General features: G+C 38.6%; 2 protein-coding genes and 1 long non-coding RNA gene across 13 annotated transcripts; 1 reads left to right on the top strand and 2 right to left on the bottom strand.

Moving 5' to 3' along the window:
• The first annotated feature begins 7,496 nt into the window (after positions 1 to 7,496).
• On the top strand, positions 7,497 to 9,016 carry LOC110924154 (transcription factor MYB13). The gene is made up of 3 exons (XM_035986788.1): positions 7,497 to 7,700; positions 7,793 to 7,922; positions 8,100 to 9,016. Exons 1-3 carry the CDS (start codon positions 7,568 to 7,570, stop codon positions 8,590 to 8,592), a joined length of 756 nt encoding a protein of 251 aa, XP_035842681.1. The 5' UTR covers positions 7,497 to 7,567; the 3' UTR covers positions 8,593 to 9,016.
• A 28,037-nt stretch (positions 9,017 to 37,053) lies between these two features.
• On the bottom strand, positions 37,054 to 40,832 carry LOC110926099 (probable polyol transporter 4). The gene is made up of 2 exons (XM_022169845.2): positions 40,183 to 40,832; positions 37,054 to 38,649 (listed from the first exon to the last, which is right to left on the bottom strand). The coding sequence occupies exons 1-2, from the start codon at positions 40,406 to 40,408 to the stop codon at positions 37,262 to 37,264; spliced, it is 1,614 nt and encodes a 537-aa protein (XP_022025537.1). The 5' UTR covers positions 40,409 to 40,832; the 3' UTR covers positions 37,054 to 37,261.
• Positions 40,833 to 61,008: 20,176 nt separating this feature from the next.
• LOC110922441 lies at positions 61,009 to 65,197 on the bottom strand. 11 transcript variants are annotated; one of them, XR_004886405.1, is made up of 11 exons: positions 64,831 to 65,197; positions 64,447 to 64,548; positions 64,312 to 64,364; positions 64,135 to 64,210; positions 63,996 to 64,047; positions 63,764 to 63,911; positions 63,567 to 63,673; positions 63,367 to 63,416; positions 63,064 to 63,284; positions 61,989 to 62,302; positions 61,009 to 61,904 (listed from the first exon to the last, which is right to left on the bottom strand). It is a non-coding gene; the product is annotated as an uncharacterized LOC110922441 (long non-coding RNA). The 11 variants fall into 11 exon arrangements; XR_004886408.1 differs by having other exon boundaries at positions 63,764 to 63,830; XR_004886404.1 differs by having other exon boundaries at positions 63,567 to 63,911.
• Between the last annotated feature and the right edge of the window lie 2,657 nt (positions 65,198 to 67,854).

Raw genomic sequence — 67,854 nt, 5'->3', positions numbered from 1 at the left:
TCATGACAAATGCAAAGCGCTTGCTAATATAAGACAAGCGCGGGATAAACATGTTAACAGACTAATGAAACTAAGTGGTCAAGTGACAACTCGGTTAATAAAGATAGAGGATATAAGCTAAAAATAACGGCCCACGAGGCCTTGCACATGAAAGACGTACGCGTCAATATAAATGAAAACATTAGATCGAAAGGAACGAATGAATGTCTTGAAAACGAAACTAAGTTCGTTTAGTCTAAATTAAAAGAAATACATAAATAAGGTTTCGGGGACGAAACCTCTTTAAGTGGGATAGACTTGTAACACCTCGAAAATATAAACCTTTTCATTCATAAATTAGACGTCGGTAATAAATAGAATGAACTAACTAGGAGTAAAAAAATAACCTAGTTAGAGGAAAGCCTTGTAGTAACTTGTTAGGGTGTTGAAAACACCTAAAATAAAAACCTAATGATAGTTGGAGGGTTAAAAGTGTCAAAATTGAAATAAGTTTTATTAAAACAAAAAAAAAATAATAAAACAAAAACACACACAAGAGTGTGTGTCTGGTTCGACTAAAACACAGGGGCGACCAAGAGCTCTCCTCAAACCCTAGTTCATGCTAAAATTGATCAATTGAAGGCACAAATCTGACCCAAATCGAAATCCAAGCAAAGCTTAGTGATCTCTTTCGTAAAAGGATCATAAGGTATGCGAAAATTCGTTATTTGATTCCATCCAAAATTCTGGATGAACAATTATAATTCGAAATTAGTGTTGCATGAATGTTGTAGGGATGAATTTGAAGTGAAATAGTGCCTAGGAATAAACCCTAGTCATTAGATTGATGAAATTATGCTCAATATTGGTAAATTCCATAATCACCAATGTAGGTGATTAGTGGGTTTTGTAGAAACATGATAAACACTAGGCTTAGGATGGTTATTCTAGTGTAATTTGAGTTCTTGGAAGTGATTTCAGAATATGATATGAAAAATTTACATGAACATGCTTAATTGATGTTAATCTTGGCTAAATGACAAGTTATGAACTTGATTGTAAATATGTAAAAATTATGCCCACTAGGTGCTTGTTAAAATGCCTGAATGAAATCGTGGTCTACTCGGTTGTGTATAAAACTTGATTATAATAGGTATTCGGATGAATGCAAAATAGTATGATGAAACGGGTCTCGCTTATAAAAGGGAACCCTTGGTTTTTTGCGAAAATGAATAAAGAAACTAGTCACGATAATCGCTTGAACTAGTTAAAGAAATTAGAAGTATAATGAATTTGATTAGAACATTGGTTAAAACGGTGGCCAAGAGATAACGCCTATCGGTTAATTAAGGAATGCTTAAACTAGTTGATAAATTTAATTATGCATTTCATATACTAATGGGCGTTTGACCTTTAAAACGTCAAACTGACCCACAATACGATAAATGATAATTTGGTATAAAATCCGTAAGGTGGAATAATCGTATTTAATTATGATTAATCTAACTACCTTGAGAATATTGAATAATAGTTGATGCTCGACAAGCAAGGTGGAAGCCTGGGAAAGAAGCGGGTCAAACGGAGCGAGTACGCGGAAAAAAAGAGCATAACCGGATGCAAGGTAAGAGAAACTTACAACTTTTTGTAGAATACGTATCTATTCTATAAGTTATAAATACAATAGAGACAATATTTGAAATATGGTTACCGACGCGAAATGATACGGGTCGGAAGTAAAAGCAAGTGTTAAAAAAACATAGTAATGGTAAAACGGGGTGGAACGGTAAATTAGTCATGAAAAGACTAAGATAAAATGAGTTTTTGAACGACTACTTATTAAGTAAGCCTAAACTAATAAAAAGGGTAAACCAGATCAAATGGTAATATTGATACCAAGTGACAATTAGCGACTAATAAGTATATGTCGAGTCTCATGCTCCCAGGATGAACGGTTCGTGAATTAACGATTCTATGATTAGCAAATTTTGAGACAAGGTATTAAAACGGGTCAAAATGTTGACCTGAGCCAGGTACGCATAAATAGAGTTATTGTTAATAGTGATATTTACATTTTTGGTCAAATAAGCAGCGAAAGTCCTTCGTCGTAAAATGGGAGACTAAAATTTGACCAAAAAGCCCTTGATGGGAAAACCGGACAAACGACCCTTAGAGGTAGTTTAGGAATTTGAATTATGATTATGTAATCCGTAGATTGAATAAAAGTTATAGGCATGCACATATGTGGGTCAAATGCCTAAAATGAGTCATTTGCGTAAAATGACCAACCGAAGGGTAAGTTTGGGATAATAAATTAGTTATGCCAAATCCACCGCAAACATAGTTGTGGTGGAATATAAGTAAATATTTTAGATGTGGAATTACGAAGTGTGAAAGGAAAAGAGCTAGTTTTTAGACTAAATTGCTAAATCCTTTAAACGGGTCAAAAGTCTTAGTAAATGAATTTCAAGCCGAGGGCTTGAAATCCTATATTTTGAGAATTTAGATATCAGGTTTTAACACCATGAGATGGAGAATTAAATTACGGTCGCGTAGGAAAAAGAATCATGCGAGACGGATATATAGTTAGAAAGATATGCATGTTTTTGTGTCTATTAGGATTGAGTTATCGAAAGGGTGGGGTCGCGCTGCGCGACGGCCATGGTAACACACAATCGCGGCACGCGACGAAATTAGTGAGCCCTGTCGCGGCACGCGACAGGGGTAAACCTGAAATTTTTGTTTGTTTTGTTTATCCGGCTCAAGGAAACTGATGGAACATGTTATATAATGATCAAAACTAACGTTTGAGTTGGTTTTGATTACAGGTGGATGATGTTGGCTTTCCGGACGAAGATCAAGCAACGAATAAGAACCGAACACCCCTCTCGATGAAGCTTCCGCATTTGATTTTGTTTGTTTAATGAAAGTGGATTATGTAAACACTTTTGACTATCTTTTTGGATGTTGTAAAACATGTTTCCATACTTATAATGTAAAAAATTTTGTTAAGTGGTTTTTTTCATATAAAATGCTTACTTTAATGCTATAGAAATGTTAAAAACTACTATGGGTGTTACACCAAACTACACTTTCTCTCTCTAAAGTCTCTCTCTCCCTCTATATCCTAGCCACCGCCACCAAGTTCCACCACCACCCACCATGTTCCACCACCATAATCACTGCCATAAGCACCACTCACCACCACCACCACTGTCAAACCCACACACATTTCGTTCAAATAATCCATTCAAAGAAAGCACAAAACTTGTCTATTCTCATAAACCTGTGAATTCCTGCTCTGGAGAAAGATTACTAGAAGCAAGCTACAGAAGACGCCTAAGAAGAAGATCTTGTTGTCTCTCTACCATTACTTTATTCCCGCACCCAATATCCAACCGCCGTCACTCCCCTGCCGCAACAACACCTCTCCTCCACCCTCTTGACAGATCTGCAATTTACAGATCTGGGTTTGATTTGTTTAAAGACGAATACATTAGATATGAGGATGAGCCAGTTAGTTACCACTTTGTCATCTAGAAGAAGAATTCCTTTGGAGAACAGGTTGTAAAGATCCTTTTTATTTGTGGTGAAGTAGTTGGTTCTTGAAGATTTCGACAACTTCAATATTTCCTCATAGTCTTCGGGCAATTTATGCCCCATATTTCATAATCCTCATGTGTTGATATTAATTCAACTGCCATTAAACAGATGCTGAGTCAGTAGTTGTTATCAAGTTTATTAAGTCCTTTGTTTAAGTTTGAATAAACCATAATGTTAGTAGGAGCTTGTTAGCAGTCAGATTCTTTAGTTTGATTATTTCTAGAGTCTATTGTAAACTTATATTATATAAGCAGTTCTATATGTTAATAATAAGCATCTCTTTCTACTTTATTATACTTCTTAAATTTTGTTTGATTTACAAATCTGGGTTCGATTTGGGTGCGATTTATGAAATATTTGGGACTTGGGTTTGATTTAAATTTTGTTAACTAGGGTTCTGTGGCAAAGTCAGAGAATCTCTCTGATGGTACATTGAATTTGATGATTTGGTAGTGTATCATTTGTAGTAAGAATGAGGTAAGTTCTTGTAACATTTCATTTGTTTTTATTTATATTTGTTGATCAAATAATTTTCATTGATTGGAATCTGGAAACTTTTATGCTCAAGCTTGTTAGTGGTGGTTGTAGGTGGTGGGTTGGTGGTAATGGGTGTATGACTACAGGTAGGGAGAAAGATAGATGGGGTGATTTGAAGAGGGTTAACACACATATATGGATTAATGTTTTGTTATTATTTTTTTAATAAATAGGTAAAAAGACGATTATACCCTCGTGTGCATCACACATGACTAGATTTAACCATGAAAAGTAACCAAGTTAGGATTAAAGGATCTAGAGTGGAATAGGTTTTGCAAATAAAGGATTGTGACTGCAATTATTGAAGTTAAAGGTTATCCATTTAATTTGATGCAAACATAAAGGACGAAAAGTGTAATTTACCCTGAATTTATTATTAATATTATTAAGAGTAAATTGCCAAAATCATCCCTGAGGCCTGGGTATGTTTATCATTTTCATCCAAAACAACATTTTTGTACCATATAGTCCTTCATTTTTGGGATTTTTTTGTCATTTTCATCCAAACGTCTGACCTTTTTGCCAAAATCGTCCCTGAGATTTGTGATTTTTGCCTTTTTTCATCCAAAAGTTTGATAGGAAAAATAAAGCAAATTAGACATTTGGATGAAAATGACAAAAAATCTCAAAAGTAAAGGACTATATTGTACAAAAAAAGTTGTTTTGTATGAAAATGACAAACATGCCTAAACCTTGATTTTGGCAATTTACTCTATTATTAATTAATGTATTTTTTGAACGGCTAAATGTTACACTTCTCAGGTATTGCACCCATGACCTTCTTCTATTTACACACCAAAAGTGTTTTTTCTTTACCACTAAGCCAAAGCCTCAATGGCTAATTGCTGCATCTTATTAATCTCTACTAAAAATTATCAATTAATATATCATAGTATTAATGATTTTTTTTTCAAAACATGCATAAATCTTTTTCCAAACACCTATAAGATGCGGTTAGAAAGAGAGGCCGCATCTTTTGATAACACATGTTGCATCTTTTCCTTAATTATGTACTAGTGTTATTTAACAACATATGGTTTATAGAAATGGGTGAAATAAACACCAATTACGATAACTTTAGGATTCTAGTAGATAAGGATAAAGATATAATATTTATTGTTTCAAAACTAATGTTTTTCATAGTTAAATCCTATGTTTGTCATGATTTATAGATGATTAATGAGAGAAGATTAGGACTATGAGTTGTTTTAAAAAAGATTATTTCTGAAACAATAAATATTAGCCTCTTTAATCATCAACAATAACAAATATATAATTCAAAGTAATAACTAATGGAAGATGCGGCGGGAATTCAACTACGATCGATATTAATTTGGTTTGTTATGGTATCGGCTTTTGGTATAGCAACCGAAAGAAAAAAACTAATGAAATAAGGTTGTTAAACTTCATTAGTATAAAGTTGTGTAAAATGTAAGTTTTAACTCATATATATAATGATAATTAACAATTATTATCTATGATATATATTAGCCGGGTTCTTTTTTATGTCAATTTATTTCAAAGCTATTATGTTTTTCTTTTAAGTTTTGAAGAAAGAAATTGATATTTTCTTGATTATGAGTGAATTTAATAATTTTTTATGGTATTTATCAGCTTTTATTTATGTAATATATTTAAATTATTCAACACAAGAGTCTATCTAGTACTTATATATATAGTCCTTTTCATATAATTCTAAAGGTTTTAGTTATCAGTTGTAAATGTTTATTTACACAAAATAAAAGATTTAATAAAGCGCGTTATTTTGGGTTATGGTCGGTAAACCTATATTTTTTATTTTATTGGGAACAAAAGGATAGTTCTAGTTCACCAAGTTTTTCTGTTTTTATAGTAATCTATATGTATGTTTTTATTTAACTCTTATCTTCGAATATGCTTTAGAGTTGTGTGTCTTATTAGAAGTAGCTTCTTAATCCTTTAGGATAAAAGTAGACCTGTTTACATGACTATATCTTATTATTCTTAGATCATACCATTAACTTGGTTCTGACTTATGAGTAATATTTACTTGGTACGCTTATCGAATATCGATTATTGTTGTTGTACTGGAAAAAAATTACTTTTTATGAAAATGTACATTCATTAGATTTCGTGAATATGAATTATTCATTGTAACTAATTGGCTTTCAAATCTATTGTTAATTGATCATTTTATAAAAAAAAACTTATTATTTAAACACACACATATATGGACACAAGATGAAAACCCTCTTTAGTTAAGTGAGCCCGTAAAGCCTTGTATAAAAAATCATTTTTTTTTCTGTTTTTCATATATAATATATGCAATTATATTTATTACAAAAAAATAGCGGCAACTCGAGGCATTAGGGGCGACATGGAGCAATGGCAGTGACCTGAGGCGATGCCGCCGCTATTGCTCCATGTCGCATCTATTGGGGCCGCCCCTAATGCTCCGATTTCTTGTAGTGGTAGTTGGGTTTTAAATTATAATATGAAACGGTTAAGTCCATTAGGGATTTATAATTTTAGTATTTAAGAGTTAACCACACAAATGATACATGTTAATACCTAAATTTGCTACATGATTCAAATCATAGAACTTTAATCTGTTACTCGAAAACGTTAAAACCTGATTGTGTTACTTTTGATAAACCACAAGTTATATATGTGTAAGTAACTCTTAAGAATATGTAATGTAAACTAAATAAAAAAAACAAATTACCTTTATAGATTTTATAAGAAGATGATACAAGCTCATTTATGGTGTTTAGAAACACATCATTACATATATACAATCATATTACTATTTGCTAGCCTTCTATGTAAGAGTAAACAAATGGCAGGCAATTCAAACACATAAAAAGTTGTAGTATATCCCATACACGGACGTAAAATATGCTATGATAATCTGTTTGGTAGTTACATTGGTCTTGTCTGTTCTCAAAAAAAAAAAAAAAAAAAAAAAAAAGTTACACAGGTCTTGACTTTGAATCTGTAAAGTAATTATTTATGTTCCAAAGTATTAAATATTTGAAGAAAAAAAAATGTCTACCGATAGCGAATGTAATACGCGGGTTGCCAAAGTTATGACTTTCACCTAGTGTGATAACGCAGACTTGACTTCTTACTCCTGAGTTATGGCTAATTAAATACAAACAAACAAACAAGAACACACACACATTATATATATATATGATTATATTATCACTACAAAGAAATCAATGCTAAAATATGTTTAATCAAAGATCAACTATGAGTATACTTGGGACGATTCCTTGAATTGTGTAAGCCAGACAAAAATAGTCAATTATTTATGGTCATCTTTTTAAATTGATTTATTTACTGAACACGTTTTGGTTGTGTATTTATACTGGTTATTTTTAGATCCAGAAACTAAAAAGGTCTTCCTTAGCCACACACACACAAAAAAAAAAACATTTACAGAAAGATACCCTAGTGGCTAGAGAAGATGGTTAGGGCACCATGCTTTGACAAATACGGAATCAAGAAAGGCGCATGGTGTGAAGATGAAGACAACAAACTAAGAGCTTATATCCAGAGATACGGTCATCCTAACTGGCGAGAGCTTCCTAAGCTTGCTGGTATTATCTACTACCCAACTTATGTAGAAAATTTCAAGTTGATTTTACACACTTGCTTACTTATTGTTGTTTGGTTTCTTGATCTAATCTAGGGTTGTCTAGATGCGGAAAGAGTTGTAGGCTACGATGGATGAATTATTTGCGCCCAAATGTCAAACATGGGAATTTTACTAAAGAAGAAGAAGATGTGATTATTGGTGTTCATAACAAGCTTGGCAATAAGTAAGTCCAAACTATCTTATTTGATTTGAATATTTTTGCCCTTTAGGTGGTTTAGCTAGAAACACTTATATTATCATAAACCACCTGTAAAGACTCTTAAAGATCCTAAACTACCAAAAAGCTCATTTAATTCTGAGGTTGCTGTTGTCTAATAAAGTTCTGTTGTTATGTTCATAGATGGTCAAAGATGGCTGCACTATTGCCGGGAAGAAGTGATAATGAAATAAAGAATCACTGGCACACACATTTAAGGAACCGAGTTACAAAAGATCAGGCTGGGTTAAAGAATGACCCATCTGAAAGTCTTAAACACAGTGCTGCTAACCTTAATCGATGTCCGCTAGTACTAAACCCCAACTTAAAGAATCAACAGGAAGTTGAAATCTTAGTGGCTGTAATGTCATCTGATGTGACATCATCTTCTTCCGCATGTGAATCTTCACCATGTTCACTGAGTGTCTCAGATTATGGAGTTCCTAGTGATGTTACAGCACAAGTTTCAGATACAGCCGGAAATTTTTGGATTGAGCCGTTTTTACCGGATGACGGTAGCATCATATCATCAAGTGATCACATGTTCTCATCATTTGGCATAGCTGATGATCTCATCTCCCATGCTACTTTGCAAGGCTACATCATCGATGACTTGCCTTTATGGTCAACTAATTAAATTTATATTTTTGTCGTCTACTTAGAACAAGTTTATAAGTCAAGATCTATTCATTTTCTGAACAAAATATATCTTTGGGTGCTACTTTCTACACCCCCCCTATTTACTTTTTTCACCCCCTCCTCTCACATACTTACAGGTGGGGCCTGCGTGGGACCGACAGTTTTCCTCTCACAAAGGGGGTATAATCAGGAAAGAGAGGGGTGGCGTATAGAATGAGCCTATATCTTTAAGTGGACTACAGAAGTTTTCCTTTGGTCAATTTTTGAAAGTTATTTTGATCCTAGGTGATCTGTCAGCTAGTTGATGTACTAGATGTGAATAGTGTTTATAGCTGAAAAGCCAATAATGTTTGTCAACTCATCACATACTCTTAAATATGTACCACATTTGCGAGTAATTCAACTAGTAGATCCTTCATAAAGTTAAGGTTGAGATTATGATATAATGTTATAATTACTTTGCACGAGAATTATATTAATTAACAACATTGTTGTACTTGCATTACATACATACTTAAAGGCAACCGCCACTTGACCAACATAATTGTTTCTTTACAGTATACGGCACATCTATTAGTTATAATACAATAATATTACATAATATTACTTTAAGAAAATGAAACTTATACAACCTGGTAAAATGTTGCGTTTGTTATTGAAAATGTTGCATTAGGCCTAATGCAACCTTTTATTAAGATCTGCATTAGGTAAAGTTACCTTAAACCTAACGCAATATTTTTTTAAAGCGTTACATTTACAATTATAATGCAACATTTTTTAGGTGCAACCTTTTTTATATGTAATGCAATTTTGTAACACTTAAATACAACATTTCTTTTTATATGTTTGGTAGAAAAATGCAACCTTTTTTACATTAAATGAAACTTTTTATTATGGATTTTAGTTACAAGGAATACAACCTTTTTTTATAATCAAATTCAACTCTACATAATTATTGTTTGAAGTATTAAAGTTTCTATTAAGACAAAATTGCACAATTCAATCTTTATGTTATATCTAAACTTCACTTCACACCTCTCACTATGAAATAGGTCAAACCCAACCTTTATATTCATGTTTTGTTGCATACTATAACCTTTACAACTAACATCTTCTAAAAACTCAATTAAACGTACCTCACATGCTTTGCGCTTTGCATGTAAGAGTATTATTGTGATTTCACTCTTATTTATTAATTTAGTATGCTTTATTGTCACTTTCCCCCACTTGGATTTCATCATCCACTCATAACATCAACAGATTTCAAGTTTTAACCACCATCAATTTCCTGATTTGATTCTCATAATCTTAAAAATTATGTAGAAGATTATGGACTAAACATACCTCCAGTTGGTTACCTATGAAAATAAACATGTAAAGTAACCACCTGCAAATCAATCTTTGCAAACTTGTTTTTATCTTTTCAAAATTTTACTTTTTATTTTTCGAACTCGTTACCCTGGTTTTGAAGTTCTCTCCGGCCATCGGACCTCAAGTCCTTAACAAACATCCTCACAACCTAATTTCTCTTCCAAATCCGTAAAGACGCGGGTTAGCTTTTTAGATCCAACAAAGTCCGTCGATTCTGATGTGAATCCGGCTAAAGGGAGGCTTAGCATCTTGGATCTGGTCATCCGGTAAATCGTTACACTATCGCAATTGATTTGCCACAACGTGCAGGAACCCTCTACGTCTTAGCTCTCATCTTTATCTCACTCGTTCTCTCTCTTTGCTGCCGGGAGCTGCCATGGTGGACACCATTTGACCATCTGTGTCTTAGATCTGACCCCTGAGCTACCGCACCTTCGTCAGAACCCTAGCTTCTTCGGTCACTTTTTTCTTGGCGTCTCTCCTCTTTCTCTCTATTTATTTTTCTTTCTTCTTTGAATAGCATGAGGCTGACGCTGTAATCATAATGTCAGTCGGATGAAACAACAAAATGACACATCCACAAAAAAAACATAACAAAGTGTGTCAGTTAGTACACGAACACTCACGTAACAATAATTCGTCGAATTACCGAACCGCACACGAGTCTGACCTTGAACGTTGGTGAAACATGGATATAGTATTGCAAACATAGAAATATTAATAGAATTGTGTGGAATTATATGTTATTTAACTATATGGATTAATTGTTAGTTGTTTCTCGTAATTGCGTAAAAATGTGTGTTTTTGTGTAATCTAGCGTTTATGAAAATATTTATAAACAAATTAACGGGCTTTATTTTATAGACTTGGACTATTGATTTTAGTAGAAAAATGGCTTGGTGGGCTTGTGTTATTTAAAAGTCCATAAAAAGTGCAAAAACCCACCAAAGGCCCACCCATGGTTTTAATAAGTTAGATTTTTATAGAAAATAAAAATAAACATAAACCAAACTCTACCCTCCCCTTTGTGCGACGGCAACCCCTCCCCCTCCTTATCACGAAACTGTGCCCCATACAAACCCCAAACCCTGATCACCATATTTGGACCTCGGATCTTGCATTTCTTTGGATTCTTAATCAATCCTAGGCAATCTAAACGCATACTAGTAAGTCTTGCCCATCAATTTCATCCTTTATGTGTTTTTGGTGATTTTGATTGAAACCCTAATTGAGTTAAACATGTTCTTGATTATTCAAACTAGTGTCTAGGGTTTTTGTATTGTGTTAGTATGATGAATAGAAGCCATCTTGATGAAAACTTGTATGTTAGACATTGCATGAACACGTAGGAATGTTAGTTCAGCATATCCAAAAATTGTTTTGATCATAACCTACTCTTATTGATGCCAAATATGATAATTCTTGAGCTTAGGATCATAAACCGGAAGTGTAGATGATCCACAAAAACTTTCATATTTTTTTTCATGAATCCTAACTGTATTTTTGCAATTTTTTAACGTGGATGGGTAAAACTGATTTTTCAGATCAGAAAATGTGGTCCATGACGAGGACTATACCTTGATCAATGTTTAGAGTTAGTACCTAAAATTTTACAGTAGATATTCATAGGAGTTTTTAAGACACTTCAATTGGAATTTTGTCAATTGCATCAACGTAGATTTTTCTATAAACTAATTGGTAAACTGTCATCAGAAAATGACGTTTTTGACCTTTATGTCAGGCAAGATTTTTAATGAATTTTCTATAAACAATCAGATCTAAATTAAATTATACAAACTCATATGGACTATTTGGCATATCTCATAAAATATTCGTAGTTTTTCTGCATCGTTTAGTATTTTAAATAAAATGCATAAACTGACTTTAAAACTAAAGTTAACTTGTTGATAACTTTAAACTTTACTTCTCTTTGGCCATGAAAAGTGTATTTAGGAGGTGAAACCTAAATAGATGTCATTATACATGTTATGTGATGCGTACTATGGTTTATTTGATTTCATGAATGTGTATCTTTGTTAAGTCACCTAATTAGTCACCAACGAGTCGTCGTGGTCAACTTGTGCTAAGTAGTAAAACATGAGAGTCTTTGCTAAAACAATTGAGTTGTTTGGATTTCTTGAGTTTTGAAAACCAACATGAACATACACTCCTAGGCATTGCATGTAATAGGTAGCGCTAAGCTGGGCATCTATTTCATGTCTTTGCACATCTCGGATTTTTTTGCAAACAGTGAGTTTCACTACTACTTAAGCTTTATGTTTCTAGGATGAAACACAAACACACTTAGTTAATGTAGTTCCTTTATATCACTTGTGTACTAAACACACTCAATATCACTAAAGTCCTTACACACTGAACCGTTAATATGGGATAGCGAGGTAATATTTGGTTTTGACAAACCCCACACCGTGCTGGGAGTCGGGCATGAAACATTGACCAAAGTCACTTGCCACGTTTGTGATAAACGTGGTGGAAGGCACCAAAACACAACAGTCAGCTTCGGTTCCCTTGTTTAGTAACTTGAAAATAGGCTAGCCACCTAATTGAAATAATTGAATTGTGCATTTTCTAAAAACAGAACTTGATTATTTAAAACTAATGAACTCACCAACTTTGTATTGACACACTTTAGTATGTTCTCAGACACGTCGCTAAGGTTGTTAACTTGGATTGTTGCGTTGCATTGCGCATTGGAGTGACATTATGGTTATTTAAACTATCTCTTTAATATGCTAAAAACTCCTGGGATTTGCCATGTTTGGCACTTAGTACTTTTGCTTCCGCTATTTAACTTAGACTTTGTTTATTTGTTTTTATAACTGTCAAAACCCTGTCACTATTCATGTTCAATGTGGTATTTGGTTATTTTCTTTTATTATAAATGATCAAGATGACTAGTGGCTGGATTCTGCTTTGCCACACGCCTCGCGGTAAAACCACGCTTGTGGAATTTGAGGGTGTGACAAAAAAAAACGAAAATAATAAACAAGTGTGAAATGACAATAATACCCTCACATGCTTAGCATTTGAGGGATGTTTCACTGAGTTTTTAGACGATGTTAGTTGTAAAGGTTATAGGATGTAACAAAACATTAACATAAAGATTGGGTTTTGCCGATTTCATAGTAAAATGTATGAAGTGCAGTTTAGGTATAACAAAATGGTTGATTTGTATAATTTTTTCTTTTATTAATATACAATAGAATCACAATTATAACATAAATATAATAACTATCCTGCTACAAATGACATGCACCTATGCCTTTGACACTTTAGATAATGCCCAATACCCATAACACTGATACTAACATGTTCATCACACATAAAAGAAAGCATACAATGTCACACAAATAAACCCGAGTAACCCTATTTAATTCATTTCACATGAGTCATAATGATTAGCCATCGTAGTCCCATTATTACTTTCACATTACAAGTTTCATAACCCCGTTTCACATCAATGCATTACGTATTGGTGATTTTCATGCCATCAAATCACTTTAGTTAATTCAGGTTTACTTAACACCAAAGAGAAAATTAGTTAAACAACAATACAAGCTAGAAGGTGTGAATTGCACACTCGTTCAAAACTAATCAAATATCTAGAACCAAGAAACTGTGTTGGTTCAAGGGACGAAGTCCCTAGAATGGTCTAAGGAACTTGCTTTTAATCTGGCTAGTTGGACATCATGTTTCCGTTGATCTTGCAGTTTCGACCGATAGCATAACGTATGACACACTTGTGGGTTCCGATATGAATATGGGATTAAGTGATATCCAACCCGATTAGATTAGTTGAAACCAAATACCCGCTTACCTAAATAGTATACCCGAAGAATATCATTTTTTTTAAATATTATTTATTCTTATCTAGAAATGTTTCATTCTGGTAGCTTCATTTTGTGAAAAAAACAACTAAAGAACATTTTATTATGATAAAGTGATGATACATATCTAATTTCTCTAGGACTGTCCCCAAAAATCTCGAAAATCCAAGAACCCGAGACGACTAGAAAATGGCCCCCTATAATATATATATATATATATATATATATATATATATATATATATATATATATATATATATATATATATATACCTATATAGGGTAGGGATATGGTAAAAAGTGTATAAAATGTGAGAAGGGTAAGAAGTGTTTTAAACCATTGGATATTTGATCTAATGGTTGAGATCAATAGGGTATAAAAATGTAAATTGTGTTTTAATTAGAGGGGCCTTATGTAAAATTGAAGGGCAATAGTGTCTTTTTCAATGTTTCAAATATGGTAACCGTATTCTACACAACCAAAAACACCTACATTCACTCCTTTTTCCTTAATTATCGGAATTAATTACCAAGATCTAAATCGGAAGCCTCTTTGTTTTATATAAGATTCAATGCGTGGTGTTTTACGTTTAGAAGAACTGTAATCAGATTCATGGCGTAGTGTTTTATCTGGAGACATTGTTCATGGCGTGGTGTTTTATCTGGAGACATTGTTTATGGCGTGGTGTTTTTTTAAGGCGTCGTTTTTCTCAATCGGCGTTTTTTTAACGCGCCGTTTTTTACACGTTTTTTACGCGCCGTTTTTTCGACGTTTTTTAACGCGCCGTTTTTTCAAGCACCGTTTTTTTTAACGCGCCGTTTTTTACGCTTGGCTTATTCACGCGTCATTTTTTCAACGCGTCGTTTTTACACTCGGCTTTTTCACGCCTCGTTTTTTGACGCCCCGTTTTTTACGCCCGGCTTTTTCACGCGTCGTTTTTTCAACGCGACGTTTTTTTACGTTAAGGTTATTTACGTTTTACGCGCCGGTTTTTTACGTTTTACGCGCCGGTTTTTTACGTTAACGTTTTTTTTACGTTTTATACGCCGGTTTTCTACGTTAACGTTTTTTACGTTTTTACGTTTTACGCGCCGATTTTTCAATGACATTTACGTAAAACTTTTTACGTTTTACTAAAAAAATTTACGTTTTACGTTTTACCTAAAACTTTTTACGTTTTACAAAAAACTTTTTACGTTTTACGAAAAAAAATTTACGTTTTACGTAAAAACTTTTTACGTTTTACGTAAAACTTTTTACGTTTTACGTAAAACTTACGAAAAAAATTACGTAACACTTTTTACGCTTCACGTTTTTTACGTTTTACGATAAAAAGTTTACGGTTTACGTTAAAAAGTTTACGGTTTAACTTTTTTTTTTCAAAAACGTTTTTACACAAAAACGAACGCACCCAGAAAATCGCACAATCGGGAGGTGTCTCAGATACTTTGTTATCATCATCGACGCCTCAAAAAATGAAAAGAACGAGAGGTATCTCGAAAAAAAGAGGTTTGGCTCAGATTATCCGATAATCAAAAAACCTACCCTCCGCCGTCCTTGCCGCGCCATCGTCATCTAAAATTATGTTTTTTTTTTCATCATCGCCGCCCAAAAAATCGACCATATCAAAACCCACAGTTTTTTTTCACTATCCAAAACATTCAACACATTCGAAATCCCTGATCAAACATTCAATACATTCACAAAATCACCAACATTCAACACATTCATAAATCACCAAGAAAAAACCATCAAAACCCCTAACATTTAAAAAAAACCATCAGATTCAAAAACCCATCAGATTCAAAAAACCATCAGATTCAAAAACCATCATTCAAGAACACATGTGAAAGAACACAGGCCAAAAGAAATCACCAGCAAAATCAACTAAACCCAGAAAAAAAGAAGAACACAGGCCAAAAAAATACCAGACAAATCATCAACTCGTCGGGGAGGAGACCAGGGCCTCCGCCGCTCACGGCGGCGCTGCCACCGGCCCACCACCCAGCCGTCGAACTGCCACCACCAGCCGTGAAACAGATGCACCACCCGCCGCCGTGAAACAGACACCCCACCGCCGCAAACACCGTGCCACCGCCGCCGTGAAACAGATGCACCCAGATTCAAACAAAATTCAAACCCCAGATTCAACGAAAATAAACCCCAGATTCGAACACCCCACTATCAGATTCAACAAAATTAAAACACAAAAAGATTCAAACCAATGTTTTTATCTCTGATGAACGGTGGCGGAGGAGACGACGGCAGCGGAATACCGGCAAACACCCCAAAAATGGGTGTTGGTCTGGATCTAAAATGGAGAAAATCGATCTAGAAAGCATCAAGCAAAAATGGCATCTTCCTCTCGTTGCCGGAACCGTCACCCCCACCGCTGCCGTATCGCCTGGTTGACCGTTGTTGCTTGTGTTCACCGCCGCTATGAGCGGTGGCGCTACCGGAGAAACCAGGGGATCGCCGGGGGGGGTCGTCTTCCTTGTTCTTGATTTGGGTGGGTATGAGAGAAGAGAGAGGTTTTGATTTTAGTGAGAGATGAAGATGGATGCTAAACTTGTCTGTGATATAAATTGAAAAGAAATAGAGAGGAGAGAGGAGAGAGGAGACTGACATTTATTAATGAGGAGAGAGAAACTGACATTTTATAAATGAGGAGAGAGGGTGACATTTGGGGTAAATGACCATAATACCCTTTGAGTTGTCATATTCTAATTGGTTGAAAGTGGTTCTCGCGGTTCTTACAATTGGAGGTGGTTCTTATTTTAGCGGCTCCCTATATATATATATATATATATATATATATATATATATATATATATAGGATTAGGTTCAAAAGTGAACACTAGTGTAGTTTGCGAACTGAGCAAACTAATCCTAGCCATACATGTGTTAGATCAATGGCCAGGATTTGATGATGAAATACACTAGTGTATTTTACGATTTGATGATTAAATCCTAGCCATCCATGTGTGTAAATCAATGGCCAAGATTTGTTCACTCAGTTCACAAAAACATTAGTGTTTACTCTAGAACCCTACCCTATATATATATATATATATATATATATATATATATATATATATATATATATATATATATATATATATATTAAAAAGTATAGAAACATTGGGCCATCCATAAGGGCGGGCCATGGGCGGTCGCACCACACCACTCCTCCCAACCAGTCTTGAATTTCTCGTATTTTTAATTTGTTACAGTTGCAAATTATACTAAAATTAGAATTAGAATTAGAATGGAAAGAAAAAGAAATGTACATGGAGATATCAACGTATATTTTTTAACAAATGGATAGACATATCTAATATATTTTTATATTTATTTTTTAGCTAGTAAAATTACACCAAATTCTCCTTAGCGGGGCTTGAACCCTTGATCTCAAAGGGATTAACAACTTAACTCCAATAGCTTTGCCAATTGTACCCAAACCTCACCCACCTTAGTAATGAGAGCCGGATATGAGATATGATATTACAATTAAATATGAAACAAAGATTATCAATATTCGTCACCATCCTACAATGTAAGCCTTAAGCTAGCATCATGGGGATTAACCCTAGGCACTTGATAAGGAATGTGTACATGGACATAGATGATAGATCCTTCACAATTATCAATATCTATCTTGATTCATTGAACCACGTAAAATGGTGCATATGTTTATTTTCGCAATATAATTTTTCGCATTGTTATTTGAGTATTAGTTCCTAGCGAAGTCATGCATATTCTGATTGTACACAAGTAGAGCCCGTGTTGAACTCGTTGACTCCTCTGGACTTCATTTGAAATTCTAAGTAGAAGAATAAACAAGCAGTTTTTGCAATATCAAGGCTGTTTATAGATTTCTTGGTGAAATCGTACCTCCAGCTCCATGCCTCCGTGTACCGATTCCGTTGACTCTATATATAACTATATAAGTCTTCGACGCCTTCTAAGTAATCAAATTCAGCAAAAGTTCAGCCTACATTTTTCTATAGTTTCGTTTGATCAGCTGCAATGAATCAATCAAGGTTAGGCTCCACATTTTCTTTTTAAACAAAGCTATGGTGATATGTCATCATCTTCCTCTGCTATATCTAGTTGTTGCCACCGGAGACATGAAGTGTTTGTAAGCTTTCGAGGCAAGGATACCCACCAGAACTTTGTAAGTCATCTTTATATTGCTCTTGACTTGAATGGGATCAAAACTTTCAAAGATGAAATCCCGAGAGGCTTAGATATCGTTACGACACTCTCTCAGCAGATTGAAGAATCACAAATAGTCATGATTGTTTTTTCAAAGAATTATTCTGATTCTTCTTGGTGCTTGGATGAACTTGTTAATATCATGGATTGCCACAAGAAGAAACAGCTCAAACTTTATTCAGTTTTCTATGACATGAACCCATTGGATGTAAGGAACCTGACCGAGGATCTTGGGAATGCCTTTTCAAAACATGTAGACGCAAACAAGGTAGATTTGTGGTGACAAACTCTTGGAAAAATCAGAGTTTTAGCAAGGTGGGATCTGACCAATCCGGTCGACTCGTAAGTCTTCATTTTCTTAAAATACTAGGCTAGAAACTTGTTTATTACATGGGTTGAATAAATAAAATATTAAATAGTTGGTAATAGAGATTAGAGAATTATAAAACCATATTTTGAAGTAAGATAAGATTGAAATTACGTTTAAGATACAGAAGAACTAATGTGACAACTGTCAAATTTGCATGCATCCGTACATTTAATTTATAATTAATTTATGCTTAATGACTGTGCTTGATTACAACTGTGATTAAACTGCTTTCTGTTTTCTGTTACATACATACATATGCATCACATTTTATACTGTCACTCTATTTATTTCACACAAACATTAGTGACAAACTTGATGCACAAAAGCACAGTTAGCACAGTGAGCGGATAACCCAGAAAACATGCTGACAATGCCAGCACCTAGACAGACAATGTTTTTGAGTCCAGTATGAGCCAGAGATAGAATACTACACTAGTAGGGAGTCTAAGGAAGTGAGGACCATAAAACTGCGTCACTAGGTGATAGTTATGGTGCCGGGAAGTGCCTAAAACACACTTTAAATGCAGAATTCTGCACTAAATAACCAAAATTCAGCATTTAACAATGCTAGTAAAGTGCAAAAACTTGACAAAATAGTCCTAGATACTTTCCAAAGTGTTGGGATTTAAATGTGTCACTAAAAGTAATATAAAAGACACTTTAAGGATTAATTTAGCACTTTAACGGACAACACCCAACCGAACAACCGGACTTTACCCGGAACATAAAAATATTGCTAAATACATTGTTTTTACTTTTCTGAGCTAGTTAGGGACCCCGAACACCCTAACACACCTTATATTACATCACACACCTTAATATACTAACTAAACATTAGAAATCCTAACTAAATGGTAACCATAACATTACCAGCCAACCCCCTACCCCCCCCCCCCCACTCGATGGTCATGGGATGTGGGACATCCCCACATTCTTTATTATTTTATTTAAGTTGTTGTTGGATTATAGAACACAATGTATGATGGGTAATGAGGATTAGTGGTTTATAAGTTAGCACACAAGGAACTTGATCTTTCATTCTCACCTTCAACATTTAGCTCACTTCTCTCCTTCCTTCTTCCCTACTTTCGGCCGCTACCATACCACCACCTTCGAGTCTTGTTCAAGCCATCCATACATACACAAAGGTGCAAGAGGTCCAACAAGTAAGCTTGGTGCACTCGGAAGCTCAAGGACCGCTCTTGTTTTCTTTTATCCACCACTTTTACGCTTCGAAACTCCCCTAGCCTTGTGCTAGTAGTAAGTGACTTAAATCTTCATCTTGTTCTTATTTTTGGTGGTTAATAGTTGAAAGAATGATGAAAACTTAAGAAACTCTAAAGAACTTAAACAAGTCTTGAACATAAAGGATGAAGAGTGGATAAAAGAATGAAGAAGTGTTATAATGATGATAAATCATGTTGTTCTTGTGTTGTTATGATTATTGAATGATATTTGTTAGTAAAAATGAGATGATCCATCACATGGACTTGCTAGATCATGTTTAGAAACATGAACTAGCAAGATGTAAAGGTTAAAGATATGAAGAATGATGAAACCATCAACACATGAACTTTGAACTTGAATAAATATAAGTTTTCTTGAAAAATAAAGTTAAAAACTTGTAGATCTAAAGATCTATGAGCGGTTTTTCGAAAGAACCAAGTGAAAGGAACAAGTTTTGTTAAAACTTGGATATTACATGAAATAAACAAATCTTTAGTGGGTAAACAAGTGTAGGAACACTTGTGTAGAAAGAAAATTTAACAAAGAAATATTTTTAGAAAATATGACTAGAAGTTGTGGAAATACACATTCTTTAAAAAAAATAAAGTTTTTAAGAAACTAATCATATTTTTAAGGATAACAAGACCTACTAAGTATGTTAGTAATCTACTACATATTTTTACAAACTTTCAAGTTCATAAGTTTATGGTTCATGTTTATTTTTGTCAAGATTGATGATCAAAAATTGTATATTGTTGATTGTTAATTGTTTGAATGATTTTACAAAAGAAAATGATATGCTAAAAAGCATGGACACCTCCATTTACAGAGGAAACTCTGGCGAAATTTTTCTAGAATTACAACACTTAGAAATATTTTTCTAACAAATGTTTACAAATATATTTTTAATTTGGTTTTCAAAATAAACATCGCCATGATTTTTATTACAAAAATACCAAGTACCGGAGGTGGATTTTCGTAAATAAAATTTGATAAATATGTATTTAGAATATATATTTTATAATAAAACGCTTGTGTGCTTGTTTGTTTATTGTGTGCACTAAATATATTATTTTTAGGGTAAAAATAATATAACTATTATATACCATGAAATTTCAACTCCAAAATAATACCAACGCTCTCACAAAATAAATATTTAAGTTACACAAATATTGTTATTATAACGCGAACTTTAAAATGTAACTTATGTAGTATTCTGAAAAATACTCTCATACGCATATTTCGATAAAATAATATTTTTGGAAACTTATGAAGTAAAATACAATATTTTTTGGAAAATATATATATTTTGGAATTTAAAACATTTTAGACAAGTAATTAAAATATATTTTCTAAGTGGGACTTAAAATATTTTTTTTTTCGGAATTATAACGCGTACATGTATAAAAACCCTCATCCTTGGGAAGGAATATATTTGTAAAATAAATAAGAAGTGTGAATACCAAATAGTTACCTAACTATTTTTCCAAGAACGTTAAACCCTAAGCCAAGGCACGGCCATCCGTCTAATAGGCATTAGTACGTGTAGGTCGTCACGCAGCAGATTGAGTTGGAGATTGACGTTCAGGATACGCACTTCTGTGAGTTCATGTCCCCCTTTTCTCTTTACTGTTTTCAGTTTTATACTTCGGGGGTGAAATACATGTTACAATTATTACAGACATTACTTACATGGTATGATTAGCTTAAGGAGGGTTTATACTACTTAGATCATGTGAGTGGGTAGGTAGAACCTAAGGCCATTAATCCTCGTTGTAGGACCGAGGGACATGAGTGATAGATCTATTCGGGTGTAGCGAGCCCCACTCCTGAGTCCGCCGAGTGGACCATGAGGTGACTATGTGCCCGACGCACAAATCCGCTAGGTTTGAGTCTTCCTGCATCACTTCACACATATCATTGGCTTTGCAACCCAATGGTGATCTCTTTTTCCTTAATTGCTATATACCAGGGATTTTCATACATACAAACACATTATAAAGGTTTATACATACTCACTTACACATGAACTAGCTCAACTTTTGTTGATTTTTCAACTTACATGTATTTCAGGAAAACTAAGGGATCTGGCAAGTGTCTGCATTTGTGTCAAGCTGCGTACTAAATAAAGACGTCATCCAGGGTAGTAGGTTCAGGAGGTGTAACCCTTACCTGGACGGGTTACATGTCCTTAAACCATGTTTTTATTCAAGTCTTTTATTGTGTCATATGAACACGTTTTAAATTATGTTATGGTTGTATCTTGTTTTATGAGTCGACATTTTAAAAATGATGTTGCGTTGTTATTTCTAAACCTTATTAATGGATGAACATCTCTTGTTTTTATCATACAGCATTGTTATGATTGATTGCTATGGTATTAAGAAGTCACACCAAATAAACCCACGCTTCTGTAAAAGTCAGGGTGTGACAACTAATCCCTTCACATCCTAAGTACGAGGGCTGTTATATAATTAGTAGATAGATTAGTTTGTTATGTAAATATATTAGTGTAACAAGTGCGAGGATCGGAAGCGACAAAGTGAAAGATAATAACCTACACACTAAAGGAATCGATGCCTCCAAGAGACGCGACCTTTCAAGATGGCGGCAAACATCTCACAACATCAACAAACGCAACGACTCAAGCAAGGGATATGTCTATTCAATCACACCTGTCGGATTAGTATAAATAGGGCTTTTATTTCTCATTTGTAATCATCACATGTATAATCTGAACTCATCAGGAAGATCTAACAACTTATCAACAAGTAGAGGTCCATCTACATCTGAAAGTACAACCAGAGCATTAATGACACTCCAGTACAACTAAGAAGTCTTGACGAATTATATGATGAGATGGAAGAAATTCAAGTAGATCCACATGAATTACTACTTGCTGAAGAAGAGCCAAGAAATTACAAGGAACTATCCATTGGTAGCAAATGGATTAAGACAATGAAGGCTGAGTTAGACTCAATAAACAAGAATAACACTTGGAGATTGACAGAATTGCCAAGAGATCCCAAGGTAATAGGATTAAAGTGGGTATTCAAGACTAAGAAAAATGCAAACGGAAAAGTCGTCAGACACACAGCAAGACTGGTAGCAAAAGGTTACGTTCAACAACATGGGATAGATTAATGTTGGCTTTAGCAGCATATTAAGGTTGGTAGGTACATCACTTAAATGTTAAGTCTGCATGCCTACACAGAGATCTCAAGGAGGAGGTCTATGTCTCATAACTAGAAAGATTTGTAAAGCTAGGAGATGAAGGAAAGGTTTAAACTATCAAAAGCACCTTATGGATTGAGACAAGCACCACATGCTTGGAACATGAAGTTAGATCAAACACTAGAGTCGCTTAACTTAAAGAAGTGCATTTTAGAACAAGCAATCTATACAAGGACAAATAATACTTCTACACTGATAGTCGGAGTCTACCTTGATGATTTGATTGTCACTGGAACTTCAAGGAAGGCGATAGATATTTTCAAGTCTCGGATGGCTAGATCTATGTTACTCAGTCAGTCTGCTTAGTAAATTCATACAAGAACCAAAGGAGCATCACTTGAAGGCATTCAAGCAAGTGCTATGTTACGTCAAAGGAACTAAGGAACATGGAATCGTTTACAAGAAGCATAGAGGATGTAAGATCACAGGTTATAGTGACAGCAGTTATGGTGTTAACACAGACTAAGGAAAAGATACAACTGGTTTGGTATTCTACTTTGGAGAATCACCTCTAACCCAGTGCACAAAAAAGCAACAAACAGTGGTACTTTCATCACGTGAATCAGAATTCATGGCAGCCACTGCGGCCACATGCTAAGAACTATGGCTTAAAAGGTTGTTAAGTGAAGTTATAGACTGGAAAGAAGAAAAAATAACACTAAGGGTGGATAATATTTCTGCAATAGCACTCATGAAGAAAAAACACACGCTATCATTTCATAAGAGAATGTGTGGAGAATGAACACATCAATGTGGAAGACATTAGTAGAGAACTACAAAGGGCAGACATATTAACAAAAGCACTAGCATGCAAGAGTCAAGTTTGTTACAATGCGTGAACTACTCGGAGTTCAAGATCTATAATAACTCAAGGATGTTCGTGATTAGGGGGTAAATGAAGAACTAACCCCTTCAGATCCTAAGTACTAGGGTTGTTAAGTAATTAGTAGATAGATTAGTTTGTTAATTAAATAGATTAGTGTAACAAGTACGAGGACCGGAAGCGACAAAGTGAAAGATAATAACCTACACACTAAAGGAATCAGCGCCTCCAGAAGACGCAATGCTTCAAGCAAGGGACATGTCTATTCAATCGCACATGTTGGATTAGTATAGGTAGGGCTTAAATTTTTCATTTGTAATCATCAAATGTACTCAAACATTCAGTTTATATATACAAGTTATTCATGTTCTATATATCAAAGATCAATTCTGGGCAACAGATACCATTGAAAATTTAAGTTTTTAAAATAATTTAAATGAAAAAAATGTGAATACAAACGAGTGAAATAAAAAAAAAGCTGAAAAAAATCTTCTCTTAGAATTATGATAGGTGGCACATAGTAGGTATATATAGATATACGCACTGGTAATAAATGTTTTTTATATAATTCTTTAGAATAACGTTTTTTAAGGCCTGGTCTATTCGCACACGCCTTTTGTCTTTTTGCACATCCAAAGCGCCGCGCTATGGCCAAAGCGGGGCGCTTTGGTCTTGGTCAACAGACAAGGACTGACCAAAGACCTTGTCTGTCCTTGTCTGTTGACCAAGACCAAAGCACCCCGCTTTGGCCATAGCGCGGCGCTTTGGACGTGCATTTTAAACAGATTGGTTGGGGTTGATGTGGGTTAGTTTGGTAGGGATTTTTGGTTGAATTACTTTGGTAGAGATTTTTGGAGGAAAAAATTTTTATTTTAGTTTTATTACATATAATTCATAGTTGTTTTATAATTACGTCATTACGTCATTATTTTTATAGAATGTGTATAATATAAGTTCTTAACGTTTTTTATTTTGTTAAATTAAAACGAACACGTTAAATAAAATGTACAGAAAGCCATAACAATTAAACGTAAACAATCCAAAACCAACGTGAAGTAAATAGAAGATTAACTGCAATACATATATATATATATATATATCAGTTTGTACATACAATACAAAACAAAAAGGTACAACTGAGTACATAATACATAACAAAACACTAAACAAACAAACTAAGGTACTAATCCTCGTGCGGTGGGGACGGTGGGAGGGGAAGTGGAGGCAACCCAGCGAGCTCTCGTAGAGCAACGAGCGTCTCGACGATCCAGTCAATGCGTGCGCCCTGACGTCTGAGGCGCCGGTCGAAGTCCCGAGCCACCTCACGCGCTGCCGAAGGCAGGTCAGCGTAAACGTGCTGCGGGTACTGTGGCGGCTCAGGAGCTGGCTGAACTGGTGGTATCGGGATCTCCTCGACCTGCTCCTCCTGCGCCGGATCCTCGAATATAGGCTGAGCCTGAGCCTGAGCCTGATCGATGTCCAGAGCCTGTAGTTGAGCCTGCCGAGCGGCCTGCTGAACATCAGGAGGGGCTAACACTCCAAGCCTCACCTCAATAACAACCGGGATGACCTCCGGCAACACCTCCGGCTGCCAAATCAGCCCGTCAACACCCCTGAACCTCAGACTGACATCAAAGGTACGGGTGATCTGCATGCTAGATACTGACGCGCGGCCCAACCTGGATGACGGGACCGGATCGGACAGCAGCGGATCATACTCGGGCACGATCCCTAGCGAGCGTGCAATGGCGGTGATGTATGAGCCAGTGTGCAGCTGCCCGCGGAGCTGTCGGTGGTATGCTGTAGAAAAGTAATCTGCCAGGCTGGCTGCTGGATCGCAGGGCTGGCGGCGTAGTAGGCAGTATAGAAAGAAAAGGTCACTGAGGTTGACCTTCTCCTTGCTGGAACCCCGCGGCACGATAGTTGACGCGATAACATGGTGCAGGTATCGGTACAAGGGGTCTCTAATGGTGGTGGCCTTTTGCCAGGATTTCCCAAAGGGAGCCCTGGAAATGGCCCTCCAGAAACTGATAAGCGTCTGCCTTTCCATCATCGTAACCGCCTGCGTATATAAATCAGTATCAAGCTCAGGCTCTGTGTACAAACCTGTAACGACAGCAAACTCCCGCACACTCATCTGAAACTGCTGACCGGCGAGACGGAATGTAACCTCGTGGACTGGAAAATCCGGGTCCTCCACGTAATCCGCCGGATGCGGCGCGTATGTAAACGTAGAAAGAAACTCGACCGTAAGCTCAGGGTACGAGTCCTCCATCGCTAACTCAAATAGGCGCGACCAAGGAGTATCTAGTCCAACTATATCACGCGCCCGCTCGACCTCTCCCAAGGTAGTCAGCAGCTCCCAGTCTATCCCTACATGCTCCTCGATCTCTATGGTGCGCAACCTAGCGCATCTCCCCCTCGCCCGTGACCCCTGCGGAAACTGCAGGTACGGACATACCGGCTCTCCCTCGTCCCCCACCTCTCCCTCAGCCTCCATATGCTCAATCTCGTCATCGGAGGAATCCATCCCTGCACGTTGAAAATATAATATTAACTAAACAAATAATATTAAACAAATAATAATATTAAATAAACAAATAATAATATTAAATAAACAAATAATATTAAACAAATAATATTATTAAATAAACAAATAATAATATTAAATAAACAAATAATATTAAACAAATAATACTATTAAATAAACAAATAATAATATTAAATAAACAAATAATAATATTAAATAAACAAATAATAATATTAAATAAACAAATAATATTAAACAAATATTAATAAACAAATAATAATATTAAACAAATATTAATAAACAAATAATATTAAACAAATAATAATAATTAAACAAATAACAAATTAAAAAAAAATAAACATGAACCAAAGCGCCCCGCTTTGGCCTCGGTGCGGCGCTTTGGTTCTTCATTTTGAAGAACAGAACCAGCCCCGATCGATTAAGGCCTCAATCAACACAATAATCAACATGTAGGTTATACCGAAACGATTAAGGGTGTTCGATCTTACCTTTTAGCGGTTGAAAGCTTGAAAAAATCGAAATCCGACTCTAGTGTGTGAAATCGCACCTTATGTGTGTGTTTTTTGTTTTTCGGTGAAGTGGGGGAGAAGCTGCCCCGCTTCAGGTATAACGACGGACCGAAGCGCCCCGCTATGGCCATAGCGCGACGCTTTGGTGTCCAAAACGTAGCGTTATGGCCATAGCGGGGCGTTTTGGGCCTTTTTTAAATTTTTTAAAATTGTTTTTAATTCACAAACGCGTCGATAAATAGTCTAAATTTTACGTTTTTTCCATTATACATCATTTTTTAATATATATGGACTATACTGCAAGTTCCGGATCAAATCGGTTACGTGTGATGTCTTATTCCGTTATTTTGTATCATTTTGGTTTGAAAGCACAAGTACTCCTGTGAGAAGTGTTATGTGTATCAGCCGCCTACCGTACATGAACATGACGTATTTTTTCATTAATTGTAGTATTAGGATGTATATTGTCAATTTGGGTCGTACAAGTGCGTATTGAATCTGATTGGGTCGTGTCGGTGACATTCGGTTTTTAACGTGATGTAACGCATATATTGAACAAACACAAACGTGATTATTATTACACATTTAAGATACATCGTGAACATATGGGGTTAGATTAAGGTCAGGGGGACGATACGTAAGCATTTCATACGCATTGATCTGATCCATGTATAATGTATGCCAGGCTGTTGCGCGCTCTGTTCTGTTCGCTCTCCAGAGTAGGTTTGGGGGAGGCATTGGATAACAACCTCCAAGCTCTACATGTATGAAATGCCCATTGTCGACGAACACAACCGCAACCACCAGGGGAGGTTGCTCAGCTTCGTTTGGCCCGCCCAGCAGAGGGAAAATTGTATCGCTCCCACGAATGTCGAAGGTGTGAACAATCACACCGTATCGTTGGGCAATAAGAAACCCCGTCTCAGGCATCGTCATGTAATTTTCAATACCTGCTCGTCCCACCCCCTTGAAATCGACCCGTGTAACCAGCGCATCATAATGTCCTATGTTTTCCGGATCGAAAACCTGCCTCCAAAGCGATTCGTTCATACGTAACTCCTTTAGAAGTTGTTTCCGGATCATCAAATATGAATTTTGTTTCACTCCTAACCCAACAGCCACCGATCGAAACCCACAATGACCATCTGGTTTCACGTCCTTTATTCTAACGATGTATGGATGGATCACTTTGGGAATCTGAGATGCGTAGTTGCGGATCGCTATATCCGTCTTAGGACCGAGCTTGATCATCGGGAAATCAGGGTGTAGGTTGAGCGGTTTGGTATTCTTTTCTCTTCTAGAATCTTCGGGTGATATGTACGAGCTGTGACGGGGAAGATCGTCTGAGGCCTCGACCCAAGTTTCTTCTGACGGAATGTAAGAGCTTTTTCTAGCGGTTTCAACCTTTCTTTCTTCCTGCGTTTTCAATGTTGGGCGACCACGAGTTTTCTTCAGAACAGCAGGAGGTTTTTTGTTATTGTTCCCTGGATTGAGGATTTGCTGAAACTTTTCAAAGAAGCTCCTTTTCACTTGAGGGGGTGTTGGATCGATCTGTTGTTTCAATTTTTCAAATTCCGCGTCTACATCGATATCCTCTATGTTATTCCTTGCAGGCTTGAAATCAAGCTTCTTCCAGAACACGTCTATGTGTGTGATCCGGATTTGCTGACCTGTGGATGAAAACAAATTAGGTGGCAAAATCATACCGAGAAAGGTCAAAAATATTAATTACCGTTATTTTTCATCTTTTCTAAACGACAGGCACATGGCAAACCACAACTAGTAAAAAGTTGGCAACCACAGCTTGCACCGTAGGCTCTCAACCCGTCTTCCTTACGTTTTAGTTCCATACTCAAAAGCTCAATCGCATATATTGAAACCTTTCTGAGAATATATGCAAGCATGGGCTGATTCTTGTGGTGCGTCATCACTTTTCGGAGGCTTGTTTCAAAGCTACTTCTAATCTCGGCGTATTGTCTATTAACAACATGATCAACATACAGTACAAGTTTATCCAGTGTGTTGCGATGACTTGGAAAGTGACTTTTTAATGTTGCATGCATGCCCTCAACCCTGTTGGTCGTAGTTTGGTGAAAGTTGATAGTTTTGTTAATCCAGCAAGATACAAACTTTTCACGGTACCGGATCCAACCAGGATTTCTTCAAATAATCAAAAACCTCTAAAATTAAAAAACGTAAATAGTCAGTTTTTGTTATTATATAAAATTTGAACATAATTATGTAAGAAATACTCACGTTCACGGTCATCTTCTTTCAGCTGTGCTTCAAGGTTTTCCAAGTTATACCTGTATATTTCCTCGGTCGTAGACTCGCACAATGTCCAAAATGTACGTACGAATTATTTCCACTCCTTGTCAGAGAATTTCTTCTTGCTGTTCTTATTAATATTTTGTTGAATATGGAACCGACAAAGATACTTATGCGCTTTTGGAAAAACTTGTTCACACGCGTTCATTAGCGCAAAATCCTTGTCTGTTAGAATCACGCGCGGTTCCATACATCCTGCCAGCATAGACTTGATCCTCTGCAACACCCATAGGTAGTTCTCTGACTTCTCAGCGGAAATTACCGCACAAGCAGCCGTAAACGATTTGTTTGTCGACGTCATGCCTACGACCTGAACAAATGGCAGGTTGTACATGTTCGTTTTGTAGGTGGCGTCAATCATTAGCACATGCGGGAAGGCACACCACATAGTGAATGATTTTTCGTGAACAAAGAAGACGTCTTCAACTTCGTTCGATATCTCATTCGTGCGCATGTAATAAGTGTAATTTTTTTCGATAAGAATGTTTTCAAGGTTTTGCATCGGAGACTTACCGACATTTTTTTCGGTGTTGATCTTTTGAACAGCGTTGTGTATATCTTTCGGAATAAGCTTTCTAGCCGGATTGTTTTTTGTCAGCGTTCGCCAGATACTTTGGTTGGGAATATCTTGCTCTGCCAACTCCTTAACCAGTTTTTTGTCCTCCGAAGAAAGCCTTCTCGCATATGCGTGACCCTCGAAGTTTTCAATAGGAGTGTGGTTATGCTTCGCCTTCGCCTTCCTCACCTCGATCCTCCAAACACTTCCGGATGATTCCGAAAATCCGATCATCTCGAACGGGCAGCCTATTTTCTTGCTACCCGTTTTCCTCTGTGTAGCTATACTCTTATGCTCCCCACCAAAAGTACATTGAAACCAAATCTTGTAATTCTCTCCTCTTTTATTCGACCTCTTAGTCACAATGAGGTAACCATTGTCTTTTGCCGTGTCTTGTACCCAACGCACCAACTCTTTACGTGACGAAAAGGTCTGCGTTGTATCAAACGAAAATGTAACCGGGTAACAACCTTCCTCGTCAACAGACACATCCTCCGGCTCACCATCGTCACCGAGGTTCGAATAGACTTGATGTTCAAAGCTCTGTTCACAACCGTAACTCTGGTTTGGATAACACTCCTGCTGTACAAAGCTTTGCTCGCCACCGTAACCGAAATTCGAATAACCTTGTAAGCTCTGTTGACAACCGTAACTGTCGTTTGGATAACACTCCTGCTGTACAAAGCTATACTCGCCACCGTAACCGAAATTCGAATAACCTTGTTGTGCGTAAGGGTCCTCCACAGGGGTATTCAAATCCAGCTTCACCGTGTTATCACGATAACGAATGCCAGATACAACCTCTGTCTCCCTCAAGTTGGACGACACCGGTTTCTCAAACGAGTCAGAAATAGCGGTCCCCTCGTAAGAATCAGGAACAACTGACTCGTCAGAATATTGACCGAAAAGATAGTTGCTTAACCACGACATCGTTTTTTCAAAACATGTAACTAATAGAGCCAAGAAAATCGACAAAAAACAAATCGAATGATGAATGTCGAGTCTGAGCAGGGATTTAAAGTGAGCATTTGGGGTCGAAGAGCCGCGCTATGACCAAAGCGCGGCGCTTAGGGTTCACGGGACAACTGAAACCTCGTATCACCTTTATGTCTCTGCATGTCAGTCAGTCAGTCAAACCTCGTATCAACTTTTGTCGACCTAAGCGCCCCGCTTTGGCCATAGCGCGGCGCTTAGGGGTGTGAAAATTATTTTTGGCGTGTGTAATTAGCATGACCCTTTTTTAAACCTAAATACCAACATAGTAGGGTGTATATTCATTGATTTTATGTGTTCCTAGCGATCTTAAACCACAGAACTTTTATGTGTTTCTATAATTAACAACAATTGTAAATTACAATGGCATGCAACATAAGTTAATAAAGTACTTACTTATTCATCACCTCGCAATATAAAAGCAAATGATATTATACCCGAAATAGGTACTGGGTTTCAAGAATCACTTAGAACACGCACTCTGAATGATGATTTGAAACATTAAAAAAGGTTACTAATTGTTGTTGTGAGTTTTCATATGCTAATTGCTAATTTACACATATTAATTTACAGGCATGAAGCAAGGTGCATACTAGTATCATGGAAACAGTTATTTGTGATTTAGATTACGTAAGTAACTGCATCGATGAAAACATTATTGGAATAGATCATCGCATGAGAAAAGTGATGCCACTTAACTTACGTGAGCACGGAGCTGGCATCATAGGAAGGCCAGGCTCAGGCAAGACAACAATTGCTAGAGCAGTGTTTGACGATATGTGTGAACAATTTGATGGCCATTGCTTTGTTTACAATATTTGGGATGTTTTAAAGGACCAGGGTCTAGTTTTCTTACAAAACAAATCCTCTTAAGTGTTCTAGGAAATGAAAAGGTGCAGGTCAGTGATAAATATGAGGGCTGCAAGAAGATGAAACCGTGGCTAAGTCGAATACAGGTTCTAATTGTTCTTGATAACATGGATTCAGGAGAACAACTAGAGACTTTATTTGGTTTGGTGATGGGAGCAGAACTATCATCACGACCACAGACGAGCGATTGCTAGTGGCTCACAAACTAGTTGACAGGACCCAAAACTTTTATTTTGTTAAATGACGAAGAAGCAATCCAACTCCTCAACAGTTGTGCTTTTCAGAATGGCATTCCAACAGAAGCACATAAGGAGTCTCTAGACCGTGTTATTCGTTATGCTGCTGGCCATCCTGGTGTTAACCGATAATTATGCTCTATAATTATTGGTTTGATATTTTGTAAATCAATGTATTTACTTGTATGATTTGTATCCATTGTTTCCATATTTTCCTATTCTCCTTGTAACTATTTATGTACGTTCTGTGTAATGAGAAAGGCAAGGCATTATACTACTTTACATGGTATCAACCTTCTAGGGCTTGTTCTCGAACACCCCTTTCTGCCGTCCTTTGTCCTGTTTTCGATCAGGCTGTTCCTCTTTGTTCCCGTTCTTTTTGCTTCACCTCCTCTGTCACTATGACTAATAAAAGTACTCCGGAAGCCGCCACTTTCAAACCTCTTCACCCGGTCTACACTGTTTCGAATATCCAAAACAAGGTTCGTACACTTGATGGCACCAAAGTCTCGTATGCTTTATGGGTCAAACTGTTTACCCTTCATGCCAAAGGGTACAATGTGCTCTGCCACATTGATGGTACGCCATCGCCTGCCAAAGACTCCGCCGATTTCGCCGAATGGGAGAACGTAGACTCCATTGTTTTACAGTGGATATACGGAACTCTCGCGGACGATCTTCTTGTTCGTGTTATGGCCGATGAATCCACAGCATTGGATGCTTGGAAACGGGTCAAACGCCTCTTTGTGAATAACAAAGGCCCCCGTGCACAAGCAATCCAACACGAACTGGCTAACCTTACCCTAGCCTCCATGCCGAGTCTTGATGAATATTGTCAAAAAGTTCGCGACCTAACCGACCAGCTTCATGCTCTTGATTTTACGATGAACGACCAACAACGTGTGCTCCATCTCGTTAAAGGTCTTCCGTCCGAATTCGACACCATTGCCTCCATACTCAACAACTCCCTGCCATCATGGGAAGATGCCATCGACCAACTCCTCTCTGAGGCTGGCCGTCTTAAAACCCGAGACGCCGTCACCAAAAACCCGGTCGTTGCTGCTGCCATCACATCCCCTCATCCACCTCCAAACTCTAACCTCCACACCCCTACCAACAACCACTCACCGCCACACCACAACAGCCCAAACAACCCTCCCACTCAACATCGCCTGGGCCGCCAATACAACAACAGACAAAATAATCGCCCATACCGATCCAACAATCGCAGCCCAAATCCTCACCCTAACCGTAGCCCACATACACAACACCCATATCCAAACCACCCTCAACAGTCACCCTACTACCCCCCTTTTTGGGCACCCCCTTACTGGACTCCTCCCCCGTGCCCGTACCCCACTCAAAACTGGGCTCAGCCGTGGCACCCTCCGGCCTCTTCTCAGTCCCCAAATAATCATGGCAACCGTCGGTCGGCTCAAGCTAACCTTGTCGATGTCGATCCTCTCGAACCAACTCAACTAGCTGAAGCGGTTCATGCACTCTCAGTGGACTCCGGTGAAAGTACTGACCAGTGGAACTTCGACACAGGTGCATCTTCTCATGTTTCATTAAATAAAAATAATATTGACACGTTTTCTACGTTTGCACCAATAGCGTCAATAATTGTTGGCAATGGCAATAAGCTTCCAGTTATGGGCTCGGGTCACTCAACCCTCAACTTTGCCTCAAAACCTTTACATCTTAAAAATATCCTTTTTAATCCCAACATTGTCAAAAACCTTATATCTGTTCGACAATTTAATATTGACAATTACACATCGATTGAATTTGACCCATATGGTTTTTCTGTGAAGGATTTCAAGGATGGCACGATCCTGAGCCGCCACAACAGTTCTAGTGACTTGTACCCGCTCACCCCACCAGCTTCCGCCACCGTCTGCTTTGCTACTACTCAAGAATCTCCTTTTTGGCATAACCGACTCGGTCACCCGGGTCAACCCGTCATGGATTTTCTCCGTTTGAACCGTTTTATTTCTTGCAATAAAAATAAGACTTTGTCTCTTTGTCGTGCTTGTCAGTTGTCGAAACATAAACGTTTGCCATTTAATGATTCTACTACGTACTCATTATGTCCTTTCTCTTTATTGCATTGTGATCTATGGACATCACCGTTATTAAGTCATGCGGGTTATAAATATTACTTGGTAATAATCGATGATTACACTCAATATACGTGGGTTTATCCCCTTCGATTCAAATCTGAAACGTTTTCCAAACTAACCCATTTTCACCAGTTTGTTACAGCCCAATTTCGCCTTCCCATACAAGCCATCCAATGTGACATGGGCGGCGAATTTGACAATTCGCGCCTTCATACCTACACCTCTCAACATGGCATTCAACTTCGGTTCTCATGCCCTCACACCTCTCAACAAAATGGCAAGGCGGAGCGCATGATTCGCCGCTTGAACGAAATCATGTTTACCCTTCTTACTCACGCTTCGCTCCCCTCCAATTTTTGGGTCGAAGCTCTTCATACCGCCGCTTATCTACACAACATTCTCCCCACCAAATTACACCAAAACCGCACCCCGTTGTCCCTATTATATCTTCGAGAACCGTCTTATGATCATCTTCGTGTCTTCGGATGCGTTTGTTATCCCAACACCTCCGCCACTCGTCCAAACAAGCTTACCCACCGATCTACCGCATGCCTCTTTCTTGGATACCCAGCAAATTACCGCGGGTATCGGTGCCTTGATCTTACCTCCGGTAAGACAATCTTCTCCCGTCACGTCACTTTTGACGAAACCATTTTTCCCATGGTCGACCACCACACCGTTCCTCCATCTCATACCTTCCTTGACCCTAACCCACTGCTTTTTGACCCAACCTCCTTCGCCACACCTACACAGCCTTCAACCGGCCCCCACACCCCACCCGCCACTCCCCTCAACCAACACTCCCACCATCCTTTTTCTCCTATTCCACCAGCCCACTCACCTCCCTCTTCGTCCGGCCCACCCACCGAATCCCCACCTCCTTACGGCCCAACTCAGCCTCAACCGGCCCACTCACAGCCCACCTCACCCAACCCACCTCCTTACGGCCCAACCCAGCCTCAACCGGCCCACTCACAGCCCAACCCACCCAACCCACCGCCACCTGTCTTACCCGACCCACCACAACCTCCCACACACTCCATGCAAACCAGGTCACGATCTGGTATTTTCAAACCGAAACTTCCTTTTTCCCTTAATACACTCACCATGTCACCCCTACCCAAATCTCATCTCACCGCTCTCTCTGACCCAAACTGGAAGGTTGCCATGGCCGACGAATATGAAGCTCTATTGGCCAACAACACGTGGGAACTTGTCCCGCGACCGCCCGATGCCCCGGTCATTCGATGCATGTGGCTCTTCAAGCATAAGTTCCATGCCGATGGTTCCTTAGAACGGCACAAGGCTCGGTTGGTTGTAAATGGAAAAAGCCAAACCGTCGGTGTTGACTGCGACGAGACATTCAGTCCGGTGGTTAAACCCACCACTATTCGCACCGTTCTCAGCCTTGCTGTTTCGCGCGGTTGGTCGACCCACCAACTTGACGTCAAAAATGCGTTCTTACACGGCCACCTAAAAGAGACTGTTTACATGTTTCAGCCGCCCGGTTTCACCTCTTCCAAATATCCCAAATATGTATGCAAACTTAAGAAATCTTTATATGGTCTAAAACAAGCCCCCAGGGCCTGGTATCAACGTTTTGCAGGTTACTTACTTCGCTGTGGATTCAAGAGCAGTGTTTGCGATACATCACTTTTCATTTATCATCAGCGGGACCAGATAGCTTATCTACTTTTATACGTTGATGACATCATTTTAACCGCCTCCAACAATGACCTGCTGCAACGCATCATTAAGTCTCTCACTGCTGAATTCAAGATGACTGATCTCGGGACTCTACATCATTTTTTGGGTATTGCAGTCACCAAACACGTCAACGGGTTATTCTTGTCTCAGTCCAACTATGCAGCCGATATCTTGTCCCGTGCAAACATGTCCACCTGCAAACCGGCTACCACTCCTGTCGAAGCCGGCTCTAAACTTAGTGCCGACAGTGGTTCTCCTTTTTCTGATGGTTCTCTATATCGCAGCCTGGCTGGAGCTCTTCAGTATCTCACCATCACCAGACCCGACATTGCTTATGCTGTTCAGCAGGTCTGTTTATTCATGCATGCTCCTCGGGAACCACACTTTCAGTTTCTGAAACGGATCCTTCGCTACATTAAGGGCACCCTTGACCACGGTTTATTACTTTCACCATCCTCCTCCACTGACTTGACAGCCTACTCAGATGCTGATTGGGGTGGGTGCCCCGACTCCAGACGGTCCACATCCGGCTATTGCGTTTTCTTGGGATCCAACTTGATTTCCTGGTCTTCTAAACGACAGTCTACCATCTCCAGGTCAAGTGCAGAAGCTGAATACCGTGGCGTGGCAAACACCGTTGCTGAACTTAGCTGGGTTCGTAACTTACTACTTGAATTATCGGTCCCTGTCCGCCACGCGTCCATTATCTATTGTGATAACATCTCGGCTGTTTACCTCTCCGATAATCCAGTTCAGCATCAACGGACTAAACACATTGAATTGGATATTCACTTTGTCCGCGAAAAGGTACGCCTTGGAGCTGTCAAAGTTCTTCACGTCCCTGCCGATTACCAATATGCAGATATCTTCACGAAAGGATTACCGAAGCATCTTTTTCAACGGTTTCGATCCAGTTTATGCCTTCGGCTTCCTCCGGCTCAAACTGCGGGGGCGTGTTAACCGATAATTATGCTCTATAATTATTGGTTTGATATTTTGTAAATCAATGTATTTACTTGTATGATTTGTATCCATTGTTTCCATATTTTCCTATTCTCCTTGTAACTATTTATGTATGTTCTGTGTAATGAGAAAGGCAAGGCATTATACTACTTTACACCTGGTACCCTTAAGTGTTTGGGTTCTAAACTAATTAATAATTAAGATGATACATGAGTGGGAAGATACAATAGATAGCTTGCTTTTTCAATGGGTGGGTAAAAGATGAGGTGATTGATATACTTGATAGTTGTGGATTATTCCCAACTAGTGAACTAGGAACTCTCAAGGAAAAGTCTCTCATTAGTTTATCCAAATGAATAATTTAGGGTCGGAATATTATCCGCCAGGAACATTCTGATGACCCAAGCAGGCAAAGCCGATTATGGCATCCGGAGGATGTTAAAGACGTACTCGTGGAAAACAGGGTACATACATACATATATACTTGATGCTTTATTGTAAAGAAGATAGATAGCTATGAGCAAAACTCACATCTTATAATTTCAATTGTAAGATAAAGCAAACAATGACAAAAAATATATGTATTTTTCAAGTCTTTTATGACATCAATACAAACACTAATAAAAAACAGGTGACCATGACCATCAATATACAACTTTGAACTCCCTATATATGCATATAGTATATAATTCATTGCTACATGTAAAACTTTCTAAAAGTGGCAATAACATTTTACTTTCTCAAATGTCAACCGACGCGTTTTTCTGCTGCACCAACTGTTGAGTATCCGACATCTCAACTTCCTCTTCTTGCCAGTTCCGATCCTTTTGGAACAGCAACTCAATTTGTTCCAACGACTTCCCTTTCGTCTCTGGTACCAGCTTGTAAACGAAAGCAACCGAAACCCCGGAGATCACCGTGAAAATGAAAAAGGTCCCAGCCATTGAAATCGCTCGAGAAACGGATAGGAATGACATTGCCACCACTCCACTGCATACCCTGTTCCCTACTGCCCCCAATGCCGATGCTTGAGCCCGAAGGCGTAATGGAAAGATTTCCGATGTGATAACCCAACAAACCGGCCCGATTCCTATTGAAAAGAAGGCTACATTCCCACATATTGACAGAATCGCCAATGCTATCCCGAGAGATGATCCTTTGAAAACCGATAGACTGATGGCCAACCCACATAAACAAACGGTCATTCCGATTGTGCTCACGTACAGTAATGGTTTTCTCCCGACTTTATCGATTAGCAAAATCGCTACCAAAATAAATGCGGTTTTCGTCACCCCAACAGCCACTGTTGCAGCCAAGAGTCTTGACTTTTCTTCAATTCCCGCGGTCTGGAGAATCTCGGGACTGTAGTATACAGTCGCGTCGATTCCAGTGATTTGTTGGAAACATTGGATTCCGAATCCGGTGATCAGCATTCTTCTTAGTGAAGGAGATGGATTCAGTAACTCCCTCCAAACAGCTTTCTCTTCTTGAGTCTCTCCGGCTTCGGTTCCTATTCCAGCAGCCTTCAGAATTTCGGACAGTCTCTCCTCGACCTCAGCTTCAACATCAATCGTTTTCAGCAACACAGATCTCGCTTCATCGATTCTGTTTTGCATCACAAGCCATCTAGGAGATTCCGGGATGATGCACAAGGCAAACGCTATAAACACGGATGGAAGGATCCCGACCGCGAGCATTATTCGCCAGTTTATGTGTGCATCAAAGCCCGAAAACGCATAATTCGACACATACCCTAACAAAATGCCAAGATTTATAAATATTTCAGGAAATGAAGTGAAGGATCCCCGAGATATCGTGGGCGAGATCTCCGCGATATAGACCGGAGCGATCATGACACCAAAGCCAATCCCGACACCCGCCAGAAGACGACCGATCATGAGAACCTGGAAGCTGGGAGCTAATGTCATTATAAGTGCACCAAGTTGAAACACAATTGCAGCTATTCCCATTGTCCATTTTCGACCGAGGGCATCTGAGGCCCGGCCGCCCCCTAGACTACCCAAAAGCGAGATGACACTCAAGATTCCGACGAGTATTTCTTCTTGAAACTCGGTGATCTTTAGATCTTCTTGGATGAATATAATTGCTCCACTCATAACACCCACATCTGAAATTTGAATCAAATCTTTAATCAAATGCCTATCATTGATTTTTTTTAAACGGCAGCAATGTCATTAAAAAGGATAGCAAGACACTACACAATATATACGAAGTTACAAGGTACAAATATAATAAGGAAAGCAACACCAGGGCTGGCTCTAACCTTTCTTTGAGGCTCAGAACGAATTCTAAAATCGGGGCCCTTATAGTAAAAAAAAAATATATATATATCCTTTTATTTAAGAACCCAAGTTCCTAACACATGAAAAATATGATGAATTGATATGATAACACACATGTTTTGTACATATTTCTAACATGCACAAAGTCACACTTACTAGAGTTGGTGTGAATTTTATTAAAAGGAAAACCATTCCAATATACTGATTTTTCTCTCTTCTAGTCAAAACTGAAAATTAAACAGAGTTAAACCCTAAATCACATATGTGAAATGCAGAAAAAAAGAATCACAAAGACAAACGACGGAGATTCTTTATCCCGACACTTTCTAATATGTTGCTATGACCAAAACTTGAAAAACCATATTCAAGATAATAAAAAAATGATGTATACTTTAGTCATCATCATTATCATCATACTCACTAAATCCCACCAATAGCAAAGCTAAGGTAGGGTCTGAGGAGGGTAAGATGTAGACAGCCTTACCTATACCCCATAGGAATAGAGAGGCTGCTTCCAGTGAGACCCCCGGCTCGATAGTAGTTTTGCATCAAACTTTGGACATAAGGCACATAACACTCAGCAATTGAGACATCTGCCGATTAGTGCATGTACCCTCATGTCTTTCGGCTATCAACGCCACCACATGATGCATGATTAACCATCCCTCACTTTTAACGTTATTTTCACGAAATTAGTAAAATAACGTTAAAATTAGTGGACTTTTACTTTTCCCCCCGAGCGCCCACACATATATACATTATATGCACATACCGCAAACGGGCCTTAACATTCCCGAAAATTGACCCTTTGAATGCAGACAACTTGTTTTTTTATACAGTCGAGCCACCCTAAGCAAGACACTCCGCCCAACTCCCCCATGAAATATTACATAATTAATAATTTACATCTATTTGTTTTATCAAACACAAAATGCCTAACATTGATGGAAAAACGAATCCTACACAATTAGCACAAAACGGATAGGGAATCATAGCGATGTACAATATGCAACACCACTTGTACAGTTGTACCTAACAAGAAATCCCAACGCATTTAACATTCCCGAAAATTGGGCAAAGTTGGGCATTTTTAACCTAAAAAGACCAATGCCACAAAACATTTGACAACCAAAGCGCATAAATCTTTGTAGTTTCGATCAAGATCATGTTCCAAATTAGAAATTTTGTCATATCTTCTTATTCAAAATAAACACCCATTTACCGATAATTCGATAAATATTAACAAAAGTCAAACCTTAAACCCAGCCCGGAAGCATGGTTGTAACATCAGTTAAAACAGTTGTACATTTGCCTGTCGGCTACAAACTAATAAACAGTAAAAGAAAAGATCAAAGTACCATAACCAAGAAGAACATTGTTGAGAGATGCAAAGACAGCACACGCAAACACATACTTCCTCGTACTTGAGCTCCTTTCCTGCTGTGTCTGCTTGTACGGTACAACTTCCAAATCATCATCACTGTAATCATTCAGCTCAGAATCCATTCTTCTGTACTTGTTTTTCGACCCAAGAGGAACGTTAGAAAGACCAACATCCCCACTCCCATTTTCTTGCACACCCATATTGTAAGCGTACAAGTTGGGATCCGTAGAGATATCTCAATTGGTTGATGGGTTTTTCGATCCGATGTTTGATGAGAAAAACCCAGAAGTGAATTGGGTTAATTCATCGGATTGGATCAGATCTGGAACGGGATTGGGGAGAAATCAAGAAGTTGAATATGTATTTGATTATTATTATTATTTTGTTTGAAAGTTATGAGCAAGTGGGGCCCTTTGATCGTAATATAAGGCAAACTTGTTTAGAGGCGATTGGGAGAGAATGAAGACTGGTGAGATTTCACGTATCAAAAGGGAGTATATGGCCTTGTAAAAGAAGTAAACCATAAAACATTTCAAAAGAAGAATAGATGAACTGGAGCTTTCGTGGAAACCATTAATGATGGCAACTATTTGCTTTAGAAGGAAATAAATATTCTACATAAATTACACAAATGTTACATATTTTGTTTTATTTTGGTAGTAAAGTGTAATTTGCAGCAATGTGGTATCTTGTCATAATTAATTTGTGTTCCTAGTTAAAAGGACACCTGACTTCTTGCCCTTACTATTTCATTGCAATTTGAATCAATTAAGACTAGTGGTGAACAAATTAACCATTATAACTAATAACTGAACTATAACCGACATAACCGAACCATTAATAACCGATAACCAATATAACCAATGGTTATGGTTATGAAACTTTGTATAACCGCTCAATCGGTTATGGTTATGGTTATGAAGCTTTGGTTAACCGAATATAACTGAAACCGAACCGAAGTTGTGATGTTAACTTTATATAATAGATTTGTGTTTTACAAAACCATATAGAGGGTTTTTCACTAAGATAAAAGTATGTTAGTAACAAAATGATCTTGATATAGATGTCATTTATTTTGATAAAGAACTAAGGTGTTATGGCCATAATTGTTTTTGTTTGAGAATTACCTTATTAAAAAGAACTCTAAATTGGTAGTTTAACCAAAAAGTTAGTCTTTGTTATCTTATAAAATAGGCTCAAGCTAAGTTCAAATCGTGCACAACCCTATTTATTTCAAACCTTGCTTGGTTACTTAACCGAAATTAACCAAAACCGACTTCATAACCGACTTCATAACCGATTATCCATAACCGAAGTTTGGTTATGGTTATGGTTACCAAAACTCCATAACCGAACTAGCGGTTATGGTTATGGATAATAGTAAAAACCGACCCAAACCGACGCATGCACACCCCTAATTAAGACCACTAGTGGGGTTTTTTGGCGTTTTTTCAAAAAAAAAAACGCACAAACCTGTCCATTGACTGCCCATAGGAGCGTTTTTTTTTTTTTTGAAAAAAAAATTGTTGGGGGCGTCCTTTTTTAAACGTCCGATGGTGATTTTTTTTAGCCAATAGGACCGTTGCCGACGGTCAAATTAGCGGATAGATTAATATTATTTTTATTTCACTTTTGTATATGTACTTACCTTACACCCCATTTTATACAAACCAAAAACCAAAACTTACGCATACCTATAAAAAATGGATTCCCCCACGTCCTCGTTGTCCGTTGCAAATTTTTATTACAAAGAGTTTTTAGCGGACGACCGATGAGGAGGTCGAGCAAGAGACGGTTATGAGTGCGTGCGACCTCACGGCGCTGTTAGACTAATCTTGCTCATTATGTGTAAGTTCGGGTTAAAAGTGACCAACTTACAAAGTTCGGGTAAAAAGTGACCGAGTTATAAACTTGGGGTTTTTTTTTTGAGATAGTTTTTTAATCCTAGTTTGAGTCAAATAGGTTTACTTGTTGAACAGGTTATTAGGTTTATAAATAGAAGGATTTATTTGTAACCCTAATAGTACCAATTATCAATAAACGAGTTTTGATTCAATACGTTCTTTGGTATCCAATTCTAACAAATTGGTATCAGAGCACTAAGGAGTTTGATCCACGACCAAGATTGTCTGTCACACCCTAACCGATGGCGGAATCATCGGGGCGCGGCACTGAGCGAAACAGATTGTTCAGAAGTTTCCATAACAACTATTTATATAATCCAGTTAAAGATACGTCCCAAACCGTATCCCGAATAAACAAACATGTCATTACAGATAATCATCCAAACAAGAAATTCTGTTCCGACCACTCAGATTCAATTATTATTACAGACAATTGTTTATTATTTCTAGACTCCCTAGCCTCGATTTCATCACCACGCACCTAAGCATCCAAGCAACTTAAGCACTTGTCACATACGTTAAAATAAAGTCAATACATAAAATGTAAAGGTGAGCATACAAGTTTGATAATAGCATATAGAGTTCGAATAGTTTACGCATAACCAGCACGTACACAGAGGAAAACGAAGCATGTTAATTATCGACATGGACCTATCGATACCAATGACTGTGGGTTGACCGTCCGAGACGGTTCGCAATACATGATTACCACCGTAATCCATGCAAGTAATTGTCCTTAACAACCCCCGTGTGAACGGGTGTTGAGTCCAAACTATAGTACTACGTCGTTAAGGCAGGTAGACAGCATTCCACGTGTAAACACAATCAACAAGCATTCATTAAGTCACGTAATACATGCATATTGGTTAGCGTTCAAATAGTTTGAGTAGTGTGATCGTTTGTGTTTTGATATAAGCAACATATGTAACACCCAAAAGTGCTAAAAGCAAAAAGGGATCGAGTATACTCACAATGATTGATTATGGATTGAAGGGAGCGCTGAGAGTAGGGTTAGCCTGAATAGTTCGATAGCACAACAATGAGTAACGTGGAAGATAAGGCAAGTGTGAATGGATCGAATAGGCTGGTCGATCGAACGGCAGGTTCGATCGAACGGTCTGTTCGATCGGCTGGTATATCCGATTGGACAGTCCTGTTCGATCGGCCGGTAGGCTCGATCGGCTGGTCTATTCGAGTGGATTGTTTCTTCCTCTGGTGTGTTTGTGTTTGAGGATTTGAACTTTTGAAGTTTTCGTTGTAGTATATGAGAACACAAAAATGTCCTTACCTTTCAGGTCGATCGATCGAACGGATCGGCCGGCTTAATCGATCGGCTGGGAACCTTAGAGTGATTCTCAACAGAATGTCACTCGATCGAACAGTCTGTTCGATCGGCTGGCATTCCCTACTACGAACGAGTTGTGAAAACGATTAAGTGTTGAAGCATAGTATCTCATGATCCAAGAGTAATGTTTACCAATCGAGTAGCGTATTCGATCGAACATCACTTCGTCAATAGCATACTTCATAAAATTCGAAGAGTGTGGGGCCATGTGCTAGCCGATCGGCTGGCCCGGTCGATCGGCTGGCATGTCCGATCGGCTGGGCTGTTCGAACAGCCTAGTCGTTCGGCCAGCAAGTCTGACCTGGTCGGCCTTTCGTCTAACACTTGGCTGTTTAATTACTTGTCGTCATATCGAGGTAGTTTTGATAACGAGTTGAACTATGATATTCTCCGTTCCTACTTGTTTCCTTGGCTCGGACAGGAATCACCCAAGTCCGGCCAGTGAACGGTTCGGAACGTCGGTTTAGAGCTTAACCCGAAATCGGTGAACCTTGTTTATAGAACCCGAATCTTGAACCTCTTAACTGTTAGAATGATTAGTTAGCCGGTTCAAGCTCCGTTTCTACCGGTTTTAAGGTTTTGAGTGTAAAAGGTTGAAGAAAGTTGGAAATTATTCATAAAAATGTTGAGATTTGTAAGAATCTTAGTTTGTTTATCTAGAAATCGGTCAGATCTAAGCTATTCATGGTTGAATGAGGCCAAAGTTTGGTGTTCTTGAAGAACACTATAATGACATCACCCAAGAACACTTAGATCTGGATGATTTCACGGTTAGAAATCGAGTTTTGAAAGATAGAAAGGTGTAGAATCATGCAATGATCAAAATCGTACAAGAATTAGAGTGAAAACTTACCGGAGTTGAGAGAAATCTGAGAAAAGGTAAAGAAGAAGGCTGGTTCGGTCAGAGCTTTCCAAAAATGGAAAGTGTGACAATGACATCCCTATTTATAGGCTCCAAAAGGGGAAGTGGCAGCCGATCGGCCAGGAGCTCCGATCGAATGGGCTGCTCGATCGGCTAGGAAGATGCTAGCCGATCGGCTGGTCTGTTCGATCAGGATGTCTCCTGTTCGATCCGCGACACACTTTGAGTGTTTCGTGACGATTTTCGATGTTTCGATTTCGATGGACGATGATACGAATACGATAGAGTTCCTAGTCAAATTACTTTCAGTCCCAACTACTATATCTAACATACAATCTTCTATAAGTCACGTTTCGATGTCGGTTTCGATTGAGTTCGATTGCTTTTCGAGTTTAGATTTGATTTTCGATTGATTCACTTGAATACCACACCAAACATATAAATAAACACGCACAAGTAACACGTAAGGCACGCACACACGTAATACAATACCAGAGTTCACATTATTCGAGTCTTGAGTTTGATTGATGAATCGATTAGCTTGATTATTGATTGATTAACTTTATCGCATTGTTACTTCCTACTATTCACAGTCGTAAATCGGTCGTATTGATTAAACATTCGATCATTTCATTTATACAACACTTACTCCACATAATACAAAAATAAAAAGAACATTAACAGTCAAAGAAGTCAAAGTTGACTTGGACTTTGACTTTGACTTTGACATTCGAAAACATGGGGTGTTACAGCCTCCCCTTGTTTAGGGAATTTCGTCCCAAAATTAGGTCGAAGGCTACACAACGCCGTGATTTACCAATTTGATGCTTCAGATCTATTTATTTAAACAACTGCGGGTACTTGGCCTTCATGTCGCTTTCGAGTTCCCAAGTGAACTCCGCGCCTCGTTTGCCTTCCCATCGGACCTTTACGATCGGGATGCGAGAGCGTCTGAGTTGCTTGGTTTAGCGATCCATGATTTCGACAGGCTTTTCCACGAAGTGTAACGTTTCGTTGACCTGAAGATCGTCGAGCGGTATGATTAGATCATGATCAGCAAGGCATTTTCGGAGGTTAGATACGTGGAAAGTCGGGTGGACATTACTGAGTTCCTCCGGTAGTTCGAGTCTGTAGGCGACCTTTCCAATTCTTTCCAGAATCCTAAAAGGTCCAACATATCGAGGCGCTAGTTTCCCTTTCTTGCCGAATCGGACTACACCCTTCCAAGGTGATACCTTTAGGAGTACGTAGTCACCAACTTCAAATTCAAGGGGCTTGCGTTTTTATCGGCGTAACTTTTCTGTCTGTTCCGAGCTTTTACCAAATTGTCTCAAATCTGGTGGATTTTGTCAGTCGTTTCTTGTAGAATCTCGGGACCGGTTAGTTGCGAGTGACCGATCTCGTGCCACACAATAGGCGATCGACATCTTCTACCATACAAAGCCTCGAAAGGTGCCATTTGGATGCTGGCATGATAGCTGTTATTGTACGAGAATTCCACCAATGGCAGGTGTTTGTTCCAACTACCGCCAAAATCTATGACACACGCTCGGAGCATGTCTTCAAGAGTACGGATCGTTCTTTCAGTCTGTCCGTCGGTTTGAGGATGGAATGCAGTACTCAGATTAAGCGACGTACCAAGGGCCGCTTGGAACGTTTCCCACAATCGCGAAGTGAACCGAGCGTCACGATCTGAAATGATGTCGCGAGGCATACCATGATTGTCACACCCCGAAATATCAGAGCTGGCTTGACTGGACCATTATCTTCATTGCACAGCGGAAGCAAATAAGCTAAGACTTCTAGCAAAAAGAACGCCGCTAAGTACCGGTTGTCACATTCTCCCCCTGTTGCAGAAATTTCGTCCTCGAAATTTAGTTTATGTTATCTCCTCAAAGTTGTGTTGTTCGCAGGTAAGTCCGAATAATAACAAAGTGAATGACCGTAATCGAATCAAGACTTATTCGAATTATGTGAATTCAAGGTCGTTTTGCATCAATAAGAACCCAACGGTTCAACTGAGTTTGTTCCAGAAATCGATGTCAAGTGAACGAATCGTAGTGATACTATCACCCATACAACCAAGTTTACGGGGTTCAACAAAAGAGGAATTTCGGCCAATAGAGTTCCAAATGAACGTTCACAAACTGCAAATCCATTTTTGAAAAAATAGAATTCACTACCAACAGAAACTGGTGTTGGTTGTTGTGTGATTGAAACTCGAGTTTAACAAGCTCGAATAAATAGAATCATAAAAATGATTTGTCAACTATCGAACCACTAAATGAACAAAATCAACGTGTTGACATTATTGAGTTGCAAGGATACACCGAAATGAAAACAATCGAACCTGCTGTATCATTGTTTTAATACATAATTGCATTAAGACTACTTAAATGATGTGTCAAACAAAAAGTATATACAGTTTCACATGAGACGGTTGATCGTGATTAGCACAAGCTTCAAGTTTATACTGACGCCACAAGGTGTCGTAATGAATGAAACAATTCAATAATAGCGGTGATCGAACAAGTATCACCTGTGTTTTGCATGAAACGCTCGATTATGATTAGCCCAAGCTACGAGTTTATACCGACACCACAAGGTGTCGTAGTGATTGAAATAATTCAATAATAGCGGTGATCGAACAAGTATCACCTGTGTTTTGCATGAAACGCTCGATTATGATTAGCCCAAGCTACAAGTTTATACCGACACCACAAGGTGTCGTAGTGACTGAAATAATTCAATAATAGCGGTGATCGAACAAGTATCACCTGTATTTTGCATGAAACGCTCGATTATGATTAGCCCAAGCTACAAGTTTATACCGACACCACAAGGTGTCGTAGTGATTGAAATAATTCAATAATAGCGGTGATCAAACAAATATCACTGTGTTTGAAATCAAATGAAGGCTCAACGAAGTAAATTTGAATGCTTGTTCCAACAAATCTCATAGGATTTTTAATTGATAATGAAACAAATAAACAATGTTTTCGATCGAAGATGAAAGCAATGAATATCACAAGATGTTCGAACGATGCTGAAAGAACCGTTAAGAGGTACACCGAAATATGACATAAATTTGGGTACCATTATCTTAACACACGATTGTGTTAAGATTGCTTTAATATGATAAATCAACAAAGCGGATTTAATATCAATAAACAAATAAATAAATAATTAAATCCGTACATGAGGTGAGCAACGAGATTAGCGCAAGCTTCAAACTTGTGAAAAACGCCACCACAAGGTGATCGTGATCAAAGAAACGATTCAATGAAGTCGAAGACCAAACAAGCATGTTATGGTGCAAATGAAGCGCTTGTTGGGATTATTTCGAATATGATGGCCTCAATCCATCATAGGGAATCTTGAATCAAATATATATTATGAGCAAGTTCAATCAATTGAACTTGGTTGAAACATAATCCAACAATGAATTCATGTATCAATAAGAAAGTTTCGACATGGCCACAACGAAAAACCATGTAGGTAGCTTGAAAAGGAAAGGAGCTTCAACAAGTTTCGTTGACTCGATATCAAGAAGTCAACGCTTTGTAAAAATGAAATCATCCAAATCACAATGCAATAATCGACATAGCGAAAAAATATTGAACGTTGATAAAGCAACAATTTCGAGTGAAGCCACATGCGTAACAAATAACGCATGTGTAACATATGACTTTGTCAAGAATGAAGCAAATTAGTATTCGCTATTATGAAAGAAAATCTCTGTGATGCAATGACCATTAGGGGGAGTAGAAATGCAAAAATCTACTCACTATATGCAAAAAGTCGAAATTTCAACAAAAGAAATTTAAGGACTTTACCTGGAAGTTCACTTGATGATTGGTTGTTATGTGACATTACCATAGAATGTTGTACGTAGCATAATCGCCATGAATGAAGTAGAGGGAATGCGAAGACATGTGACTTCTTTTGAAGTGCCAACAATTGTGAGTCTCCTTAGACTAAGTATCGACTGTTGTGAAATCTTGTTTTAACATACCTCAGCGTGACTCGTGTCATTTGCAAGATCACGTAGCAAAGTACTACATTTCGGTTGTTGTTCTCCCGCTGACAGAATTAACATCATTGTTGTCGTGCCCAAGTGTGTTTTCCCCAAGGCCTTGCCTCAAAAATCGTGTGTGATGTACTTCGACATCCGCTGACGTATAGTTACGCAATAGCGTTTCATTCCACGTAGGTTACCTGCTCGGGTAAGTAAGGTAGCATAGACGACATAATATAATGGCGCTTGCCCGAGTTGTTAGTCATAGTTTCTAAGTAAGGACCTTTAATAAGTTTCGTCATAAGTTTTCCAAAGGTCCTAAATGTGTGTTAATACAGCTTTCAAAGTCTTGCTTTATGTGTGTAATTGTTTTGTGTACAGTGTATCGACACAACATTTGTATATGTTTAAAATCAAAACAGTTGACTCATTGTTCTTGGCAACGGTTGGAACCCATATTCGAGTTTTAGGCGTTCTGTACGTGTTCAATTCTTGATATCTAAGTCCCCAGAGGAGAGTGAGGTTAAAGCCTAGGTATCTCAACAGAAACCTAATTCGCTGAAACCTATAGCTCTGATACCAATCTGTCACACCCCGAAATATCAGAGCTGGTGTGACTGGACCAGTATTTTCATTGCACAGCGGAAGCAAATAAGCTAAGACTTCTAGCAAAAAGAACGCCGCTAAGTACCGGTTGTCACAATGATTACGGATGATCTCGTAGGTGTAGATTTGGGCTAGTCGCTCCACCTTGTAGTCTTCTCGTATTGGCAAAAAGTGGGCTGATTTCTTAGACGATCGACTATGACCCAAATACTGTCGTGACCTGATGGCGTGGGCGGAGTTTTGTTATGAAATCCATAGCTATACTCTCCCACTTCCATATAGGTATCGGCGGTTGTTCGAGCAAGCCAGAAGGTCTTTGATGTTCAGCCTTGACTCTTGCGCAAGTTAACCAGCTTCCAACGTATATAGCGATATCCCTTTTCATGCCCGGCCACCAGTACTTATAGCGAAGGTCCTGGTACATCTTATCTGCGCCGGGATGAATAGAATACCGGGATTTGTGGGCTTCATTCATGATAATCTTTCGCAAATCGGTCCGCTTAGGGATCCAAATTCGATCCAGATAATAGAATATCCCATCGGATTTGCTTACTAGCTGAGCTCCATCGTGATAGATCTTCTCTCTCTTCAATGTACGCTCGTTAAAGCAAGCATGTTGAGCTTCGCGGATAAGGGTTTCGAGGTTGTGCTGGGCTTGGATGTTTCGGGTACTGAGCACGTAACTCTTTCTGCTGAGCGCGTCAGCAACCACATTCGCCTTGCCTGGGTGATAACGAATCTCACAGTCGTAATCGTTGAGAAGTTCTACCCATCGGCGTTGACGCATATTAAGCTCTCTCTGATTAAAGATGTGTTGTAAACTCCTGTGATCAGTGTAGATTGTACACCTAGTGCCATACAGGTAGTGTCGCCAAATCTTCAATGCAAAGACAACCGCGCCTAGCTCGAGGTCATGGGTTGTATAGTTCTTCTCGTGGATCTTGAGCTGACGAGATGCGTAGGCTATAACCTTGTCTCGCTGCATGAGAACACAGCCGAGACCAAGGTTAGAAGCATCACAGTAGACAATGAAGTTGTCGCTTCCGTCGGGCAGCGTAAGAATTGGAGCGTTGCACAGCATATGCTTGAGGGTTTGAAAGGAAGTCTCTTGTGCGTTTCCCCACACAAAAGGCTTGTCCTTATGAGTAAGAGCGGTAAGTGGCACAGCGATCTTGGAGAATCCTTCAATGAATCGTCGATAATAGAATGCTAGTCCGAGAAAAGAAGGAACTTCTAGCGGGTTCTTCGGTGTAATCCAGCTTTTGACAGCTTCAATCTTCGCAGGATCGACATGGATACCCTGACTATTCACGATGTGACCCAGAAACTGAACCTCCTCCAACCAGAATTCGCACTTGGAGAACTTGGCATAGAGTTGGTTCCCCTGAAGTAACTCGAGAACCAAACGTAGATGTTGCGCGTGTTCGGCTTTCGTTTTGGAATAAATCAAGACATCGTCGATGAACACGATGACGAAACGGTCAAGGTAAGGCTTACACACGCGATTCATTAGGTCTATAAAAACCGCGGGTGCGTTGGTTAGACCAAAGGGCATAACAACAAATTCGTAATGGCCATAACGGGTTCGGAAAGCGGTTTTAGGAATGTCTTCCTCTTGAATCCGTAGCTGATGATATCCTGAACGCAGATCGATCTTAGAGAAGCATGCTGCACCTTGTAGCTGATCAAACAAATTGTCGATTCGGGGCAAGGGGTATCGGTTCTTGATGGTTAGCTTATTCAATTCCCGATAATCGATGCACATCCGGAACGATCCATCCTTCTTTTTGACGAAAAGGACTGGCGCGCCCCAAGGAGAGGTGCTTGGGCGAATAAAGCCTTTTTCGAGTAATTCCTGGAGTTGGTTCGAGAGTTCCTGCATTTCGGATGGAGCGAGTCGATAAGGGGCTTTGGCAACGGGGTTAGCTCCAGGAATGAGGTCGATGCGGAAGTCGATATCACGACTTGGTGGGAGTCCAGGAAGATCGTCAGGGAACACCTGAGGAAATTCACGAACCACTGGAACGTCTTTGATTTCAACTTTCTTTTTCTTTTCCTTCTCCGCTACTACAATGTTGGCCAAGAAGGCTCGGTATTCCTTGCGGAGATACTTGCTGGCTTGAATACAGGACATGAGCTTGAGACCTTTCGACGCTATTTCACCGTACACACACAATAGATCACCATTCGCGAGCGAGAATCGAATCGTCTTTTCGAAGCACACAACTTCAGCATGGTTTTCACGAAGAAAGTCCATGCCTATTATGACATCAAAGCTTCCGAGTTGCATTGGAATAAGGTCGATTGGGAAAATGTGATTGTTGAGTTCGAGAGTACAATCACGGAGTACTGAATTAACGGCAATAGTTCTTCCCGTAGCGACTTCGACTTCGAATGACGAGGACAGATAAGAGCGCTTACGACTAAGGAGCTTCTCGAATTCAAACGACACAAAGCAGTTATCGGCTCCAGTATCAAACAAACATGATGCATAAATACCATTCACAAGGAACGTACCATTAACCACGTTGTTATCCGCCTGAGCCTGGCGGGCATTGATGTTGAAGGTTCGGGCATGGGCTGCTTGTTGCTGTTGCTGAGGCTGCTGTTGTGGTTGTTGCTGTTGGGGCTCTTGTTTAACCACCCTGTTCGGGCACCTGTTTGCAAAGTGGTTAGGGTCACCACATGCAAAGCAGACCCGAGCATTGACTGCAGGGGCTTGAGCTGCTTGTTGGCCTTGAGGGGCGGGGAGTAGAGCTTGGTTGACAGTAGCTTGAACTGGGGCTTGACGGGGACCATAGCGGCAGTTCGCAGTGAAATGACCGTAAAGGTTGCAGTGAGCGCAAAAACGACAGGCTAGACCCGCTGGATGATGGTACGAGCATGTCGGGCAGAGTGGGTGAGGGCCTGTGTATGCACGCTTTGCTGGCGGTGCATTGATCACTGGAGCTGAGCAAGGGTGTTGTTGCTGCTGAGCTGGTACAGCTTGTAGAGGAGTGGCAGTTGTCGCGGCAGCACAACTCTTGTTGCTGGAGCTGTTGTTGTTGTGCTTCTTCTTTCTTCTTGATGACTTGGAGGATTGAGCAGATGTGTCGGTGGGTGCTGCAGTGGCTTGGTGCAGAGACATGGTTTGCTTATCCCAGAAACCAGACTTTACCCGCTTGTCATTCATCTCAGCGGCGAGTAGGTAGGTTTCTTCGATCGTTGCTGGCTTGGCGGCGTGAACAAAGTCGGCTACACAGTCGGGTAGAGCTCGAATGTACTTCTTGATGGCTTGATCTAAGGTCTTGACTTGATCGGGACATATGATGCTAAGCTGCTTGAAGCGAGCGGTGAGAGCAGCATTGTCTCCATCCTTCTGCTTGATTCCCCAGAACTCGTCCTCCAGCTTTTGGCGTTCATGAGGAAGGGCAGAATTCGTCGATCATAATTGCCTTCAACTCCTCCCATGTTAGCTCGTAAGCTGCATCATTTCCGCGCTTGTTTCGTTCGGCCGTCCACCAGTCTAGAGCACGGGACTGGAAGACGCCTGTAGCATTGAGAGTGCGGAGATGTTTAGGACATCCGCTCTGGCGCAGAGTGACTTCGACTGAGTCGAACCAGTGAAACATGGCTGTAGGACCATCTTCGCCAGTGAACTCTTTTGGTCCGCATGCTTTGAACTGCTTGAAGCTGAAAGCAGCCTTGCTTGAATCCTTAGGGTTTTCAGATCGGGATTCTTCTGACGTTTTGCTGGCATTTTCATACACCTCACTCACGGCTTTCGCCACTTGCTTGGAGATGATAGCAGCGAGGCGTCGGTCTCTCTTCTCTTGGCGAGTAAGTGGGGTTCGGTGTCCGGACGACGACATGGTCTGCATTAGACATCGTCACGAGACTCAACACAACGAAATCGAATCTCACCTCACACGTCTACTATTATCTAAAGCTTAGAATCACGTCGAAGCACATATCACGTAAACACTTAAGCACATAACCACAAATGCACGTAAGCACAGAAGCACATAAGCACAGAGTCACGTAAACACAAAAGCACGTAAACAAGTAGAGCACAGAAGCACATAGTCATAAGAGGCACATACGCATTCAATCACAGAGGTAGTCAGAAAACAGAAACCTATTCTTCGAAGCTCGCGTGTCGTTCGAACGGCATGTCGAATAGCATCGTATTAGCCTAACTTAGTCGTATAGCATAATATAGTATGATATCGTCTAGAGTTGCGACAACTGGATGTCGAATTGAGATAGAACAGCAATTGCGAGTCATGTGTGTCAATTGAAATGATAGCAAAATCGAATAACATCCCAAAATATAAACACAAAAACAGAGACAGCACACACAAACACAAAAAAAAAGTCAACGAGTCATCAGAGTACACGGTTGCGGTTCTCGGAATCGAAACACATAAAATCGAGAGACAGATTGTCTGCGGCTACTAGACATCGACTACCCAAGGCAACTCGACTATTCATAGTAGACTTGTCATCATTTTCGACTCTAGAGGTCGTGTTTCTGCCTCGATTCTTGGGCATTCCACACACGTTCCCTAGGTCATACTTGTGAGTTCAGGTCGTTGGAGTCCGTCGAATGCCTTGGTGGGATGGAATAATACTCGGAACAAACTGCCAAGGTTAGGGTTTCACCCCTGGCTTAGCAATTTCTTCCTTGTTTTAGCAAAAATTGAGGAAGTTGAGCAGATAACTCAGTCGAGAGTTTGCGGTTTCCACACCTATTCTCGATGAACAATCTCCTCATTTGTGAATAAGTTGCAGCCAGAACAAATAATTTAGTCGAGAGTCTTGGGGCTTTCACACCTATTCTCGACCAAATTACTCGCTCGGCGTCAGATGATGAGGTGATAGCTGTGTAGTGCAAAGCGAGAATAATGAGGCATATAGGCTTGGTCTATTGGTTCCTAACTATAGTCTAGGTCTCTAAGACAGCGACCCGGACTAGGTCGTGTCTAACCTAATTCCCTATAGTTATGGCTCTGATACCAATCTGTCACACCCCAACCAATGGTGGAATCATCGGGGCGCGACACTGAGCGAAACAGATTGTTCAGAAGTTTCCATAACAACTATTTATATAATCCAGTTAAAGATACGTCCCATACCGTATCCCGAATAAACAAACATGTCATTACAGATAATCATCCAAACAAGAAATTCTGTTCCGACCACTCAGATTCAATTATTATTACAGACAATTGTTTATTATTTCTAGAATCCCTAGCCTCGATTTCATCACCACGCACCTAAGCATCCTAGCAACTTAAGCACCTGTCACATACGTTAAAATAAAGTCAATACATAAAATGTAAAGGTGAGCATACAAGTTTGATAATAGCATATAGAGTTCGAATAGTTTACGCATAACCAGCACGTACACAGAGAAAACCGAAGCATGTTAATTATCGACATGGACCTATCGATACCAATGACTGCAGGTTGACCGTCCGAGACGGTTCGCAATACATGATTACCACCGTAACCCATGCAAGTAATTGTCCTTAACAACCCCCGTGTGAACGGGTGCTGAGTCCACACTATAGTACTACGTCGTTAAGGCAGGTAGACAGCATTCCACGTGTAAACACAATCAACAAGCATTCATTAAGTCACGTAATACATGCATATTTGTTAGCGTTCAAATAGTTTGAGTAGTGTGATCGTTTGTGTTTTGATATAAGCAACGTATGTAACACCCAAAAGTGCTAAAAGCAAAAAGGGATCGAGTATACTCACAGTGATTGATTATGGATTGAAGGGAGCGCTGAGAGTAGGGTTAGCCTGAATAGTTCGATAGCACAACAATGAGTAACGTGGAAGATAAGGCAAGTGTGAATGGATCGAATAGGCTGGTCGATCGAACGACAGGTTCGATCGAACGGTCTGTTCGATCGGCTGGTATTTCCGATTGGACAGTCCTGTTCGATCCGCCGGTAGGCTCGATCGGCTGGTCCATTCGAGTGGATTGTTTCTTCCTCTGGTGTGTTTGTGTTTGAGGATTTGAACTTTTGAAGTTTTCGTTGTAGTATATGAGAACACAAAAATGTCCGGTCGATCGATCGAACGGTCCGTTCGATCGGCTGGCTTAATCGATCGGCTGGGAACCTTAGAGTGATTCTCAACAGAATGTCGCTCGATCGAACAGTCTGTTCGATCGGCTGGCATTCCCTACTACGAATGAGTTGTGAAAACGATTAAGTGTTGAAGCATAGTATCTCATGATCCGAAGAGTAATGTTTACCAATCGAGTAGCGTATTCGATCGAACATCACTTCATCAATAGCATACTTTATAAAATTCGAAGAGTGTGGGGCCATGTGCTAGCCGATCGGCTGGCCCGGTCGATCGGCTGGCATGTCCGATCGGCTGGGCTGTTCGAACAGCCTAGCCGTTCGGCCAGCAAGTCTGACCTGGTCGGCCTTTCGTCTAACACTTGGCTGTTTAATTACTTGTCGTCATATCGAGGTAGTTTTGATAACGAGTTGAACTATGATATTCTCTGTTCCTACTTGTTTCCTTGGCTCGGACAGGAATCACCCAAGTCCGGCCAGTGAACGGTTCGGAACGTCGGTTTAGAGCTTAACCCGAAATCGGTGAACCTTGTTTATAGAACCCGAATCTTGAACCTCTTAACTGTTAGAATGATTAGTTAGCCGGTTCAAGCTCCGTTTCTACCGGTTTTAAGGTTTTGAGTGTAAAAGGTTGAAGAAAGTTGGAAATTATTCATAAACATGTTAAGATTTGTAAGAATCTTAGTTTGTTTATGTAGAAGTCGGTCAGATCTAAGCTATTCATGGTTGAATGAGGCCAAAGTTTGGTGTTCTTGAAGAACACTATGATGACATCACCCAAGAACACTTAGATCTGGATGATTTCACGGTTAGAAATCGAGTTTTGAAAGATAGAAAGGTGTAGAATCATGCAATGATCAAAATCGTACAAGAATTAGAGTGAAAACTTACCGGAGTTGAGAGAAATTTGAGAAAAGGTGAAGAAGAAGGCTGGTTCGGTCAGAGCTTTCCAAAAATGGAAAGTGTGACAATGACAGCCCTATTTATAGGCTCTAAAAGGGGAGAGTGGCAGCCGATCGGCCAGGAGCTCCGATCGAATGGGCTGCTCGATCGGCTAGGAAGATGCTAGCCGATCGGCTGGTCTGTTCGATCAGGATGTCTCCTGTTCGATCCGCGACACACTTTGAGTATTTCGTGACGATTTTCGATGTTTCGATTTCGATGGACGATGATACGAATACGATAGAGTTCCTAGTCAAATTACTTTCAGTCCCAACTACTATATCTAACATACAATCTTCTATAAGTCACGTTTCAATGTCGGTTTCGATTGAGTTCGATTGCTTTTCGAGTTTCAATTTGATTTTCGATTGATTCACTTGAATACCACACCAAACATATAAATAAACACGCACAAGTAACACGTAAGGCACACACACACGTAATACAATACCAGAGTTCACATTATTCGAGTCTCGAGTTTTATTGATGAATCGATTAGCTTGATTATTGATTGATTAACTTTATCGGATTGTTACTTTCTACTATTCACAGTCGTAAATCGGTCGTATTGATTAAACATTCGATCATTTCATTTATACAACACTTACTCCACATAATACAAAAATAAAAAGAACATTAACAGTCAAAGAAGTCAAAGTTGACTTGGACTTTGACTTTGACTTTGACTTTGACATTCGAAAACACAGGGTGTTACATTGTTGATCTTTGAGTCTGGCAAGAAAGAATCAATCGACGAAGGCTTGCGATTGATAAGATCTTGCGACAGGTTCCGGCGATCATAAAAGGCGGCGAGACAAACTTGATTCGCAAGTTTGATTGTGACTGAAGAAGGAAGAAAAGGCTTGTTTCGATCAAGAACTTGTAACGGGTCCGATCAGAGAAGGCGGCAAATGAGACTTGGCGCGCAAGGCTCTGAATCAGGTTTGTAATCAGGACAAAGGAATACCGGTTGGTTTGATAGCAGCAAACGAAGGGAAGGTTGCTGTTGATTATCGTTTGACTTGATCAAGATTACAAGTTAAGGTTCTGGTGTTTTCTTAAAAGAAAACTTGCGATCAAAAAAAAAGTTTAAACCTAGTGTGTTTTTATTTTTTAATATTATCGAAGGAAGTAGGGGGTGTTTTCCTTTGTAGCAGCAATTAAAAAATACTAACAAAAGGGGTTTGGTCTTTATTTTGAAAGCTAGCTACGTTTAAACAATAAAAGAAAATAGTTTTTGTTTCTTCTTTTGTAAGCTGCCATTGAAAGAAATAAAAAGTGACCTTGTTTCTTCCTTGAGCCACGATCAGAAGAAATAAATCATAAAAGTCAACAGGAGTTGATTTTGTGTGTTGTGGTTAAAAGCAAATACAAAAAAAAAAAAAAAAAAACAACCAAAGGATTTGTTGTTTCTTCTTAAAACCTGCTATTAGAAGGAAGGAGCAGAATTATTATTCAAGGGAATCGATTTGAGGTTAGAAAATTGATTTAAGTCCAAGCACTCCATTAACATATAGTAGAAGAAACCGAAGGATGGGTGATAACGCAAACCGGGTACCTCCAACGAAGGAACCGATGCCTAGTCTTCCATGTCCAATGCTTACGGATACAAACTACACTGTTTGGACTATGAAGATGAAGGTAATCTTCAAGGTTTACAAGGTATGGGATGTGATTGACCCAGGAACGACCATCGATACTCACAAAGATTCTATAGCAATCGCTTTGCTATTCCAAGGGTTACCCGAAGAGCTAGTGTTGCAGATTGGGAACAATGATTCAGCAAAAGAGATGTGGGAAGCAGTTAAATCTCACAATCAAGGTGCTGAACGTGTGAAAGAAGCAAGACTTCAAACCTTAATGTCGGAATTTGAGGGTTTGAAGATGAAGGAACCAAGTAGGATCGCTGAGTTCGCAGGAAAGATTTCAGGGATTGCTTCTAGATCTGCTTCTCTTGGAACGGTGATTGAAGAAGAGAAACTGGTTAAAAGGTTTCTACATGGCTTACCGAAAAGGTTTATTCATATGGTTGCTTCTCTCGAGCAATCTCTTAACCTTAAGACAGTTGGATTTGATGATATCGTAGGTCGTCTTTTAGCCTATGAGGAACGCGTCAACCTTGAAGATAAGGAGCAACCGGTTAGAAGTGATCAGTTGCTGTTGACTTATGAGGAGTGGGAAGCTAGAAAAAAGGAAGGGTACGATCAAGGCAAAGGAACGACCGAGTCTAGTCAAAGAGGCCGGGGTCGCGGTTGAGGAAAAACCGGGGGTCAAGATAAAGACAAGGAACCGGATCAAAAACCAAAGAAGGACCGTTCTAAGATAAGGTGCTTTCGATGTGATGAATTAGGGCATTTTTCTTCGGATTGTCCTACACGTAAAAAGGACGATGACGAGGAAAACAATCTTATTCAAAGGGTTGAACCGGTTCTTTACTTGCAAACACACGTTGAAGAGGCTAATGATGTGTTTCTAGACGAGGAAAGGATTATTCCAAGGATGTATGCTTCGAGCCCAAGTGAACTCAATACGTGGTTTCTTGACAACGGGGCGAGTAACCACATGACGGGTAAAAAAGAGTGGTTCACTAATCTCGATCACAACATCAAGGGAAAAGTGAAGTTTGGAGACGGGTCATGCGTAGAGATTAAAGGACAAGGGATGGTCGTCTTAGAAGGAAAATCTGGGGAACAAAGGGTGTTGCGAGATGTTTACTATATTCCAGCACTTGAAAGTAATATAATAAGCGTTGGTCAGTTGGACGAGAGAGGGTACAAGATCGCAATCCAAGACGGTATACTTTGGATGTTTGAGCAAGACGGAACTTTGCTAATGAAGGTACCTCGTTCACCTAATCGCATTTACAAGATTAGTCTTGAGGTTGTATCTCCAGTTTGCATACAGACTAAAGATGACAAGGCTGAAAATAGCGACCAACCAGTCTCTATTGTGACGGAAGTTAGCGACCAAACAGATCAGTCAGCAACACGAATTAGCGACAAATTTGGGCAGTCAGCGACACCGCAGACATATAGCGACCAGACTGACCAGTTAGGGACAGAATCTGACCGGTCAGCGACAGAATCTAATCTGCCAGTGACAGCTTTTAGCGACGAGTCTGCGACAGATCAGTTTTTCAGCACTTCAATACTTAAATGGATGCTCGGTTTATCAAATGAAGAGATAAGTTTGAAAGTCGAGAACTTATTGCAAGAGCAAGTTAAAGTGGAACGTATTAGCGGGGATTTGCAACAGACTGACATCCTCACAAAAGCCGTGCCACGACTGAAGATTATCGAGATGAGATATCTTCTCGGTATTGCAAGATTAGGGGGCTGATTGTTAGACTAATCTTGCTCATTATGTGTAAGTTCGGGTTAAAAGTGACTAACTTACAAAGTTCGGGTAAAAAGTGACCGGGTTATAAACTTGGGGTTTTTTTTGAGATAGTTTTTTAATCCTAGTTTGAGTCAATTAGGTTTACTTGTTGAACAAGTTATTAGGCTTATAAATAGAAGGATTTATTTGTAACCCTAATAGTACCAATTATCAATAAGTGAGTTTTGATTCAATACATTCTTTGGTATCCAATTCTAACAGGCGCGATATATGAAGCATTGTACCCAGTCTCAACGTGAAATTTTACCAGGAGAATATATTGAACGAGACCGATGTTCGGCAAACAATCGGTTGATGAAAGATTACTTCGATGAAGCGCCTACTTACCCAAACACAGAATTTTTAGGCGTCATTTCCGGATGAGTAAACGTTTATTTTTATGCATCGCTGGAGACTTGGAAAACAACTTTTATTATTTTAAACAAAAACCGGATGCGAGAGGGACGCTTGGATTCACCGGTATTCAAAAGTGTAGTTCAGCGCTACGAGTCTTTGTGTATGGCAACACGACCGACATCGACGAGTATTTAAAAATGGCCGAGAAAACAACGCGAGATACCTTCGATTAAGGTCACTAGTACCCTGAGCCACTTCCGCTACACTTGAGGGTGGTTTTGAGGTTCTAGAACAACCTAACCTTTGATTTCCGGTTTGAACGAGGAGGCAGGGAAGAAGACAGAATCGAGTTGGTTTGATAACTATGTTTTTTCTTATCATGTTTGTTAGTTGATCAGGATTTTTCATAATCTAGGTGTTAGGGTTATCTAGGTTTCTTGCAGATCATAGTTGATCAATTAGTTATATACCTTTAAACAGCTTTGTAGTTCATCAACTTTGATGATCAATTCATTATATCTGTATGTGCGGAAATATTAATGTAATATGTTGATTAAACAGGTTTTTCGTTGATTAACCTTAATGTTTGATGATCAAGTCATTATATATATGCAGAAATGTTAAGTGTCATGATTTATGTGGTTAAGTAGTTAGTTACTTACTCATGCGTGTACGTTCAAGTTAGTTAGATCAGAGGTAATTGTGATTGGATTTGGTTAGCTTTACTTTGATCACATGACAAATCTCACATCTTCAAATTAGTTAGATCAGAGGTAATGGTAATCCGTTGATTAAGTTTTATGTTATGCTACATTCACACGAGTGATACTATGCTAAAGGAATGTCTCGTCCAAATATTACCAATGGGTCTTGGGCGCAATGGTTGTTAATGAGAGGAGAACTCCATGTTAGGAAGTTTCCACCTTGAAATAAAAAACAAATTTGTGAGCTCATGGTGGACAAAACGGACAAATATCGATTCGTGTGATTAATCATAAACATCCAAATATGTAATTTTCTGTATATTTTTTTAATGGCAAATCTTACATACTCTTAAATTACACCAAATAAATTTTAATCTACTTTTTTTTAAACGAGAAGGCTTGCACCAAATAAATTTTAATCTATTTTTTTTTTAAAAACGAGAAGGCTTTTATAAAACTCAAAACCAAGAAGCTGGACTCCAGAACAAACAGAAGGAAAAAAGAACAAATAGGAAAAGACATCTAATCTACTTCTTGAGGTATATACTTAAACTAGTGGGGAGCCCGCGCGTTGCAGCGGAGTCGACAATACAAACGGGAATATAAATCAAACCTTAAAACGATAAATAAGTCATATATAAGTTGTGTATATGTGTATAAGCACCGCACTTCATGACAATACATAAATTTAGCAAAATAATTGCATGAAAAATAAACATATGCTCCTTTATTAATTGAGTTATGCAACAATGTTAAGCCTTTTACTGTTGGTCAAGGAGCCCAACGACTCTTTATTATCTATCACGCCCGTTGCGTGGCTCACGGAAGGAAGAATAACGCCTGTTTCTCTTTATTATCTTTTGTTTGTCAAATATGCTTGTAAACACAGAGCAGAACTAATCTCTTCTAACCATAGATTAACAGCACTAACCGACTCTAACAGCATTTCCACAGCTTCTAACAGGAGAAGGTCTTGACATAAGACTTTATTTGACTAAGATCTCTAAGGAAAATAAGCGATAAAGAGTCATGTTACCTAGAAATGGCCCTTTCCCCATAACCTTGTTGTGTTCATTAGCTACATGGTTAAAGTAATAATGAACACAAGTATAGAGCTGTAATTACCTAAACACCCTTCCTCAATTCATTATTCTCTTCAGTCAAGCAGTCACTGAAGAATGTTACTGAAGAATGTTGATCATCGGTTGGGCTCGCATCACTTCAATCTTCAAAATCTCCTTCTCCATCGACGCATTTAAAATCTCATTTTCCAAATTACTAATGAATTTCAGATACCCTGGAGGCACCGATTTCTCAAGGGTAGAGGCGTCAAATGATGGCTAGGAGCGCATATAGATGCCATAGACCAGCATACTCATAGTACGGCTTTTTATCTGCTTTCACCGGCAGCTTGTAATGCAAGAGGATGAAGAACGATAACCACCCATGAAAATGCATTGCAAGGTTAAGTGCAGAAAACGCGACAAAAGCAGGCTCCTGGAAAAATTACAATACGTTGCTTAAGATTGAAGATCAAAAAAAGCATTGAGATTATGAGGTATAAGATTGATGATAACAGACCTGAATTCCAAATACTCCTTTGAAGGGCCATTGATCGTGATATTTTACGGGCTCATAACCAGATGCTGCTCATAAACTGATGTAGTGTAATTCCTAAGTTACGGGTTAGTGGTTCGTTAAAGTACTTTTAATGGTTTATATAATCACACTATTTAATGCTTGTTATTAAGTTCATAGTTAATACAAAGAGGATCGGATCACTAATCGCATTATCTTAGTAAAAAAGGAATTTTAAAAAGTACTTAAAGTTTACATCTTGAATAACCTCCTCCTCCTTCTTAGTTGGATCAAATGGTGCAATCCACACTATGATACTACATCATTGTTTCAAAAAAAAACACCTATTACTGCACATCGTATTTTTTTTGGTAAGCTTGTGGTGGTGCTCCATATGGATATTCAATTGAAACTCTTGGGCAACTGTCTATATAGTTGATCAAGTTATAGAAATATCCACATCTAAGTTTCAAAAGTCACAAGAAGACAACAGGACAGTTGACAAACATGAACTGGTTCCTGTCCTACTTTAAAACTTTGACTTTTTATATTCCCAGTAGTTTATTACTTTATTCGACTCTTAACAATTGTTCATGTCTCTAGTTATTTATCAATTTACTTTTAAAGTTAATTTAGTCCAATTGACCACTTATTTGCTCTACAGCTATGAAGTTTTGCAGCACAAAGGCCTTCTTTAGAGGAAACCAAAAGGAAGCTCATGGAACCCACACAATTTGTTGTCCATCCTAAAACTTTCTTTTTTGATCTGTTATCAAAACCCACCGAATTTGCAGCCTCTATATCAAGGCTTGCAGTCAAGCATACACAACCAAGTGAAGTTGGCTTAACCCCAGATGGCAATAAGTTACACATACAGCTAATTCAACCGTTGTAACTGATATCTTATTTTAAGCCCTAATTATTGTACTACATAAACGAACCCCTCTTATTATCAATAGCCAGATATTTGAACAGAAGTACAGATTAAAGTGGTCTTGTTGGGGATTGTGTAGATAAAAGAGAGATGTTATAATAACACAGAGAACCAAGAATTAGATCATAAAAAGAAAATCCTAACCTGGGGTGAATTCATTTGACCAGGGGATCCATCATTTCTTGTGGTTTGACCATCTTTCATACTTAGACTGCCTCTAGATAATCCAACAAGCCCATAATTTGGTGAAGTTACAATATTACCTTGGGCCTGGGCATGTTTCAAGGCAAATAGAACTGATGTTGATTCTGCATATTGAGCTTTTGTACTTGCAAACCCATATTAGGGTGTAAATCGTCCATTCCCTGTTAAGGAAATTCACACCAAGCATCTTTAGAAATCAAATTATAACATTGTATGGAAGAAATGCAAACCATCTTGTCTTACACTCAAAGGCCAACCCTTTAATGGAAGAGCAGTATCACCTTGATTCAATCCTGAAATGACGGGGATGCGAATAATGAAAATTCATTTGTACCATCTAATACAGGATTGAGTTTTGTATCATCATTTTTTTATTATGACGTTCTTTTTCTAAAAAAGTTCCAGTCCAGCCTCTTAACATTGTTGTGTATATAAGTGCTCACCGCTATAAATCCATGACGCAAGGTGAAGTAGACACCGATTCTTCACTACCTCCAAGTCGAAGACTCAAAAAACCACCCCCAAAGTTTCCTTGAATCCCACTTTGACTCTGATTGAAACCCGCATTGTTTCAAGTGTGAACAAATGCAAATTCTATAGGGTGAAGTAAAATAGAAGAACCAGCAACATCTCTATTCACCTTTGGTCTATTAACTAATGCAAGTTCCACCACTTTATTTGAAACCCTTGATTCCGATCAGCCGAATCTGTAACAACAGATACGAAACCGGTCACAAAACTCGGGTATATTAGATATATCCAATTCCAATTTGTGAGCTGGTAGTAACCTGAAAATATAAAATGAACCCAATATTTATTTGGTAAAAGTAGGGCGAAGAAATTGAACATTTTGATCTGAAAAAAAAGCATACCTTCATATCGAACATGAACATGTCTCAGGCCTTTTTCTTTGCAATTCTTATCCTTTTTTTTAAATAAAATATGATTAGAGGTCAAAAGGTCAACACATAAAACATATACAAGAAGTAAAGTAACTTTAGTTTTTGTTACCTAAAACAGTAGATTCCAAGAGATGTTGTTATTTCATGAATAATGACTGATGTGGCAAAATGCAGATACAGTGTAGCTGCAATAACCAAAAATTTGTTCAACAATTACTTTCCACTATGAAGTATGCATGTAAAATCGTTCAAGTATTACTTCAAATCATCGCGATGGACACCATACCTGCGTATATACAGAAACCAAGAAGCACCCATTTCTCATCAATTTAGGGAATTCTGCAAATTTAAACATCATGAAACGTTACATACAAACTATAAAGAAACTATGACTTAAACTTTGAAACAGATGAGTACTAACCCATCATTTAACCGGGCGGTAAGCGTATTTACAAGTGCGAGCGGAAGATCAAGGATCATATGAAAGAATGCAATTCCAATCCCACATGAACTAAACATGTTTCTGCAAATTATATAACTTTGAATTAAAGCAAAAATTAATTCATACATCATATAAACCAGTAACTTAAAAAACAGAAAAAAAAATCTCAATTAAACAAAATTGCACTCCTTCTCTTCTTCAACATCTCAAGTCAAAATAAAAAAGATAAACAGTAAAAAAAAAAAACTCATGAAGGAAACTATTAGTTCCGACGACGGAGGCGGCTATGACCGAGGCTTCGCCAGAACCCTAGAATTAATTAAGGTAGCCACTATCGATTATGATGAAAAGGGTAATTCGAACCTGGTGATCCAAAATTGTGGGATGCCGTTGTCACGCATCTCGGCAGGTCTCGTTTCGTCGTTCGTTCTATCCACCAGAGCCGACTTGGCGGAGAATCAACAGTGTGCGGCATTTGATGGTGGTTGTGCGATGACTGGTCGCTGGCTTCTAGAGAAACATAGAAATTAAATAAAGAAAACAATAATGATATGAAGGGTTTTAAAGATTTGGCAAACGAATGGCTTCAAATGAAATTAAATCAAGTAATAATGATTGTTGATTGTTTTCACATTCCAACGGTTACAACAATAAATTGGGTTTCAAGAATTTTGCAATACATGAGGAGCATTTATCAAATCGTGGCACTGATGAACGGCAGCAAGGGCAGGGAGGAATGAAGGGGCAGAAATGGAACAAAATGGTAAAAAATTAGGCATTTTAGTTAACCCTTCATATGCCATCTTAAAAAATTGAAAGGAAATTACTATTTGGTACATAGGAGATGCTTTATATAGATATATAGATATATAGATAAGGAGAAATGTGGTTTTTCTTTTTAGTAATAAATCATAATTCATTTATTGTTTTTTATTTAGAATTCAAAAGGGTGTTTAAAGAATCGGATGTAAACTTATAGATTATGGTAAACGTCAAAATATATGAAATTAAATTGAATCAATATGATTTTAAAATATGACAGGTTTTGCATTCTTCTTAGGAAGTATGATACAACCCTTAAGTGGGTCAGCCTCTAAATAGAAACAGAGAGGGAGTGGTAAAAACAAAATAAAACTTTCTGCAATTTTCTTCTTTTTTTCATTCAATAAACATGGTGGCTTATATATAGCCTTACAACTTGAAAAGGGAAACATGTAATGCATATGTAACTGAAAGGAAACATGGGTGAGATAATGGGAAACATGGGTGATATTGGGAACATGGGAAACTAAGTGGGTAAAACAAACGTGCAATGCATGCAAGACTAATTTAACTTAATAGGAAAATGTGGTTGCTTGAGTTAAGGTCATGGACCCGTATCAAAGTAATATAAATATAATCATAACAATTACAATCTTGGAAAGTAATTTAAATATAATCATAACAATTACAATTTAAATTAAAGGTTTAAGACAGGTGGGCTTCGAACAGGTGGGCTTGGAAAGGGGCGGCACATTCTGATTTAACGGTAGCTGGGCTGAGGATCCACGAAGCGGCAAAAACGGATGATTTTGTTCCTTGGAAATTTTGGAATAATTGGATACCCCAAAGAGTCAATCTGTTTTGTTGGAGGGCTTTCTTGAATTGCATTAATCTCGTAGCGAGGGGTGTCTGTTTGGAAGCTAATTTGTGTGTTCGTTGTGGTTTAAGGGAAGAATCTGTGCATCACATTTTAAGGATTGCTACGTTGTGAAATATGAACTTTTCGCTTAGTAGTGCTCGGTATGTAGTTTTCGTATAGAATTTTTTAGGTATATACGTTTTCGACCCCCCCCCCCCCCCCGGTTTTATAATTCTTTTTTTTTTAGACATGAATGTGAAGTTTTTTTAAAATTAATCATGGGGCAAATTACATAAGGATAGCAGGTAGACGGGCAACAAACTGCGCCGCCATCCCCTTCTTTAGGTATATACGTTTTCGACCCATCGGTCGTAGATCTCAAGCTTCATCACTGTTGACAGCGGACCATAGTGGATCGTCGGATTGGAAGAGGTAATTCAGGCTATGGTTATGGCATCTATGTGGGAGATTTGGAAGGCAAGAAACGACAAGCACTTCAGCAATCACAATGTCCATTACTTAAGAACGGCATAAATCATTAAGGAAATTCGTTTCTCTGGATCATGAGTAGATTAAAATTTTGTAACTTAAACTGCGCTAGATGGTTAGATTTTAATATTTGAGACGTTATCTTATAATTTTTCGGGTTTCAGTTATATAGAAATTTCGTTGTTTGAAGAAAATTAAAGATTTAAGTCTTACTAGCCATATCTATGTATGAAAAATTTTTGGGTGTGGAATGAGATATAAAGTTATGGATCTGTGCCTAATTGATTAAACTAGTATTTCTCCACATGTGGAAATTCAATATAATTTAATATTTATATTGGTTCACATACATCCATATTATTGGAATCTGAATTCATTTGAATTTCAAGAATGATAAAATTATTAATATTTTAAAAACACAATACATAGCAAAATATAACACAATACCAATAAAAAGATATAATAACGCAAATAAAAAAGACATAATGTCAAATAAAAAGAACAATGACCTAAACAAAAATTCTAAAATCTACAAAGTAAAAGTCCAAAAGCCAAAACATAAAATCTAAGATCGTAGAGTTCGACAAGACGTTTTCAATGCCACTAGAATGAGTTCAATCGAAGTATAAAGTATGTTTGATATCGTTCCTACGACTTCCTACTTTTAAGAGACTATGTGTATGAACATTTCCCTACATTCTCATTCAAACCTAAATGATTGCATTTGTCGTTAAAAATGAACTGTAATTGAAATTTAAATTATTTCACTTGAATCTATACCTGTTAAACAAATAACTTATTGTAATTAAGTAGGATACTGATACACGAGGCATTGGGTAGTAGAACATTCAAGTGAATTCTCAAATCTTTGTTTTGTGTGATTCGTATATTGAGACAACATTTCATATATTTTTTAGGATGTGCATTGGCGGTGGTCATGTGGCAAAGTGTCGGTGCTTGGTGTTGGATTCCTCATATATACGCATATTTTGTTAGAGGTCTCTTGGAGATGTACAACGTTAATGGATTGGGAGCTAAGGAGAAGGAAGCATTTAAAGGCATTGTTATCATAGCAATTTGGAGAATATGAAAAGCTAGAAACCAAAAAATCTTTACGGGTAAGAAAATAAAGATAAGGGATATCATTCAAGATGTGAAGCCGTTGGGTTCTTTTGGTTGTTGGTGCTTGCCCCTTCTTTTGTAAGGGTGGTGCTTTGTTTTGTTCTATGAATAAAAGTATTCTTTCAAGTAATTGATTGTTATATATTTCATAATGT

This window comes from Helianthus annuus, chromosome 17 (genome assembly GCF_002127325.2).
Source record: "Helianthus annuus cultivar XRQ/B chromosome 17, HanXRQr2.0-SUNRISE, whole genome shotgun sequence".
Taxonomy (NCBI): Eukaryota; Viridiplantae; Streptophyta; class Magnoliopsida; order Asterales; family Asteraceae; genus Helianthus; species Helianthus annuus.
This window is presented reverse-complemented; position numbering and strand designations above follow the sequence as displayed.

Excerpts from the sequence above, each read along its gene's own strand:
- LOC110924154 (XM_035986788.1), top strand. The coding sequence starts at position 7,568 with ATGGTTAGGGCACCATGCTTTGACAAATACGGAATCAAGAAAGGCGCA. Across the intron at positions 7,701-7,792 it reads AGAGCTTCCTAAGCTTGCTG|GGTTGTCTAGATGCGGAAAG; the intron begins GTATTATCTACT and ends GATCTAATCTAG. Across the intron at positions 7,923-8,099 it reads CATAACAAGCTTGGCAATAA|ATGGTCAAAGATGGCTGCAC; the intron begins GTAAGTCCAAAC and ends TTATGTTCATAG.
- LOC110926099 (XM_022169845.2), bottom strand. The coding sequence starts at position 40,408 with ATGGGTGTGCAAGAAAATGGGAGTGGGGATGTTGGTCTTTCTAACGTT. Across the intron at positions 38,650-40,182 it reads CAATGTTCTTCTTGGTTATG|ATGTGGGTGTTATGAGTGGA; the intron begins GTACTTTGATCT and ends TTCAAATTTCAG.